The sequence below is a fragment of the Myotis daubentonii genome, chromosome 16, assembly GCF_963259705.1.
Source record: "Myotis daubentonii chromosome 16, mMyoDau2.1, whole genome shotgun sequence".
NCBI classification, from domain to species: Eukaryota; Metazoa; Chordata; class Mammalia; order Chiroptera; family Vespertilionidae; genus Myotis; species Myotis daubentonii.
In genome coordinates this window covers 6602832-6674661 of record NC_081855.1, presented here as the reverse complement: position 1 = coordinate 6674661, position 71830 = coordinate 6602832, and the positions used below count along the sequence as shown (strand labels likewise).

At 44.6% G+C, this 71830-nt stretch overlaps 1 protein-coding gene and 1 pseudogene across 4 annotated transcripts; one reads left to right on the top strand and one right to left on the bottom strand.

The window, feature by feature from the left end:
- Positions 1 to 36867: 36867 nt before the first annotated feature.
- LOC132217971 (zinc finger protein 286A-like) lies at positions 36868 to 61307 on the bottom strand. 4 transcript variants are annotated; one of them, XM_059668536.1, is made up of 7 exons: positions 61160 to 61307; positions 60588 to 60874; positions 59582 to 59670; positions 46588 to 46702; positions 44596 to 44706; positions 44379 to 44471; positions 36868 to 36941 (listed from the first exon to the last, which is right to left on the bottom strand). In XM_059668536.1, the coding sequence occupies exons 2-7, from the start codon at positions 60679 to 60681 to the stop codon at positions 36919 to 36921; spliced, it is 525 nt and encodes a 174-aa protein (XP_059524519.1). In that variant the 5' UTR covers positions 60682 to 60874; positions 61160 to 61307; the 3' UTR covers positions 36868 to 36918. The 4 variants fall into 4 exon arrangements, 3 of the variants coding, with proteins under 3 accessions (XP_059524519.1, XP_059524521.1, XP_059524522.1); XM_059668538.1 differs by lacking the exon at positions 44596 to 44706 and having other exon boundaries at positions 61160 to 61293; XM_059668539.1 differs by lacking the exons at positions 36868 to 36941; positions 44596 to 44706 and adding an exon at positions 42155 to 42781 and having other exon boundaries at positions 61160 to 61294.
- Positions 61308 to 70465: 9158 nt separating this feature from the next.
- LOC132219353 (cyclin-dependent kinase 2-associated protein 1-like) lies at positions 70466 to 70808 on the top strand (annotated as a pseudogene).
- The last annotated feature ends 1022 nt before the right edge of the window (positions 70809 to 71830 follow it).

Sequence of the window (71830 nt, the reverse complement as noted above, 5' to 3'; positions counted from 1 at the left end):
TGAAATCACTCCTGCCTAGAAGGAAGCGCTGGAGTGCAGCCCTGGGGTCAGGGCCTTTGCTGAATGAATGAGCCCCAACCACCCCCATCTCAGAAGGCTGGGTGAGCCTGGGGTCCCCCTGCTCACCCCTGGGATTTCTGATCTGGCTTCACCCAGGACAGAGACCCCTAATGGAATCTACAACGTCTTTATCAAAAGAGAAAATAGCTTAGCCTAAGTCCTGAGGAGAATCACAAATAAGGCACAAGTTTCTTTAAAAGAAGAGAAAATGGCCAATTGGAACAAGCACAGCTCCTCCAGCACAGCTCTCCAGAGTCCAGGCTCCCAGCGGGCATTTTCCTGGGAGGAACCCCCACCCGCCGCCCCAAGTCCCTACTATAACCCTATGAAGCTGGGCCTAGGCTCTCCCCATGTTCAGAGAAACAAACTCTCAGGGACATGCAGTGATCTGGAGACTCACAGCAAGCAGGTGGCTGAGACACCACTGCGCTGTGGAGGGGCAGGGCTCACCTGGTCCATGGTTGGTCCCACACACGTTGGTGAGTCCCAAAAGTTCCATATTAACACAGAAGGGTGGGTGCGGACCAAGGTGGGGACGCTGCCCAGGAAGCTGGGCACCAAGTATTTGACCAGTTTTTCCATTAACTGTTCCTGGGAGGTCTGCACCTTACATGTCCATTTTTATTTTTAATTTAATTTAATTTTTTTTTTTTTTTTTTTTTGCCCTGTGAAGATCAAGCTTATTTGGAAGCCTGAGTGAGTGGTGTTGGGGACAACATGGAGGCCCAGGGGTGAGCTGACAGGCCTCCATGTTGGGCTTAGGATGCCCCCACTGGGAGGTCAGCTCTGAGTCTGGGCACAGCACAGGGTGGAGCCAGCTCCCTGGGAAGCAGAGTCCTGGCTCCAGGAAGGGCAGGTGGAGAAGGTGAGGGCAGTTCTCCCTGGGTGGGTCAGGGTCCAGAAAAACAGACTTGCTCAAAGCTTTGAGGGTTTTTAGGGTTAAATTTTATAGAATCTAAATTAAGTTTCTGTTTAGGAGTATTTCAGTATATTTTCTCTACGGTACACTGTATGCTATTAAATATCATAAAAATATAATAAAATTATAAACATATCTAACAAGAATATTAAACATTTAACACTGTGTCTAAATGGGGTTAGAAGGGTGCCCTCTCTGCTATCGCTGCTGACATGCGCTCTGGCCCGGGATCTAGCACCACAGGCCGCACAGATGCTGGGGTGAGTTGCTCAAATGCTGCAGGTGGTTCTTCTGCCTCTTGAAGTTCAGTGAAAGCTGGGCCTGGATCCGGCTCTGGCTCTGGAGAGGCCACTAGGGTGGGGTTGCCCTTGAGGGTTTTCCTGATGTTCTTCTGGAGCTGGTTCTGTAGATGCAAGAAGAAGACCTGTTACCACCCTCACTGCCTTTTGTGTGCCTTCCAAAGGCACACTCACCCACACCACCCCTGGAGGCCTCCTCCTCCTCCTGTCTCGGCCTCAGTGGGCTCAGGTTCTCCCGCTGAGGCACTGGGCCTGGTTTGGCAGGTAGGAGACTGCAAGTTGAGCTCTATGGAAGCCAACAGCATCATCAGGCTGAGAAATTCTGAAGGTGCTGGTCCAGCCAGATGCTCAGGATGCAGGAGATGGCCCTGGGGAGAGAGATAGGTGAGTAGCAGAATGTGAGGCCTGCCCTTCCCTTCCACATGGCCCTCCCACAGCACCACTCAGATAGCCTGGGGTCCCTGCCTGCTGCTCCTGCCCATCCAGAAGCCAGACCTACTCCTTGTCCACCTTCAGTCTGGCAGTCCTGGCAGAGATGGGCCTGATCACCCAGGAATGGTTGGCATGAAGCCCTCCTACCTGACAGCTCTGGATCAATGAGGAAACCACCTGTCCCCTTCTTCAGGGGAACCTGACATGCTCTCCCAGTGTCCCTGTTCCCTCCCATTAGGACTGAGAGGGCTGGTGTCCACCCAGTTCATGTCACTCATTGGCACTGAGCAGGTGCTTCAGGAATACTGACCAGTGAGCAATCAAACAAACCGCAGGGCCTTCCTATCACCTCAAACTTTGGCTCCTGTACCTACATGCTGCCTCATTCACTAGCTCTCCTGTGTGGTTCTTTGCCTCCCACTGAAACTCAACTCCCACAGAGTGGGGTACCCCAAGCTGCTACTGCGGAGGTTCTGCCAGATTATGGAGCAAGGTCCCGGGATAGGGGTGCAGAGTGGGCTAGAATTAGGAGTGGAAGGCTATGAATTGTCTGAGGGGCTGTCTGTCCACTGACCTTCCCAGTCGCCCACACCACCCATATCCACTTGCACAGCTCTCTGACTCATGTCCTTTTTTCTACAGAAGCCCTCTGAACTCTGCCTCTTGCAGAAATCCCACCATGAGTGGGATCCATGGTTTTGCCAACACCTTGAATTCACAGTCTCCATACTCCCCTCGTGGATATGATCCAAAACTGACTCACGTTTTCTGCTGAACAGAGGTTTACCATCCTCTTCACAATACGCGAAGATGCAGCCATAGGGAGAGGAGGCCAGGAGGACGTCACATCAGGTGTTCTGTGGACACTATGAGCCTGTGCCGCCTAGTGGGACTGAATCGCTCCCTCCCAGAAGGAAGCTCTGGAGTGCAGGCTTGGTGTCTGCTCTGAGCACTGGGTTATGGTCAGTGCCTAGAAACATTTCTGTACCAGGCATGGCTTCTAATATACGTGCTGATTGAATGAGCCCAAACCAGCCCCATCTCAGATTGCTGGGTGACCATGGGCCACACTGCTCACCCCTGGCATCTCTAATCTGGATTCACCTGGGACAGAGACCCCTAATAGTATCTCCAATCTCTTTGTAATATTAGAAAAGAGCTAAACCCAAGGGCCCAAAGAGAGACCAGTAGGTTCAATCACAGCCCCTCCAGCAGACCTCTCCCCGGTCTAGGCTCCCAGAGAACACTTACCAGGGAGGACCCCAGCGAGTCCCTACAATAGCCCTATGAGCCTGCTCCCTGCTTCTCTGAGGTTTCAGAGGAACAAACACTCAGAGAGTTGCAGTGACCTGAAGGCAAACAGCCAACAGGTGGCCCCATGAGCATGTGCTCTGGAGGGGGAGGGGCTCACCTGGTAAATAATTGGTTCCACTGCTGCTGGGTGGTAACAAGTGTTCTGTAGTAACAGGAACGAAGGTGGGTTCCCTCCTCAGGTAATCGACCACTTTGTCTAGCCAGTGTGCTAGGGCGATGTGCACCATACAGGTCTTTTTTCTTTCTGCCTGTGAGGCTGAAGTTCACTGGTAACCCTGAGTAGGTGGTGCTAGACCAGTTGGCTGTCCGGCAGCTGTTTCCCAGGCCTGGGCTGACTGGACTCCAAGTTCTGCTCAGAAGGCTGCCATCAGAGGCTAGCCCTTGACCTCTGGCTGCCGAGCTCTGAGTCTGGGCACAGGTTGGAGCTGTCTCCCAGGGAAGCAGAGTCCTGGCTTCCTGGAAGGGCAGGTCTTCAAGGCCAGAACCCTTCTCACTGAGAATGTTGGGCATCCTGAGGCCAAAACACATCTTCCATGATGCTCCAGCTCAACACTGCCCTCCTGAGTCCCACCCGCCACAGCGTTCTGGTTACTGAACAGAGCATTGAGGAGCTCCCAGTGAGGGGCAACCCCCTTAGGTTCCAGGCTGTGAGCACATTCTCTTTGGGTTCCCAGGGTCTGTGTCTGAAGTAAACTGAACTGTTCACAGAAAAGCAGCTGGGTCCTTCTGGTCTTGGCCAAGGCAGAGTGAAGGGCAGGGGGAGGGGCAGGGCTAGAAGGTGGGATTGTTGTGTCCGAAGATGCAGATGGGGAAGTGCTTGACGTGGGAGGACCACTGGGCTGACAACTGCAAAAACGCCACGTCATTCCACTCCACGCCATCGATGACGACCGGCAGCATGCTCTGCTGGTGCTTGGCCCTGCAAACCAGGCGACCAATGCCCTGGATGCACTGGCTTTGGGACTCCACATCCTTGTCCGTGGTTTTCTTGGGCGCCTTCTTTTTTCTCTCCTTGGTGACCACAGTCATTGACATGGCAGGTGTTGCTGTGACCTCACCACTGCGGGGCAGCCTGCTGACCTGGACAGACTGGAAGAAGCACTTGAGTGTGTTTTTGGAGGTAGGCAGCTGTTTCTTCTCTGCGACTCTCTTCGTATCTATTGGCTGGACTGCTGTCCAGTAATCCACCTGCAGCTCCATCATCTGTGCATGGACACTCTGGCTGGTGGAGGACAGGCCCCCACTCATTGATGTGGGGGAGAGTGTGTTGGGTGAGGCCTTCCCGGTAGGGGACAGAAGCTCACCGCACCATGAGAGGACTACATCATCTGAGCCTCCTGACATGGCTGCAGATGGTTCCACTCTTCCAACCTTCACTGCCCCCACAAAGGGGATGAGCTGTGTGGACTTTTCATTGGGGCGCTGCTGCTTAGACATGAGAATGGCCTCAGCAATGGGCAGCAGGTAGACACAGTTGGCCCCCGCAACGTACTCAGAGATTCTGGACACAACGTCCTGTGTGTCCTGCAAGGTGTTCTCAGACTCCAGGTTGTTGAACATGTCGCGCCAGTACAGGTCCTGGAACAAGTGGTTGTAGCGGCAATCCATGGAGCCCAGGTAGCTGGCCAAGGGGTGGGGACCTAGCGGGATGACCAGGAAGCGCATGTAGTCTAGCCATTGGGGTGGCTGCTGGGACAGCTGCCTCACGAAGACCCGCAGCACAGCGCTGAAGTAGGGCTGTGCCCCTGCCACCGCCATCTTCACAGGCGTCAGGGCCTGGGAATTGCAGTTGCAGTATCTCTGCATGTGGGAGACGATGATGCTGAAGGCCTCCTGGACGTCATCTGTGGAGCAAGTGCACACCACGGGCAGCGTGTGCCCCTGCAGGATGTCCGAAAGTAACTGGCCCTGCCAGTTGCAGGTGTTGACCAGGATGATGTTCTCGGGCATCTTGTCCTGGGAAATGAGGATGTTGCTGAGCTGGTCACGGACGGGCTTCCTGGGGATCTGCCGCTGGCTCTGTGGGTCTGGGCTCTCGTTGTCCAGTCTGTAGACCCACTCATTCCAGGCTGTGTCGCAGCCCCGGTGGCCAGCCTGCTTCCTCTTGGACCTGCTGGAGGGCAGGACCAGAGACTTGGTGAAGCGCACTATGGATGGCAGCTTCTTGGTGAACCAATGCTGGGCGGAGGACCCTGCCTCCAGGTTGTCCTCCAGCTGTGCCAGCTGCTTCCCAGGGGAGCGAATTCTGTGGGCCATTGAGTCAGAGCTACTATCACTTGACATGCTGTCAAAGTATCGCCTGAGTTTGGGCTTTGGTGTGCTGGGGACACTGATATCGTCCTCCGTGTCTAGGCTACTGTCACTAGAGCTCAGCACAATGTCATACCGACGGTGCAGAGCCTTCTCCACTTTGGGGACATGCCTCACAAGGGCCTGTTCTGAGGATATGACCTTCTCCGACACTTGGGCCCTGAGCATAGACGCCACGGCTTCCTGGTGGTAATTGTGTTGACTGTTCATGCACCTCCTTCTTACTATGAGATTACCTTTGTCCAAGTTATTCTCCTGGGACTGCCTGCGGACGGCATTGTGGCTGGCCGGCTGCTCAGGGAAGCAGCTCTCAGATGTGCTGGCGAGGTCGTTATGCGAGGTTTGGACCTTGTTGCTGGCCGGCATGGCAGTGGCCTCCTGATCGATATGCTGGCGGGACATGGAGGCCATTGGAATCTCAGTGGTGGGTGTGCTGTAGGCCACAAGTTGGGAGTCACTGTGGCTGGGCTGCTTGCCTCCCGGGGCCCTCGCGTTCTCAGGCAGGTGGGCCAGACTCAGAGGCTCCTTTTGGATCCTGGTGCTGTGGAGGCCCCGCATCTCCATCGGCAAGCTGGAGTCTGGCAGGCCTTCCATGTATGGCCTGAGCTTGGGATTGGGGCGGCTGAGGACACTGTGATTGTCCTTCATGTCTGGGCCGCTAGACAGGCCTTCAAAGTATGGCCGAAGCTTAGGTGTGGGGGTGCTGAGGACGCTGCCATCGTCCTCAGTGTCTGTGCCACTGTCACTGGGGTTCGGCAGCATGTCATACAGGAGGTCCAGGTCCTCCTCCACCTCCGGGACATGCTCCCCATGGTCCTGCTCAGGGCCCAGGACCTCCTCCGACAATTGGACTGTGCGCAGCCATAACAGGACTTTCTGGTGGTAGTTCTGTTGCGTGGTCAGGGTGCTCCTTGTGAATATGAGATTCCCCTCATCACAGTCATCCTCCTCCTGGTCAGCGGTATGGTAGCTGGCCTCCCGCTGTGAGAAGAAGCTCTCACACATGCACTCAGAATAGTTGTCCGAGGACTCAGCCTCGGGACTGGCTTGCCTGGCGCTGTCCTCGTGGTCGATGGGCGGCATGGACAGGGAGGAGATCTGGATCTTGTCCACCTTGCTGGTGGGTGTGCTGTGGGCCACAAATTCGTTGTCCCTCTCGCTTGGTAGCTTGCCTCCCAGGGCCCACGAATTTTCGGGCATGTGGGGCAGACTCAGAGGCTCTGTTTGGGTCCTGTCACTGTGGCTGCCCCAAATCTCCGTCTGCAAACTGGAGTCTGACAGGCCATCGAAGTATGGCCTGAGCTTGGGCCTGGGGGTGCTGAGGATGCTCTCATCATCCTCCAGGTATGGGTCACTTTTCCTGCGATTCCCCATCATGTCAGACCAAAGGTCCCTCTCTGACACTTTGGACCTGTGAAACAGCGCCAGGACTTTCTGCTTCAGCTTTCCTCGTAATGATGGCCGCTGCTTCTTTGGTTCCCCCTTCTCCAAGGCATCCTTGTCCAGGTCGTGTCTGTGCTTTCCCCTGCCGCTGGCCTGCAGCTCATCCTGCCCCTCGTAGTTACCTGCCGACTTGGCCTTAGGGCTGACCTGCATGGCACTGCCCTCGTGTTCGATGGGCTCACTGCACAGGGAGGAGATCCAGATCTCGGCCACCGTAGTGGAGGATTCCTTGATGCTGCCAAAGAGGCTCACCATCTGGCCACACCTGGGGTTTCGCTGCATGACGTCAGCCATGCGGATGGCGCCAGAGGCCAGTGTCTCGTAGCCCAGGACATTTCTGTTCTTAGAGCACTTCCTCTGCTCCAGCATGATCAGGAGCTTGTTACCTTCTCCCTTGAGGAAGTGGTTGTACTGCAGGGAGAAGGTGAGCGCCAGGTTGGTCTGCACTGGTCTACTGCGGGGCAGCACAATCTCTTGGGACCTCAGGATGCCCTTGGAGTGCCGCATCCTCACGGAAATTACCACGGAGTGGAGGTCCTTGGCCAGCTTCTTGAAGATTACTAGCTTCGTTACAGTGAGACTACACCACCTGGGCACGCAGCTGGGGCTGGAGCAGTCCACCTCCCAGGTGGCGAACAGGTTCTGGGGGACCAGTGTTTTGAGCACCGTGGACGTGCTGGCCAGGCCCACAGTTCGTGAGGAAGCTGCAGCTGCTGGCATCCTACTGGACCTTTTCCTACTCAGGGTTGGTGTTTTTTTCTCCTGTGGTGGGACAGAGGAGGGACATGATTGGTGGCAAGAAGTGGCGCATGAGTGATCAAAGGAGAGTGTGGCCACACAAAAAGTGGCCACTCGCTAATCTGTGAGTAGGTCAGGGAAGGCCTGACTGATGGTCTTTTTACCTCAGAGACCTAAAGTTATCACAAAGATGCTTTGAAATTAAAACGTTTTAACTAAAAGCTGTTTACGGTGGGTCGCTGGGTCCTACGTTGGAATCTTCTGCAAAAACGGTCATTATTTACCTTAACTGTGACTGTCTACTGTCTTTTGGAATCTACAAGAACATAGCTTTGGAACGTCAAAGGAATTTTCCTTTTTTTTGGATACTCTGTGCTCTGTGGAGACCACAAATCCCCTCATTGTTTTTGAGTTCATTGTTGGCTGTTCTGTCCTATATCCCCCTATGGGAAAGAAGTATGTGTCTGTCATTTCACTTTTCGTCCAATCTATCAGCAATGGATTTCATGCAACTCACATACATCGCCACTTCTGACCGTAATATCTAAAATAAGTTGACAACTGCCATTCTCCAGAGCATTATTTCAATCCATTGAGGTTTTTATTCAAGGCAAATGACCATTTGGCTCAGATAAAATCTAAACAATTGTTCACAGTTTTGAATGCTTCTTACATGGACATTTACTTGGCACAATACAGCAGGATCCCAGAAAATCTCACCCAGCACCACCCTGCAGACCTACACCTGGTGCTGGCATCCAGCAAAGGGCCCATTGACGCACCAGTTCCCTGCCTGCCGGTGAACTTGTGACACTTGTCTGTTGGATTCAGGACTTTCCCTTGCTTGTGTTGCTGACTTTATTGGAGCCATATTTTGTAATACTCTTGGTGGAACAAAGGTTAACAGTTGATAGATCCCAGGCTATGTAGAGACAGGAGGGAAAATGGGACTGGTTTTTACCCCTGGCTTTTCTATAAGATTTGCCTTTTGAGAGTCTGGGCAAACACCTTAGCTGTTTAAGTGAGAGCTGATCTTGTTCAGCTCAGAAGATAAAGGGGCACATCATCCTTCCTGCATGAATCTCAGATGTTCTTATACAACTGAGGATCTTTGCGGATGTGTCAGAGGTCATTCCTCATGACATGCAGGAACCCCATTAGCAAATTCCCACACAACTGCAATTAAACTAACTGGCTCTTCAGGGGAAGCACTAATGAGGTTTAGTCCACCTCTGCTGGTAGCCCTTCTGGTTGTTGTAGTCAGCAAGGAGAGAAACTGAGGCACATAAGAATGTTGAATGAGACTCTAGGTGAGTGAGCAACTTGCAGCTCAACCCATAAAGCAACAAACTTTAACCCACTACATAACACTCCCAGAAACTGTGCTGAGACTCTGCAGATACCAAACCATAAAAACAACAGCAACAAGCACACCTATAATTAACATGGGAAGTTGTGCCTCCATGGCTGGGAACTCCCAGGCCCCAGCCCTCATTAATATTCCTGATAGGAAGCCTTGACTTGCAAGTGCTTTACAGAAGTGTAAATGTAGGAAGATTTAACTACAAATTATCAACTGAAAAATGGCCAATATACAGTTTTCTTTGGGTGCCTAAATTAATTTTTCACAGGCAAAATAAAACAAAAGAAACAAATACCTATAACAATGGCGGCCTGAAAATTGAACTGATTGAGTGTATAGGATGCATATATTGATTTGGAAATTAGAAACTTCTAAGGAGAAGCACAGACAAATTCTCTTTAAAAAATAAATGAACAATAAATTTCAGAGATTATCTTCAAACTCTCCTGAAGCTAATACATGCTAACACCCCATCCTCCCCCTTCTATAGCACGTCCCCTATATCTTTTGCTCTCTGAGCTTCCTTGTCCAGATGTGTTCCTACCCTTCCCTTCTTTCTTCCCCTTCTGTCCCCTCCACTGCCCCTCCCTACTGACTTAAGGGAAAATGAGATGAGGAATTCTGCCAACTCCCTTTGGAGAAAAGCTGCTCTCAGCCAGAGAGGAATCAGCAATCATCCTCCATTTTCTCTATGGCCCTGATTGGTTCACAGAGAAATTTAACTGATGGAACATGTAATCCTGGCTATTTTAACCTATTGCAATTAATATACTCCTGGTTTCTGGGAGCAAACGCAAGAGAATTACTCAATAAGGTTTATAGAAAACTCCTATAGAGAAGCCTCCACACTTTAGGGATATAGGAAACTGAAACAGGATTTAGAAAAAGGATACAAACAGAAACATGCCTAGGGCTGCTCCAAGCTTGTTTTTCCTTCCCACTGATACTTTGGGAGAATTTTAAATGATCATTAAAAGGGAAGCCATTGCCCTATCCAGTCTGGCTAAGGAGATAGAGTGTCGCCTGCAGACTGGAAGGGTCCCAGGTTTGATTCTCCTCAAGAGCACTTGCCCAGGTTGCAGGCTTGATCCCCATTAGGGGGCGTGCAGAAGGCAGCCAATTGGAGATTCTCTCTCATCATTGATGTTTCTATCTCTCTCTCCCTTTCCCTTCCTCTCTGAAATCAATACAAAATCTATTTTAAAAAAGGGGGAGGGGGAGAAGCAAACATATAAACCCTGTATATATTGAGACTATTTTATTTGTTTTTAACCACAACCAATTGATTGCTTTCACCATCGGAATAAAGCTTTCCTACAAATGTCTGGTTTTTAATCAAAACCTGTTTCCTTCCAACTAGGGAATATTATGAGACTATATATGGTTTGCTTATCAAATCTTCCCCAATTCCCCTGTTTAGTGAGTGGGTTGTTTTTTTTTTTACTGTTTAATGAAATCAGTGATGCTGACATATGCTTTCTCCAGAATAGTAACATATATACTTAGAATAAATGAACCAGATACTGATCCAAAAGGAAAAGTAATGATTTTAAAGGAACCTTCCAGGAGGAAACTAAGCTTGAGACTGACCGAATGTTTGCTAATCATCTCTTCTTCAGTATTATCTTCCACAAGACCCTGAGAGATGGCTTAACAGGGTACCCACCCTACTCAGAATGGCCCCAAACAGCCCAGAGACATGCAGACATGCCTCTGACACTAGGCTTTCTCATATGTCTGCCTAAAGATGGGGGACCAGCCCACAGTGAAGTGAGAATTCTCTTTTGGGGTACATATTCACCAAATGGGAGTAACTTGACCCTGGGTGCCTCAAACAAGAAGCCAATCTTCTTTTGTTACACCAATTACCTGGTTGCAATATAAAGTGGGTAATAGAGTGGCTTTGACACCGTTAACTTTAAGACCATCTTGCACCTGGGACCTGTGTTGCCATTCCCAGGGGAGACAGACGGAGGTTTCATATACCTGAAAGTCTTTATACCTCTCAGAGTTGTGAGCTTTCTGGAAACTAGAAAAATATTCCCAAATAGAAAGAAACAATCCAAAAATGGGTGAATGAATTTGTCAATCCCTTGCTAACATTTGTGGTGGGGGGGAGGGCAACCCAGTTCCTGAGGTATTGAAAATGACTATCCTTGTTTTACAAATGAAGTTTTCAAGGTGCCATAGGTTTTGCTCCAGAAACAATTCAAAGCCCACCAAGTCCTTTTACCTTCTCCAAACCTCCCCTATTCATTTTGAAGGCTTACAGGTAATTGACTTCATGCAACCAAAGTCCCAGAACCTTTGAAGTGAAAATACCTGAGTTCACCAAGACGTCTTGTCCAGGCCATTTTTAAAAATACAAATCTCTGGAAGATATGACTTATCCCAATAGAAAAAACAATACCTTACCCACCTACACAAATCTCTTTAGCTTTTTCAACTATATCTTTCTAACTTAGTAAGTTTTAATGAAAGTTATTAAATATCTACACATTTTGAAATAACGTGAATACTGACACATTGATTGCTAGACAAGTCTGAAGTTCACTGCTTTTGGGGGTTTTTTAATTGCAGGAGGTCTGGATTTGGAGCTGTTGATGTAATGTTTTTTGCTTTGCTGAAGGTGTGTTTTTTGAAAGTAAGAGTTTGATTAAAATATGTTCATCAACGTCAATCTAAGGAATGCTGTTTATTCACTTGTGTGCTTATGATTGGAAATTAATGCTCCTAACAGTTAAAAGTTCCAGTTAAGTTGGAAGAAATTATACAGTTATGACAATAGAAGGCTTGAGGTATGGAGAGTCATATTTGAAGGAAAAGGGCAAATGTAAGTTTCTCTAAGGATAGTTATTTCTGAATGGGTAACAAGGTTTGTAAAAGGTGAGGAAAGGTTTGTAAAAGGGGGTATAGGCTATACAATTTTGTGAAAGTTTTATATAAAGATATTCTTTTATTTCTCTACCAAAAAAATAATTCAAATTGTGTGTACAGTCTTTGTGTGATATGTGTTCATCTATGTGTCATGTGTGGTGATTTGTCAGCCTCCATATGACATTACTAGGATATATTCTTTTATTGGCCTACAAAGATTAAATGCTTATGTAAATTAAGGAGAATTCTGTAGTCTGGACAAAATACTTAATATTACAACTGTTTGCAAGTATGATTAATATCTTTTAGAGTTAGTTACCCTAACTCTGTGTTTGCTTTACGTAGATTTACAAAAAGTCCATGGTGTAATCTTTTGCACAAGTATATTTGCAACCTTCCCAAAGTTTCTATTGTAAGAGACTTTTAAAACAGGAGATGACTTTGAGTCAATTCCAATGGGCCCTGGAGTACCTCAAGGATTTATTCTCTCTCCTTATTAGAGAAACGTTTTTAACTAATTTAGGACTACTTAATATGCTTGAAATTACCTGAGAAGCTTTAAAAATTTTAAAAAATATAAATAACTGTGCTATTTGTGTACCTATATTTTTATTAAAATGGATGTTCTAAAGATTTCAACCTGCTCTAGGAAGGAATGTACAAAGATTCAAGAAAATTTCAAATAGGAAACACTCTGGTGTAACAGTGGTCTTGGTGTCAGCGACACCAGGCCGGCCAAGAGGATGGTTCCCTGTGAGGGTGTCTGGCAGTTCGACTCCGGGTATTTGTGGCACAAACATTGGAAGTTTATGAATTATATCCAATTCTCAATACAAGAAGCCATGGACAATGTTTTAAAATCTTACATGCCACCTGTTCCTTTTATATTGAAATTATGTATTGAATCCAAATACATACATATACTTATATATTTTCATATTGTTCTCTGTAATTTTACAGTAATTTTTGTTATCCAAAAATCATTGCCTTGAAATGTTATATTTTACCAAAAAGGCAGTTTTTCATCAATTGCATTGCAATCAAAACTATAGCCATACCACTTTGTTTTGTCGTTCATAGATATTGTTTTACTTTACTGCATTTTCAAATATGTTACATCTTTAGAAAAATTCATGAAAAGGACCCTTGACTTACTCTATTTTTTATTCTTTTCATATATTTTATTGATTTTTTACAGAAAAAGAGAGGTATAGAGAGTTGGAAACATTGATGCGAGAGAAACATTGATCAGCTGCCTCTGGCACAATCCCTACTGGAAATGTGCCTGCAACCAAGGTACATGCCCTTGACCTGAATTGAACCTGGGACCCTTGAGTCCTCAGGTCTAAGCTCCACCCACTGAGCCAAACCGGTCAGGGCTTGACTTCCTCTAAGTAACAGGTTTCTACGCAGGTCACATCTTTGAACTGAATGAAGAAGTATAGAACTCTAAGGAATGACTGAATTCACGAAAATACTAGCAAATAACCAGGATAAACAACAAAATGGGTAGGGAACTAAATGAAAAGAAGATGGTTATTATTGTTATGACTCTGTTTAAAATACTGCTGATTTTTAAATCATTTTGTTTTTCAAATATAAGGAAAACTAAAAGCAGAAATTCTACATTACTATCCATGACTCACTAGGAAGGTTAGAGGCAATGATACATTAGTGACACTCATTTCACAGTACTTCCAAGAGACAAAGGCTTCAAGGACCAAAACGTACAACCAGGAGATTTTGTTTATTGAAACACATTAATTAAAGACTCTCTCCAATGTGTTAAAAAGGACGTTACCTTAAGAGAGGCCTAACCCTAAATGGATATCTGTCACTGACACTGCCCTCCATCCACCAAGGAGACTGAAGACTTTTCAAGGATGAGAACCCACGGGCTGTGGGGGCTGACAGCTTTCCCAAGAAGTCAACAAGGCCTGGATACTGACAGATTACTGCTGCTCAAACCTTGTTCTTCTATCTCCTAACTGTTATTGATTATATGTACATCAACTGATTTTTATATTTTTATTGCACACCTTATTACATATAAATAGTTGAATTTCGACATCTGCTAAGTTTTCCCGCCTACTAGACAAGTACATTCTAATGATCAGTATGGTAAGGAAACAGTAGAGAGTCTTAATTCTTCAGGTCAAACATAGCATAAGTACAAGGAACAGTGGATGAAGAAGGACACATATAATTAGCTTAATAAACAATTATGTAAATACACGCAAACGGTTTTTGGTTGGCTGGGATGCTTATTTTCCTTAGTCACTTTCTTGTCTAGTAGTAGACATTTTCTATTCCTAAGCAGTGTTCCTGCTTTAATGTTTTTGCTTTTGTTCCTGGTATGAAAGTGTTATACTAGATGCAAAATACCAAAACTTAAGACAAGCAGCAAATGGACTCTGCTCATGTTAGGTCAAAATATAAAATTGATACAGAATATTTTTTAACAAGAACATATAGGATCTCATGGCCTCCCATGTACCTGCCTTTTAATTTTGATTAATAATAAAAATTCCACTTTGAATGCCATTCAAGGTTAGAGTCTTACCTTATCCTGAATGGTCCATTGTTCAGCAAGGCATAACACTAACACTCATCATCAATGCATAATTTGTATTGATTTCTGAATAAAAGGAGGATGTGTGAATGAAAAAGGGGCCCCATGCTAACCTGACTAGCTCAGGGAAGTCCTGCAAGGCAGCCTTGCAAACTCAGAGACCTTAAGTAACTAAAAAGGATGGTCTGAAATTAAAACACTAACAGGAGCTCATGATGGGTAGTCAGATCCTTGCCTGGCATCTTCCCTGACAAAGGTCAATCTTTACCTTAACTGAGTGTGTGTACTGCCTTTTTGCCTCTATGATAACATATCTTTGGATTTTCCTTATTTTGGACACCTCATGCTCAGGCACTGTTCTGTGCTCTGCGGAGATCAGAGAGCCCTTCGTTGCTATTGAGTTCATTGTTGACTTGAAACTATCCTACATCCACCATGGTAAAAGAAATATGTGCCTATCATTTTACCGTTTATCCAATCACAGAAGTGTCTCCAATTTGCTTTCTCCTATCTGCTTAATCTATCACCCATGGATTTCATGCAACCCACATAAGTCTGTACTTTTGCTTGTATTGTATAAAATAAGGTGCAAAATTGTCATTCTCAGGAGCATTCTCTCAACCCCTTGAGATTTTTCTCGCTCACAATTGTTGACACTTTGGATCAAATAAACACACACAAATTATTCAGAGCTCTGAAAGTTTTTCACATTAATAAGAGAAAAGGTCCTTGGCAGGAAAAGTAGAATTGCAGGTGAGGAATATGAAGCACATTAGTATCTTTGGTCATTCTCTTAGCAGAGGACAAACTGCACATGCTTGTATTAACAGTGTCACCCATGCGATTTCTGACAGAACATCCCAATGTATGATGAGAACACAGAGGCTTTTCCTGGGGTGGAGGATTTGGATATTAGGACATGTGGTATGTTTAGTGTGGCACCGTCGTCATGGCAATGGAAGGTTTTAAGTCCAGGTCCCACAGAAAAAAGACATGGATCTCTGTGATAAGCAGTCCCGGTCCCCATACAGTGTGCAGCCCTGGGTGGCCCCAGCTCCTGACATGGAGGAGATGAGGACCCAGATTCCTTTGGGAACTGGACACTAGGAGGGATCTCAGGGGAGTAGCAGGGTGCCTTCTGGAACCTGAGTCCTGTTGACTCCCTGGGGTCCTGGAGTTTGGGTCAACTGGGCACCTACACTCACCCTGCGGCGGTGCTTCAGGCTGGAGGATATATCAGGTGTCTGTGCCGCCTGCAAGGGAGTGGAATTGAAGACCCCATCTGTTGGCTCAGGTCCGCTCTCCTGTGCAGAGCTCTATAAAGACAGTTTCCAGTCACCAGGGGAAAACCTCAGAGCCCTGTTTTGCTGGTTCTCTAAAACTTGTGACTCTCCACTCCAGACACACAGAATGTGATCTGCTGAGACCTCTACTGGCAAGGAAAAGGCATGACAGCCTGAGGGCCTAGGCCTCCCATTGGCATAGATAAGGGACCCCTCTAGAGCCCCATCTCCACCTGCTTGCCCTACCCTGGGGTGTGATCACAGCAGGACATCTAGGTTATCCACTGCTCCAAACACTCCCGCGGTTCTCCCTTCAGGATCCCCTATCCACCACATGAATAGGGGGGATGTGGGCTGCACAGGGATGGCCCACAGAGGAGGCTGGCCTGGCGTGAATGGGTCTGACTCAGGCCACCTTCACTTACCTGAGGGGATCTTCTTGAAAACGGCCAGAGATGTCGGGCACGAGTGTTGAACCGTCTACAGAGTCTGGAACAACACTCCCTGCAGGGTCTCTGGGAACCAGAGCCCCCATAACTGGGAACACAACAAGAGAACATGTTGAACTGTCAACTGTCTCTTGCCAAGTGAGTGGCAGTTGGGCAGTTGCTAGAAATTGGGTGCCTGGTTACGGGGGTTCCAAATTCTATTAGGAAGTGACCTCACTTCCTGGATTGCCTCTCTGACTCCCCTCACCTAATTACAGCTATTGATAGTCCTGTGGGCTGCTGACTGCTCAACTACCTTCTCCATGGAATACCAACATTGTACACAGTGACACGAACACACCCTCTCCACAATGTTTAGCTGAAGCCAGGGTACTAGGTTTGTGGAGACAGACCAGGGCTCAGACTCAACCCCTCATTCTTACCTCTTCTTCATCCTGGATAAGTCATTGTGCCTGTTAGATCCTGTCTCTTCTCTGCCTGCACAATGGATTATTGCAGCATTTGCTTCTTAGCGATATTCACGCTCATGAAGGTAGTAGCTATAAAGTAGGAGGAGGAATGCGACAAGGCAAAAGTGCCTACAACCTCTTTTTCTTCCTATTGTCACCTCCTCGGTGTCTGATTTTCTTTTAATTCCACCCAGAGTCATTTGATTGTGTGTGTGTGTGTGTGTGTGTGTGTGTGTGTGTGTGTGTGAGAGAGAGGGAGAGAGAGAGAGAGAGAGAGAGAGAGAGAGAGAGGGAGGGAGTGAGAGGGAGAGAGATTGTGTGCGCGCACACACACATATGTTAGTGCTAGGTTGTATTGTGTTAACAAAGCCTGAATACAGTAGTTTGCAGAGGCAACGATTCATTTCATAGCCATATGCCTTCAATGATCGGTGGAACTAAAAAGACTTCCTGATTTTTTGGATTATTCATCTTTTTTCTTATTGTAAGGATGAGAGTAAGAACTTACAAGGTCATATGTCAGAGTGGAAACCAGAAGTTGACATTTTATTTGACAACTAGAGGCCCGGTGCACAAAAATTTGTGCACTCGGGGGGAGGGGGCCCTCAGCCTGGCCTGTGCCCTCTAGCAGTCTGGGACCCCTCGGGAGATAACGACCTGCTGGCTTAGGCTTGCTCCCGGGTGGCAGAGGGCAGGCCCAATCCCTAGGTGCAGCCCCTGGTCGGGCTCAGAGCAGGGCTGATTGGGGAGTTGGGGCGCTGCCCCCTGTCACACTCAAGGCAGGGTCGATGGGGAGGTTGTGGAGCAACCCCCTGTCACACACAGAGCAGGGCCCATCAGGGGGGTTGGGGCTCTGTACCCTGTCACGCACAGAGCAGGGCCCATCAGGGGGTTGGGGTGCTGCCCTCTATCACCCACAGAGCAGGGCGGATCAGGGGGTTGGGGCGCCGCCACTCTCACACTCAGGGCAGGGCTGATGGGGAGGTTATGGCTCTACCCCGTCACACACAGAGCGGGGCCCGTGGGGGGGGGAGCTCCCCCTATCAGGCACAGAGCAGGGTGGATAGGGAGGTTGTGGCCCCGCCCCCTGTCACACACAGAGCCGCAGGATGATCAGGGGGTTTGGGTGCTGCCCCCTGTCATGCTGATTCCAGTGCCGGGAGGCCTCACGGCTCCGCTGATCCCGGTGCTGGGAGGCATATTACCCTTTTACTATATAGGGTAGAGGCCTGGTGCACGGGTGGGGCCGGCTGGTTTGCCCTGAAGGGTGTCCTGGATCAGGGTGGGGGTCCCCACTGGGGTGCCTGGCCAGTCTGGGTGAGGAGCTGAGGGCTGTTTTCAGGCTGGGGGTGACTGAACTCCCAAACGCTCCTTTTTTCCAAACTGCCCGCTCAGAGGCCTGCAGCCGCAGGCGGGGAACGTTGGAAACCAACGATTCTCTGTCACTGAGGCAACCAAGCCTCATGTTAGTTTCAAGCTGCCTGGCTGCCGGCCGCCATCTTGGCTGACAGTTAATTTGCATAACTTGCTGATTAGCCAATGAAAAGGGTATCGGTCGTACGCCAATTACCATGTTTCTCTTTTATTAGATAGGATGGCTTGTGGGGGACATGACTTCCATTTCCCCCTTTCTAACAGCTGCCAATGTCCATATCCAGGTGGTCTGGGGAGTTTGGGTCATGCCCCAGAGTGGAGTTATCAGCACAGCTCACTGGCCTGGCACAGTGATGACGGTTGTATGTGGACATGTGACTTCAGTGAGTTGAATAAAATTCTTTTTGTTAGTCACAAGAAAAAAAGTTCTGTTTTCATATGTCTCATGGCCTTATGAAAACATGCTTTTAGTCAATAATCATGTGAGAGGTGCAAATGAAAACAAAAACGAGGTCTCTGGCCGGTTTAGTCAGTGGATAGAGTGTTGGCCTGAGGAATGAAAAGTCCCAGCTTCGATTCCGGTCAAGGGCACATGCCCAGTTTTGGGCATTGATCCCAAATAGGGGCATGTAGGAGGCACCTAATCAATGATTCTCTCATCATTGATGTTTTTCGTTCTCTCTCTGAAATCAATAAAAATATATTTTTTCAAAACACAATGGGATACCGTCTCAAACTTGTCAAAATGGCTATCATCCAGAAATCAAGAAAGTACAAATGCTGGTGATTATGTGGAAAAAAAGGAACCCTTGTGCATTGCTGGTGGGAACGTAGACTGGAGCAGGCACTGTGGAAAACAGTATGGAGCTTCTTTGAAAAATTAAAAATGAAACTCCCATTTTACCCCGTAATTCCACTTCTGGAATATATCCCAAGAAAGCAGAAACACCAATCAAAAAGGATATATGCATCCCTGTGTTCATAGCAGCACAATAGCTAAGATTTGGAAACAGCCTAAATTCCCATCAGCGTAAGTGCCCAACAGCAGCTGAGTGTAAAAAACCTGTGGTACATCTACATAATGGAATACTATGCTGCTGTAAAAAAGAAAGAAGTCTTACCATTCACAACAGCTTGGATGGACATGGAGAGCATTATGCTAAGTGAAATAAGCCAGTCAGATCAAAATAAATATCACAAGGTCTCATTCATTTGTGGAATATAATGAATAACATAAACTGATGATCAAAAATCGATCCAGAGACAGAGAAGCATCAAACAGACCCTCAAACCTCAGCAGGAAGGCAGGGGAGAGTGGGGGAGAGAGTAAGAGACCAAGCAAAGGTCTTGAATGTGTGCATATAAGCATAATCAATGGACACAGTCATTAAGGGGTTAGGGGCATGTGCTGCAGGTGGGGGTGGGTGGGGAGGGGTCTAGGGGAAAAATGGAAACATATGTTATACTTTAAACCATAAGAAAATAAAATAATACAAATATCTCTCTTAGTAGAAAAAAAAAAGAGAGAGCTAGTGCTCGTTCTGGGTCCCAGAGCAAAGCGCCCCCTGACCCCTAGATATGGAGGAACATGCAGGAGCTTCCCAGTATGTCAGGATTTCTAATGTCCAGAGCAACTCTGTTGGAGAGGTGGGAGCCTTGGCCTGGAAGGTCTGAACATTCCTGAACTCTGGGCTCTGAATGTCATGGACATTGGGTGATATCTGCCACTCTATGGACATCAGTTTCCCAATTTTCCATTGAGGGTTGGGTTCAGAACTGCATAAGCCTGACCTCACAACAAAGGGGCCCAGCTCCCTCCACCCTGGGTGGGCACTGGACAGAGGTGCATGCCTGTGGTTCCAACTCTGGGCTTCCTTTCAGTCAAATATTGGCGAAAGGCTCATTTACCTGCTGAATGCTCACCATCTCCCCCATGCCTCTCCATGTCTGTGCATGATGCCACCAGCAGATCCTTTTCCAGAGCCCCCGAGGAAACCTGGGTGGAGCCAGGACCCCAACTTTGAGGACACACCGCTGGATTCATCTCAGGCTCTGTTGGGCTCAGTATCTTGTTCATTTATTTCTAAATACATATTACCCTTCTGGAAAAAGCATGTGTGGGTATCACTGATTTCATAAAACAAACAAATAAGCAAACTAAACACCTCTCCCTATCAGCTGATTTGGGGCATATTTTATTAGCAAAGATAGATATTTGCTAATATTGCTATAACATTCCCTAGTTGGAAACAGGTTTTGATTAAAAACAGACATTGGTTAAATATTCCTGCCATTTGCACAGAAGCTTTACTCTGAAGGAAAAGATAATTAGTTGGCTGTGGTTAGGAATAGAGTAGCCCCAGTGTCTAAGGGGTCTTAGTGGCTTCTCTTTCTATGATAAGTTCACCTGCTCCCAAACTATCAGTGAGAAGGGAAACACCCATGGATCAACCCTGTATTTGTGTGTGTGTGTGTGTGTGTGTGTGTGTGTGTGTGTGTGTGTGGTTTGTTTGTTATTGGTTTTCTACATCCCATTTCAGTGAACAGATTTCTCTACAGGAATTTTCCTGAAAGGCTTATTTAGAATTTGTGTTGCATTTGCTGACAAAAACCATTAGCTATATTAATTGGAATCAGTTAGAAAATCCAGGATTACATATTCTAAGAGTTAAATGCCTTTGTGAACCCACCAGGGTCATTGAGAAAATCAGGAACATTTGCTGGTCCCTCTCTTGCTGAGACAAGCTTTTCTCCAAAGGGAGTTGTTAGAATTCCTATTCTCATTTTCTCTTAAGTCAGTAGGAAGTGATAGTGGAGGGGACTGAAGGGAAAGGAAGAAGGATGGAAAAGGGTGCAGAATATAGTGGGGGAACTAGAGAAGGTGGAAGAATGGGGTGTTGGCAATTATTACCTTTAGAACAGTTCAGAGACAGTCTATAAAATTTCTAATTCCTTAATTGTTTTTAAAGGAATTTATATGTGCTTCTGAAAATCTCCTGATTTCCAAATCAAGATATGCTTCCATTCATTCATCCAGTTTAATGTTAGACCTGGCATTTCCCTAATTTTCATTGCATGCCAAAAATTAATTTAGGCACACAAATCAAACTGCACTTTGGCCATTTTTAGGAGGACATTTTCTAATTAAATCTTCCCATTTCTGTAAAGCACTTGTAAGTAAAAGCTTCCTATCAGGAATATTAGTGAGGGCTGGAATCGGGCATCTCCTGGACTTGGAGGCACCACTTCCCATGTTAATTTTAGGTGTGTTTTGTTGTTGTTGTTTTGTAGTTGTGTGTATGTGTATGTGGTTTTGCTTTTCTTTCTGATATCTGCAGAATATGAGCAAATTCTCTAGGATTGTTATATAATGTAATTGGTCAACCTGTGTTGCTTATCGGTTGAGCTCCACGAGGCTCTCACCCCTCAAATCACATTCAAACCTCTGATGTGCCTCGGTTGATCTCCCTGCTGTCTCAAACAACCAGAGGGTCAGGGAACGGTTGACCAAACCTTATGGGTGCTCCCCCACCAGAACCAGTCACTTTAATTGCAATTGTGTTGAAATTTTGTTTGGGGCTCCTGCACATCATGAGGAATGACATCACACATCCACAGATATTCTTAGTCCCCTAAGAATACCTAATACTCGGACCTGAGGGAGAATATGACGCTGTATTTTTGGAGCTGATTTAGTTCAAATCTAATTTAAATGATAATGAGCGTTGTTGTTTTTTGGGGTTTTTTTTTGCTCTGATTCTCAGAAAGCAATTCTGATTGGAAAGGCACAATTTAACAACAGCCACCAATTTTTTTCCTACTGTCTTGTCTTAACCTAAGTTCCATCAACCCTTAATTTTAGGTATATCTGGACTATTTAAAAATACAGCTCAAATAAATCTAACCCTCTACCACCAGCAAGGGAAAAGTCATGGATTTAAGATACAACTCACCCAGGTTCACCCAATGGGTGGGGAACCAGCAGTTCAATGGGTCCTTTGTTGAATCCTAACACCATGTCCACGGGTTGGTCCTGGGTGAGCTCTTTTGGAATCCTGACCCACTACATGAAGTAAATGTCAAAGTATGAAACATTCAAACTTGTCAAGAATTTTGGTCGTTTATTTAAGTCCCACTGTCAATAACTGGCAGGATGAAAATCTCAGCGAATTGAGATATTCTCTCTGGCAGTTTTGCACCTTATTTTATACATTACAATCAGAACAGGAGATGTATGGTGGTAACAGGAAACCCAGTGGTGATGCATTAGGGTTTCAGAGAAATCAAAGCAGCGAATCCTCTGTGACTGGATAAACAGTAAAATGACACAGACATACTTCTTTTACATGTGGATATAGGATAGTTCCAAGTCAACAATGAACTCAGTAAGAATGAGGGGATTTGTGGTCTCCACAGAGCATTGCCTATGTGTTGAGGGGCCTGGAAATAGGGAAATTCCTTTGACATTGCAAATTATATATTATTGTAGATGCCAAAAGGTAATAGACAGGCTCAGTGAAGGTTTAGATTGCCCTTTGTCTGGGAAGATGCCAGCCTAGGACATGACTACCCACCATAAACTGCTTTTAGTTTAAAAGTTTTCATTTCAGAACATTCTTTTTGATAACTTTATGTCTCTGAGTTTGCAAGAACACCACACAGGGCTTCCCTGAGCTAGTCAGTGAGCATGTGGTTCCTTTTCACACACACAGTTCTTGGATCACTTGTGCCCCACCTCCTGACAACAGTCACTGAGTGCTTAGGGCAGTGGTCGACAAACTCATTAGTCAACAGAGCCAAATATAACAGCACAATGATTGAAATTTCTTTTGAGAGCCAAATTTTTAAAACTTAAATTATATAGGTAAGCATATTGCTATTAACTTTATTAGGGTACTCCTAAGGCTTAGGAAGAGCCACAGTCAAGGGGCCAAAGAGCCGCATGTGGCTCGCGACCCGCAGTTTGCCAATCATGGACTTAGGGGATTGGTCCGAACTAAAGCCCCAACCCACCTGGCAGTTCATAAACTGCCCCTGAGGGAATGTCCCTCCTCTGTCCCAACACAGGAAGAGAAACCATCACCCCAGAATGCAGCAGGACCTGTATGTTGTAAGCAGATGCAGCTACCTTGCTGCCCACAGTCCTGGTCTCCACACCTCCCGCTCCCCCATCCCTATGCCCAGGTTAATCACCAATGCCCAGGAACCTGTTTGCTACCCAGGAGTTGGACAGCCCCAGCCTCAGATTCGTGCCCAGGTTGTGCAACCTGACCTTAATGAAGATGGTGGTGTTCAAAGAGTTGGAGAAGGACCTCATCTCCATGGTGATCGCCATGAAGATGCAGTACTCCAACCTCATATCGATGGTGATCACTGTGAAGATGCAGGGCTCCAAGTACATCCTACGGGAGTGTGCTGTTCCCCAGTGACAGTCCTGGGGTTGACCTCACTGAAGGACCCCCACTTCCTCTGTGAAAAGGCAACAAGCTACAGGCCCTGTTGCACTGGAGGAAGTGCTTTAAGAACCAGACCATCTGGAGCTAGAAGACACTCCCTGTGGGCGCCATAAGCATGGCCAAGGTCAGGCAGCGAACCCTGAAGGGTGGACAAAGTGGCCGAGGAGGCTTCTGCTAAACTGGCCGAGATCTGGATTGCTCCCTGTCCAACCAGCCCATCCACTGGGAGGACAGTGCCATACAGGACAGATGCAAGGCTAAGTCAAGGGTTCATTACTCCGAGGGGGTACATCAGAGCTTCTCCTCTGAGCAACAGGCCAGCAACTATGCCACCTATGGACCGAAACCTGGCTGAGAAGGGCATTAACATGGGGATGCTCAAGAAGTAGAGGCCATGAATATTAGGAAAGATGTGAATTACCAGGCCACAAAATATCAAGGAAAAAGTGGTGGCGTGGCTGGGAAAGTTCAAAGTGTTGGAGGAGTCTGTGGAGTCGAGCAGGACACAGAAGAGCATGTCCCAGAGTTCGAGTGAGACATGGACCTTCTATTTAACACACTGCGAAACCCCAGGGACAGTGGCCCAGACATGGAGGATGAGAACAGCACCCTCAGCACCCACAAGCCCAAGCTCAGACTGTTCTTTGAAGGGTTGGCACACTCCAGCTCACAGACACAGACGGAAGCATCCACAGGGCCCGGAGCCAAGAGGAGCCTGTAATTATGGCCAAAGTGCAAGAAAACACGTGAGCCCTCAGGCACCAAGCAGCCCAGAGACAGTGTTTCAGACTCGCGGGCCCACAGCACCCCCTCCCCCAAAGTCGCCTGAGTCTGGACCTCCTCCATGTCAAGCCAGTCCACTCACCATGTGGACAGCGCCATGTAGGCCGGCCCAAGACCAAGTCTACAAATCACTACTCTAAAAAGGAGTATGAGAGCTTCACTGAGCAGAAGGCCGGTGAAGATGCCGCCCATGGATAGGAACTGGATCAGGAAGCAGTGACTATTGAAAGTCACATCAAGGTCCATGACAAGCAGAATGTAGTGGCTTGGCTGAGCAGGGCCTAAGTGTCGGAGGAGGCCCTGGACCGTGAGCAGGACCCTGCTGATCATGTACCCGAGTGGAGGAGGACCCGCAAATTCTGTCTAACATGCTGGAGAACCAGTGACAGTAGCCCAGACAGGGAAGAAGATGACAGCCTTCTCAGCACCACCAAACCCAAGCTCAGGCCATACTGCAAAGGCCTGTCACATTTCAGTTCAAAAATGGACATGGGGAGCATCCATGGTGCCCACAGCCAGGCGGACCTTCCAAGTTTTAGGTGGTTCTGCTGAGGGCTAGTGTGTTGGCGCAAGGAGTAAACGGTCCCGGGTTCAAATCTGGTCACGGGCACAACTGTGTTGATTACAGGATTGATCCCCAGCCCTGGCCATGGCACATGCAGGAGGCAAGCAATCCATGTGTCTCTCTCACATCGATGCTTCTCTCTCTTTCTGTCTCTCCCCGTCCCTTCAAGTTTCTCTAAAAACTCAGTGGAAAAATAACCTCTGGTGAGGGTTATCAAAACAAACAAAGCAAAACAAAAGAGCTTCGTAGTCCAGCTGAAGTGCCCAAAAAGACCAAGCTCAGTCAGCAACAGCCAAGTGACAGTGTCTCCCACTTAGAGCCCCAGAGCATGCCCACCCAGGGGAGCACCAGCACCGCCCAAGGACAGCCCGGAGGCAGAGACCTCAGCCCTGGACATGCTCACCAAGAAGATGCGGCTCACTAGGCGCATCACCAAGACTGAGTCTCTCATCCCCTCCACCAAGGCCAAGGGGAAGCATCCCCGCCACCATGGCTGGGCAGGTTCCTGAAGGGGCGGCAGACGGCACAGCCATAGAACAAGTGAGCCAAGAGCCCAGACAATGAGCATGTTCAGACCCAGGGAGCCAGCTGCAGATCCCCAGGAAGACCATGTACAACCAGCTGAACCACATCCCCATCTCTGATGACCAGCTGCCAGAGAGCATCATCCTGGTCAAACCTCTGATTGGCAGGAGCAGTTCCCTCTCAGACACCCTGCAGGGGCTCATGCTGCCTGTGCTGTGCATCTGCTTCATGGCTGACATCCGGTGGCCTTCAGCTCCATCATCTGGTGGATACAGAGATACTGTAATGATAATTCCCAGCCCCTTAAGCCGCTGAAGATCCTGGTGGCAGGGGCACAGCACTACTTGAGCGCTGTGCTGCGGGTCTTCCTGGAGCTGCTGTCCTACAAGATGCTCGGCTGGCTGGGCTATGTGCACTTCCTGGTCATCCCGCTGGGTTCCAAAGTTGTGGCCAGGTACCTGGGCTCCATGCATTACCGCTACCACAGCTTCTCCCAGGACCTGGCCTGATGGGACCTGTTCCATAATCTGGAGGCCCAGAGCGCCATACAAGACACACTGGACATCGTGACGAGAATCACGCAGTACATCACGGGAACATCTGTTCCTCTCAGCTTCCCATCGAGGAAGCCCTGCTCTCCTACAAGCAGAAGAGACCCAATTAGGATTCCTTATAGTTCATTCTTTTCAGGGAGGCAGGTGAAAGTTGGGACAGTGCAACAGTCCTCAGACACGTCGGGAGACTCAGATGATGGACCCCCTTGGGCTGCAGCGTGCTTTTATCCTTCCCTCTGTCCCTACCTCTGTTCACCAATGAGGCCTTGTCATCCCACTCATCTTGTCAGTGAGTGGGGTTTGTCCTCCCCCAGCCAGGGCGATGGCGCCAAGCTGATGGAGCGGCAGGTGGATTACTGCACGGCAGCCCAGCCCACAGACAGGAAGAAAGACTCGAAGAAGACCTGCCTACCGCCAACAACACCCTCAAGTGCACCTTCCAGTCTCTCCAGGTCAGCAGGCTGCCCAGTATTGGCCAGGCCAAAGCAACACCCACCATGTGCATGACAGTACTCACCAAGGAGAAGAAAAAGAAGGTGTTGTTTTCGCCCAAGAAAACCAGGACAAGGCATGGAGTCCAAAATCCAAAAGCCAGTGCTTGGAGGCATAAGCCACCTGGTCTGCAGGGCGAAGCAGCAGGAGAACATTCTGCGGGTCCTCATCAAAGGTGTGGTGTGGAATGAAGTTCTTCCAGCTGGCAGCCCAGGGTCCTTCCGCATCCAGCACTTCCCCATGTGCATCTCCAGACATTCTGACTCCACCTTCCAGCCCTGCCTGCGACCCTGCAGATGCCAAGCACAGGAGGGCCCACCTGCTTTTCTGTTCACCTTTCAGTTTAGTACAGAAACCGACCCTGGAAACACAAAGAGAAACCTTCTTAAGTACAAAAGTGCTCACTACCCGGAAGCTAATGTGCAGCCCCCATTGGGAGCCTCAACTGCTCTGCTGATTAACCAGAACTCTCTGGGGGTCAGGCGGGCAGTGCTGAGCTGGAGAATCATGGAAGGTGAGTTTTGGCATCAGGACCCCTAACACTCCCAGCGAGAAGGGTTCTCCCTTCTCCACCTGCCCTTCCTGGAAGCCAGGACTCTGCCTCCACAGGACTCAGAGCTGGTGGGCAGATGCCAAGGACTGGCCTCCCATTGCGGGCATCCTGAGCAGAACATGGAGGCCAGTCAACCCAGCCCTGGGCCCCAGCTGCCAACCCGCCAAGTGGCCCCACACCATCCACTCGTGCTTTCCTAAAAAAATAGGTGTGTGGTGCAGACCCCCAGGCACACCGGCTAGACAAATTGGTGCAATACCAGCTGCCCGCCTTCCTGAGCAGGGACTATGCTTTCGCCCTCATCTCTCTGTGTTATGACAGAACATTTGTTCCACCCAACAGGTGTGGGTCCACCTATTTACCAGGTGAGCACCCTGTCCCTGCACAGCACAGTGGTCACACGGCACCCTGCTTGCTGGGAGTCTTCAGGGCACTTCATGTCTCTGAGTGCTTGTGCCTCTAACCACAGGGTGAACCTAGGGCAGTAAAGGCGAAACTTTTGAGCTCTGCATGTCAGCATTTTGAAAAACCCTAACTTAACTCTGGTGCCATGCCACATATAGAAATTTTTGGATATTTGCAACCATAGTAAAACAAAGAGTTATATTTTTTAAATTTTTTTAAATATATTTTATTTATTTTCCACAGAGAGGAAGGGAGAAGGATATACAGTCAGAAGCATTGATGAGAGAGATACATCAATCAGCTGCCTGCTGCACATCTCCCACTGGGGATGTGCCCGCAACCCAGGCACATGCCCCCGATCAGAATCGAACCCGGGACCCCTCAGTCCACAGGCAGACGCTCCATCCACTGAGCCAAACCGGCTTTGGCAAGAGTTATATTTTTGATATTTATTTTATATACTTAAATGCCATGTAACAAAGAAAAATCAACCAATGAGTTTGCATGCCACCTCTGACACATGTGTCATAGGTTCGGCATCACTGACCTAGGGTCAAGCTCACAGGTTTATTGTAGAAACTCAGTGGGGTCCTCCCTGGAAAGTGCTCTCTGGGTGCCTGGACAGTGGAGAGGTCTGCTGCACGGGCTGTGGTTGAGCTCATTGGCCATTTTCTCTGCCTCATGACAAAGCCTCAGCCTCATTTGATTCTCCACAAGGCCTTGGGCTAAGCTCTTTTCTCCTTAGATACAGATTGGAGATTCTATGAGGGGTCGGTGTCCTGGGTGAAGCCAGAACCAAAAATCCCAGAAGTGAGCCACGTGGCCCCATGCTAATTTTATTCTTGACTAAAAGAATACAGAAAAAGAGTGGAAAAAATCTAAAATATTAGTGTCAGCACTGTGTAGTTGATGAGGGTAGAGGAATGATACACAGGAGGGCATATTAAAGAGCATGTCTTGCTGAGGAAAATATAGGTATGTGTAATAAATCACAGGGATACGTTTAAGTGCATGTATTTTAAGTTATGGGAAAGCACCTTGTCTTGCAAAGTAGAATTCATTAATTTTAACCCTGTCTCCTGAAATAGGACCTATTAAATGAGAAGCAATAAAGGATTTTTTAAAATAAGAAGAAAATTTGACAAATGGAAGTTATTGTTTGCTTTGTTAGACATATTATATCAGACTAACAGATAATACCCAGTCTTTTAAACAAAATAAATCATTACCACATACCATGCCACATAGGAAGTCTCAATAAATTCCAAAGAAGATATATATGTTTTTTCTCCATTGATATGTTCATGAACCATCATGCATGATGCCTATATATTCTCTAACCATAATGCACTAAGGTAAGAAGTTAATAATAAAGAATAGCTTTAAAATCACCAAATATCTGGACAGTTTAGAAAATATAGCAGAAGCTGAAGTGAAGTATATTCTATACAAACCCTGAGTTCAAAGGAAATTATGAGTAAAATTATGGAATACTCCCAACTAAAAAACAATAAAGAAAAGCTGCATATCAAAAGCAGCCATAAAAGACAGAGTTTTTGTTTTAAATAGACTTCTAAGGAAAGCATTACAGCTGGGAAGAGAGATTGAAGTATCCAAATAGTAAATTACAGAGAGCAACAGAGTGACTTAGAAGAAACAAGGAAAGGGGGAAACATAATGGCAGAAATCAGTAAAACAAAGAATTTGAAAAAGCCTTCAACAAACCAGAAAACTGCTTCTCTAAAAATACTGGTAAAACAAACAGATTTCTAGCCAGACTGACCAAGAAACAGAGAAAAACGCTGTGCGCATATAGCTAACCAGTTAGGCAAAACGGACCAATACCTGGGAGGAAACAAACTATACAACCTTCCTCAAGAGAAAGTGATGCCCTGACTAGTCTATCAAAGAAGTTGAATTTGTAGTTAAAGCATCTAAGGAAGGGAACCCAGGCCCAGGTGGTTCACTGGAGAATTAAACAGAATAAATGAACAGACACTTCACTGAAGAGGCTATAACATGTCCCATGAGCACTTGAAAACTTCAACATCATAAGCCATTAGGAAAAGGTTATTTAGACCACAAGGAGACTAACTGAAATAAAAGACTGTGATAACACTTGATGGTGGGGAGGATGTGGAAAAACTCACTCATACAGGGCTGGTGGGAATGTAGACTATTACAGCCACTGGGGAAAGTACTTTGGTTGTTCCTTATAAAACTAAACATACAACTAACACGCACCGAGCAATTGCACTCCTGGGCATTTATCCCAGAGAAATAGAAACTTTCATCCACTCAGAAACCTGAGCACAAATGTTTATGGGAGCTTTATCTTAAAACCTGCAAGTGATCTCTGAAATCCCTTGTTGCGATTAATATCTACATTTTATCAGAAATGTCTGTCACATAAAAATGGGTAGAGTATATGAAAAGGGAATTTCATAAAGGGAAACCCAAAATGTTAACAAGGTATGAAGAGGTATTCAATTGCACTTGTAGTAAGATATGCAGAGATGTTGAATTGTACTTGTAGTCAGAGAAGTAATGAGGCCCTCTTTAAACCGATTTGCAAGACAAATTAGAGTGGGATGATGGGAAGTGTTGGTGAGGCTATGGGACAAATGGGAACATCATGGGCTATGATGGGGGTGTAAACTAGTACAGGCACCCAGGTGGGCCATCTAGAAGTACTTAGCAAAATTAAATATGCTCTTATATATTTGAATATTCATATGTATAATTTTGCTAAGTCCGAAGAGCAAAAGAATCACCATAGGAGAACCTAGAACATAGGCCTCTCATTCTCAATCCTGAACTGATCATTTTTTTTCTTTATTGAATAAGATATTAAAATGTGTCATTACCCCACCAATATCACCTTATCCCCCCAATCCTGACCTCTCCCTCTCCCTTCCCTCATGTTGTCCACATCCATCACCTATGCCGATATGCATTCATACAAGTCTTTTGGTTGATCTTTCCCCCTCACCGCACCCCCCAACCCCCGCCTTCCCGCTGAGTTTTGAGCACCTGAAAGATGCTTCCCTGTCTATGGCCATACCACCCTCAAAGCGCCCAATCTCATCTGATCACTTTTTGAATAACATTTTCTTGGCTGGGATACAGGGGGGAGAGCAGGCCTTCTGTGTCAAAATATAACCCCTCAGAGTCTAACAGCATGAATCTGGTTCTTCTGATCAGCATCACTGGGTGGGAATGGACCACTGGAAATATTGGCTAGAGTAGATAGCAAAGAGATACCTGGAATAAGTGGGTTCCCAAACCTTATCCTGTCAATTCCACCTAAAGGACATTAGCCTTTTTTATGAGTATTTCCCCACTGACATAAATATCCTTATGTGATGTTAATTGCATTGTATATGAACAGCATGGCTAACAAATTCCTGTGACATGATGAAATGTGGCAAAGAGCTGTGATGGAGTCTAAACAGAGAAAATGGATCATCTGTGTACTTTCTTCTGCTATCATCTGAAAGTAAAATGATAGTATAGGGAAAACAAAAAGACAAAAGTATCACTCAAGGTGTACATAAGGCCACATGAATATTTTCTGTAATTTTTAAAGTGTGCCTATTAAGGATTAAATGTAAAAGAATAAAATCTATGTAGAATAAATTGTGATCACCTGTGTTCCTGTTAAATCTTAAATTCTGCCATTGCCTGTGTGTCTTTAAATAGAGCATTAGGGTGACAGTTGGGAGACCTTTGAACTCCTGATTCCATCCCAGTTTTCCTTCCCCAGAGCTACTTACTATCATCCACTTTGTGCTTGTCCCTAAGTAGGTTTCTATAATTTTACTCAAAAGTTGTGTACACACAAGTTAATTTAGAGTGGATTTTGCATTTTTGAAATTTTATTTCAATAGCATCATTCAGAATGTACCCTGACACTTTCTTTTCCACACAAATCATGCTTTGAGATTTGTCCACGTTGCCACACATACTGCAGTCCATTAGTTTTACCGCTTTACTAGGCATTTACTATGATAACTTTATTCTCCTGTTGAAGGACATTTGGGTTATTTCTAGTTTTCCACCATCATAAACAATGCTGAAATGGACTTTCTTGTATCCTTCATGGGCACATGAATGAAGCTTCTCTAGAGTATGATGCTAAGAATGAATTTCTAGCAGGAAGGCCATACACACCTTAGGTTTTACTAGTGGATGCAACTTCACTGGCTGGTTCAGCCATTCCCCTCCCACCTGCTGTGGATGTTGGCTGCTCATGGCTCCTGATGGCCCTTCCCCTGTCCTGAGCGGGTAGGTGCTCCCAGTCCACTACCCTGGGAGGCCAGTAATGACTGGTACTGGGTAGATAAGCCTGGCTCCTTACCTAAAATGGGAATCACTCAATGGGTACAATTCCTCTTCCAGATCCCCTCTCAAGACCAGGCTGAACGTAATGTGCTGAGTCCACATCTCTGCTCACTTCCCTCCATCTTCTTTTTCTGAGGTCATTCCTTCACTAAACTCTGTCCCACTTCCCAGGATTCACTGCTGCCAGGGAACCTGGCCCAAGATGACTAATATTGCCAAAGTCTCTCCAGAAGGGCTGCACCAATGTTCACAGGTAGGAGAGGCTTGAAGGCTGAGAAAGAGAAAGCCCATCCTAGAGATGAGGTGGGGGAGGGGGAGAAGGCAAAGGTGCTGAGATGAAAGAAAGAGTTTTGTGAATTCAGCAAACTGAATGAAAGCCAGTGTGGCTGAAGTGTGGGGAGCAGAAGAAAGAGAAGGACACTGGTTGAGGTTGGAGATGTATGTAGGAGCCGACAAGGAGACCATAGGCTGGTTTCCAATTTTTTTTTTCTAATTGTAAATGGAAGTTTTTGAAATGGTTTAAGCAGAAAGTGATAGGGTTCAATTTAGACCAAGAAAATTTGTGTGTAGAGAGAATGGTTTGGTAAAAAAGATAAAATAAGCAGGGATTTGAGTATTTACACAGCAAGGAGAGTGGATCATAAAAATTAGTGTCAACACAGAAAGTAAGAAACACAATGGGATTTTTAACACAACACTTCCTGTGTCTATAAAACACACAGACATACAAAGACATAAATTCTTTAAGCATACATGCCAATTTTGAAGTGGCTACTATGTGGAGGGAGAGGAAGGGAATGGAGATTAGAGGTAATAAGAGACAATAAAACCTGGAAGTTGTCTTGCAAGGAATGGTGGTGAAAAGGTGGGATAAATTGAAGCATGTGATTTCTGGAGCCCTGAACCAAGAAGACAAAAATCAAAACAACAGCTACCACCCACCTCCCTACCCATTATTTCCCTTCACCCTGTGGAGACCCACATCTGCGATGGGGAACAGGTTTTCAGAGAGACCTTCCAAATAATCCAACTTTAACCTACTAAGTGGGTGGAACTGGATGGCAGAGGCCTTCCTAGTGATTAATGCAGCATCTGAGTCAAGGAACCTGGAGGGAAGAGGAAGCAGAACCTCCCTGGAGCCTCATTAGTAAGGACACAGATGGGAGCCCTGAGGCAGTCTCATGCCTGACCTGGTGGGGGCCTCCTGATGCTCCCTCTGAGCCTAGTTCCACATTTCCCTGGGGCTCCATGGTGCCAGGTCTTATCTCTGGGATCAGAGATAATCCAGGTTAACATGTCTTGTTATTTCCCCTTTGCACAAGTTTATGACGTGGTCCCAGGAGATCTGGGGACCAAACTTCCACCATGTCTGGTCACTCTGTGCCTGGGTGCCCAGGGCAGGAGTAGACACCCATTAGGTCTCAATAAACGCCTGTGGATCAAAAGTGATCGCTTGAATCCTTCCTTGATAGGGGGCAAGGACCTTGGGCTTTCCCTCCACGTTTTTCTTCAAGTGCCCAGAGAAGCACAGGGCATGCTCTGCAAATGCATTTGTCAGTTGGTGTTCAAAGAGTTTGTTGAGGTGGTTTCTTTGGTTCCCTGTCTGGCCCTGAGAGACAAACTCTCAATGGATAGAATAGAGTGGATGCTGGCTTTATCCAATGGCCTGCTTCTCTGAGGTGCTCTAGAGCAGTGGTTCTCAACTTCCTGAAGCCGGGACCCTTTAATACAGTTCCTCATATTGTGGTGACCCCCAATTTCATTGCTACAAATTGAACATGATTAAAGCATACTGATTAATCACAAAAACAATATGTAATTATAAATATTTTTTACGATGGTCAAGGCGACCCCTGTGAAAGGGTTGTTCGACCCCCAAAGGGGTCGCGACCTACAGGTAGAGAACCACTGCTCTAGAGTCATATTCTCAGACACTGTTCAGGGAGATCCAACACCCAATGTTACTTACTGAGCAAGCTCATTGGTGGGTAGTATTTTCTTACAGATTCGTATCTGAATGAGCAGCTTGGGAGAAGCCAATCCTTCCTGGAGGCTTAGCCACATGATCTCCCCTTAGACAGACAGTACTCATGTCTTCTGGGCCCCAAGACCTTGCCTCAGCCCTTGGGACATTGAAAGGAAAGAGTAATTCTTACCCAGGAGCAGTCCTGGATCTCAGTCCACTGACAAACAGACAGAAGTAAAATCACCTCAGATTCCATCACCCAGAGACAATCACATGCAACATATTAGTATATTTGTTCCTAGTATTATCCTGTGAATGTTGACATAGTTTCCATCTTGTCATTCTTATCTCATCTGTTTCAGTACCATCATGTGCTTAAGTATTGCCTAAATGGGTCTTTATGCTCTTTTTGTTTTTAAAATACATACATAATGCTGTGATGGATATCTTTCTTTATAAAATTTATACCATTTTGAATGATTTATGAGGATCTCTATCAGTGGAAATAAACTTATAGAATCAAATTATATGAACAATGATTCTTTTAATATCTTGTCATTTAAAAATAAAATCCTGATGTAATAATTTAGTAATGGACTTGCAGGTTTTTCTGGTAACATACAAGCACACATATAGGTAATTTAAAATAGGATCACACAAACTTGTGCTTTTAATTTAAACTTCATCTTGGAAAATTCCTGTCTAACTTAAGATAACATGACTCCTGTTTACAACTGCTCAAGTATTTCATTATGTATGCACAATAATATCTTTTACTCTGTTGTCTATTGATAGATGTTGCAGTAATGCCAAAATTTTATGATGACAGTGTTGTCATAAATTTACTAATATTCATATATTTCAACGTTTACACTGTTTCTTGAATTCCTATAAAATAAGTTCAAATTGGAGTTGTAACAAAATGATTGAATATTTTAATTTTTATGGATGCTCTAAATCAGGGGTCCTCAACCTTTCTAAACAGGGGGCCAGTTGAAGGTCCCTCAGACCGTTGGGGGGCCGGACTATAGTTTAAAAAAAAACTATGAACAAATTCCTATGCACACAGCGGTGGCAAAAACACCCGGTGGGCCGGATAAATGTTTTCGGCGGGCCGCATGTGGCCCGCGTCCCGTAGTTTGAGGACCCCTGCTCTCAATTATTCTCTAATAAGCTTGTCCCAATAAAATGTTTCCCTAAAATGTATGAGTGGCCATTTTTTCACACTCTTTCCAGTACTCAACTTTTCCTATTGCTCATCTGCAAAGGAAATTATTTTTCGTGAACTTGTCAAAGGAAAAGTGTGGTTAAAGTTGTTTCCCTGGCTTCATAATTTAAAAGCTCTCCACTTTGTTGCTTTGACGCAGCGTTCAAAGTGTGGTAACATTTTCTGACCTCCTGTCCTGGTTTTCATTCCCCAATTTTACCTTTACTGTGACTTTCCTTTGCCCTGTTTCCCTGTCTTACTCAATTGGATTCTATTATCAGTAGCGTCTCCTCTTCCAAATTCATACCACCATCCAAGACTTATGCATCTAAATACCTTCCTGCCATCTCTCCTGCTCACCTCTCAGGAGTTCAAACACTTCCCCATATTAACCCTTTATGGACCCTCCTGGAGGTCCCCTAGTCTGAAATGAAGGGTCATCTTTGATTTTACCCTACTTTGTATCTCCAGGACCCAGTCCACCATTGACATGTCATGATTTCATCTCCAAGTGGAGTCAGTTCTTTTTCTACTTGTCCTGCTCTTGTCCTAGTTCAGGCCACCCTCCCCATCTGCTGGGCCTCTGCTCTCTCTGCTTCTGATCTTGTCCTGTCTTCCACCTGTTCTCCTCCCAGCAAACAGAGTGATCCATTCAACTTAAAACCAGCCATCCCACCCTACCTGCTTAAGACACTTTAATGACTTCTCATTGTCCTTAAAACATAAAACAGTATGACTCACTGGCTTGTTGTGCCCCATGGACCTCCCAACCTCAACTAGTGTCTCTCACAGCCTCACTCACAAAACACCAGCACTGACTTCCTTTCAGTCCTTGAGACACACTTTTGTGTCTTTGCAGATGTTCTTCCTTCTCTTTGCAAAGCTCTTTTCCCAACTCTCTGAGTATCAGACACTCTCAGCTGTCTGACTCAGCTTAAATGTCTCTCAGAGAAAAGCTCCCTGACCATCTAATCCAAGACGTTGCCCTTTTCTCTCCCCCCACCCCGCCCCGCCATGACTCTCTATTCCAGATTACTGATTCCTTGTAGCATTTATCGGTTTGTGGTTATTTTGTCCTGTCTGCTTGCTTTGAGGAGCTCTCTCCTGTGCTGGTTTACAAAGTCCATGAGGGGAAGCAACCCAGCACCTGTCCCAATCCCACCATCATAATTATATTCTTAAGATAAATTTCTAGAACTAGTATTTGATCAAAAACATGTCCTTTATGTTACTTTATGTTATAAAGTCACAAAACGACAATGTTGAATGTACATTTTTCTCCTTTTTGGTGTGTGTGGAAAAATACTCAGTAATATGGAGACAGTATTTTTAAAGAATAACAGAGAGTGAGAGAGGGAGAGAGAGAGAGAGAGAGAGAGAGAGAGAGAGAGAGAGAGAGAGAGAGAGAGAAGTGACTATGTAGCATACTTCCAAGACTTTCAAGAAATGTAAAATTAAATTTACAATAAACTGGAAGAACAAATATAAGGAGTTTGGTATTTGCTTCAGTGACTAATCTTATCACAATTTCTCGCATAAAAGCAAAGAGTTTCTTGGTCTCATGTATCTGCAATAATTGTCTGTATCTTATCCTTGCATCTTGGAGAGATACCTTTCTCAATATTTGTGATTTAGCTCCAAGAAGTTCCTTTTGCTATTTCCTTAAGATATTAATTTTTTGCCAAACTGGTTTGGCTCAGTGGATAGAGCATCAGCCTGCGGACTGAAAGGTCCCAGGTTCGATTCCGGTCAAGGGCATGTACCTTGGTTGCGGGCACATCCCCAGTAGGAGGTGTGCAGGAGGCAGCTGGTCGATGTTTCTCTCTCATCGATGTTTCTAACTCTCTATCCCTCTCCCTTCCTCTCTGTAAAAAATCAATAAAACGTATTTTAAAAAAAGATATTATTTTTTTAAAAACAACAACTTGTTAATCTTCACCTTGAATTACCAGTAAGGAGTGCTGTGAGAATTAAACCTGTTTCCCAGATCAGATTGGCAGGGCTGCATGAACCTGACAGTTTCCATGAACTTGGGGAATGCAAGTTGAAACTACCTCCCTGGAGGACACTCTGGCAATATGTATAACAATGAAGTGTCCTTCCCTTTGAATGTACCTAGAAATCTGTCCAAAAGTGAGCTCACGGGGAGGGAGCTTCAGGAGGGCCGGTGAGGTGCAGAGATGGCGTCACTGAAGAGTCCTGTCTTGAGCTGAATTTAAAAAAAAAAACCAACACGTTTTTATTAATTTGTTTTTCAGAGAGTGTGGAAGGAGAGAGAGAGAGAGAGAGAGAGAGAGAGAGAGAGAGAGAGAGAGAGAGAGAGCCATTTTGTGAGAAATATCTATCAGTTGCCTCCCACACACACCCTGAGCAGGAATCGAACCGGTAACATTTCAGTGCAACCTTTTGGTTGACTGGTTGGTGTTAGTTGGGAGCTGGGGAGCTCTGAAGAGAGCTCCAGGCAAGAGTAGCAACAGAGTCATGAGATGAGCTGGTCAGGGGACCGTCCCTTTAGGGGGCTGCAGAGGACGCACACCGAGACTAGGCAGGGAGGACTGGTGGAGGCCTGGTCATACAGTCCTGCTGGCTGTGCCAGGGGACGCTGACTTTATTCCGTACACCAGGGCCCCAAAGCTTTGTCTGTAAAGTACCAGAGGGTGCTACAAAAGCAGCCACGGACAGTGTATAATGTGTGGGCGTGGCTGTGTTCCAGTGGAAATAGCCTGTGACGTGGCAAGAGCTTGCGTGCCCATAACAGAGGATGGGCGGCCCCACCAGTGTTCCTTGGAGAGCAGCAAAGAACATTGATGAGGGGGAAGCTGATTGAATGATTCTCTCATCACTGATGTTTTTCTCTCTCTCCCCCTTCCTTTCTGAAATAAAAACAAATACATATAAAAAATGCCCGAGTAAACAGTATTATTGTTATTATTTTTTAATCCTCATCTGAGGACATGCTTACAAATAGAAAGGGAGAGAGAGAGAGAGAGAGAGAGAGAGAGAGAGAGAGAGAGAGAGAGAGAAACATCAATCGGTTAACTTACTGGAGATCAAACCCACAACCTCCCAGGTAGGTACCCCGTGCAGGAATCAAACCTGCAACCTTTTGGTGCACAGAATGATTCTCAACCAACTGAGTCACTCCAGCTGGACAACAGTAAACATTATTAACTTTTAAAAACTTCAAACCTTGAGAACATGCCTTTTTAATGTTCTGGATTGATGAAATAGGACATATTCATAAAGCAATGCTAGTCATGTCACAGTATGATGGTTGTCTTGAAGATAACCACTCATGAGATAGTTTGAGTTGTGAGCTGAACTAGCCATCTTTTTCATGGACCACATATTTCTGGAAAGAACACCTGACAGACAAGTTATGTTACCCGTGTTGGATATTTGGCAGATATTTTCTATAGATGAATGAAGTGAGCCTGTCACGTCAAGAAAAACAACTGACAGTGTTTGATAAGATTTGAGCTTCCAGTAATAAATTACAATTTTGAAAAACATTTAACTACCATTGATAGATAGCCTGATAGCTAGTCAGGGGCCGACAGCTGGTCTTCGGAATACTTAAAATTGACTTTTCTGACAATGTCAGTGGTGACATCGAAAATTGTCTAAAATACCTTTATTAATTTGAGAGAGGGAAAGAGAGAAACATCAATTTGTTGTTCCACTTACTTATTGGCTAGTCCTTGTATGTGCCCTGACTGGGGATCAAGCCCACAATCTTGGTGTATCCAATGATGCTATAACCAACTGAGCTGCCTGGCCAGGACTGTTATTTTTTAAATATTGTATAATGTAATGTGCCAATATTTGGACGATCTCCATAACTCAGTGGACCAGTATTTTCCAAAATATCAATTGGGGTTTTTTTTTCATATATTGATTTCTGAGAGGAAGGGAGAGATAGAAACATTAACACCAGAAAGACTGAAACTTAGTATATACCTATATTGCCCAAAAGCAGTCAAAATGACTGCATTGTGAAAGATTAACTAATGTGTAAAGAAATTTGTTTAAAATTAAGTTTTAATATTTTGTATATTATTTAGTTATATAACAAGTTATTAACAAGTAAATACAGTTATATAACAAGTAAATATTAACAAAAAAATTTACTTCACTTGGAAAAATAATTTATGATTTGTACATTTTATGCAAATGAAAGTGGAAATCTTTTTATGTGTACATCTTCCGCAAACATACTTTTGACATTTTCACATATATTATTTGTTTTGTTGTTGTGGCAAAGTTGTACTTGACAAATTTGGCGTTTGTTAAAATGGGTTGCATTTGATGATGTTGCAGTTGATCTTTGTGGGTCTTCATGTTCTGATAAATTTTTCTGTCTTCCAGCTCTGTATTCGGTGGAAAGCTGTTCTGCTAATTGAAACAAGAACTCTTTTCGTTCTATTTGTATTCCTGTCGTTTCTTTGTAAAAGATCCAAGCATTTATAGCAGCCAAATCTAAAATATCGAAAAATATTTGGAGGGGCCATCTACGAGAACTAGCTTTTACTGTGTATTTTCTGGCCATTTGATCCGCCATATGAACTCCAAATTTTGTGCTGTTATAAAATTGAATAGGCCCTAACCGGTTTGGCTCAGTGGATCGAGCGTCGGCCTGCAGACTGAAAGGTCCCAGGTTCGATCCCGGCCAAGGGCATGTACCTTGGTTGCGGGCACATCCCCAGTAGGTGTGCAGGAGGCAGCTGATCCATGTTCCTCTGTCTTCGATGTTTCTAACTCTCTATACCTCTCCCTTCCGCTCTATGAAAAATCAATAAAATATATTAAAAAAAATTGAATAGATTCCGGTAACATTTTTTTATTACTTTTATCAATTTTCACAAATTTATGCTTAGAACTTAGAACAGCTACTCTTTTATTTGGTTTGCTTTTATATATTGTAAGAACACAATTCTCTGATTTATATAGCAGAGTGGAAAAACGAGGCATGTTATCCTTCGTTTGTTTGGCTGCTTTGGGTAGTTCTCTTTTGTTTCCTCTAATAGTTCCAACTAGAGTTGTTTGTTTGGCCAATAATTTTGTTGCGAGTGACATGCTAGTGAAAAAGTTATCAGTCGTGATATTTCTTCCACAGCCTGTATATGGCTAGACAAGTTTCAGAACAACGTGTTCACTGAGAAGCACTGACAATGGTTGTTGTTCATCTTTCCCCAAATAAGGAAAACCATTCAAAACATATTTGCTACTAACATCTGATGCAAGCCAGAATTTGATGCCAAATTTGTTGGGTTTATTAGGCATATACTGTGTAAACCTGCACCTGGCTTTTGACGGAAATAATTGCTCGTCAACTGTTATATTTTGCCCTGGTTGATAGCAAGCTTGACTATTTTCAATGAACTTGTCCCCTACTTCCGAAACCAAGGCAAACTTATTTGTTTGTAGGTGCCTACTTCTTTCGGTTCTTTTGTCAAAACGAATAAATCGTAGGATTTGCTTGAACTTTTCTCTCGCCAGTTTTCCTGAAGAATTCGGGACCCCACTTTGCTGACCATAAATAACTGAGTTTTAAATTTTTTGCCTCGTAGGCTCCACGAGCATATGAAATCCCAGTACATGTTCCCGGTAACGTTGTTGTCCAGTCGTTCCTCAGAATTTGGCGGCCTTCTTCCTCTGTGCACTTCTTTATGTTTGATAACATAGTTATCTACTATCAGCGAGAACGCACTGATAGGATTATCTGCCATAATGTTCCTTTCTGCGTAGCCTGTTGGCCCTTTCATACCCTTGAAAATACAAGTAGATGGTAACCTTCCAGGAATACCACCTTCGTTAAATTTTGACCACACAGTACCATCGGCAGCTGTTTCGGTCTCCTGAAAGGTGTGTTCAGTTTCTTCATCAGAGTCTGAACTACTTAGCACCCTACACCTTTTCCTGGTCATATTGATGGCACTTTCCTTTTCATCATTGGTGATCGACTCTTCATCGCTATCTTCAGTGTCAGATATTTCACTTTGAATATAACCCGATTCATTTTCAGATGATAGTTCAGAATTTGTTGCATCTGATTCTATATCGGTGCACTCTTCACTTATGTTCGTTAGCTTTTCCAATAACTCCCTTCTATTCGACATTTCTTTCATGAATTTACGGAGCAAAAGAAATAAAATAAACAACTTATTAGAACAAGTATCACTGCATAAAGATTCGAATAACAAGTACTAGTTTAGCTTATTGAGCAACTGCAACTTATCAAGTATCGACAATTTATCATGTACTTGTATGTTATCATGTGACGGTAATCGAAAAAAAATGAAAACTGTTATTTCAATACAGAGCCGAACTGGTCATATAAGAAATTTACTCAATTCAATAATAAGAGTCATTTGATTATTTAAAATTTCCCCAAGCAGTCAAAATGACTGCTTTGAGGCAATATAGGTATAATATATATATATACCAGAAATGAAGGAGGGGGGAGGTAACTACAATTATTAATAAACACATTTATATATTGTACAAAAAGTAACAAAATTCTAAGACATTGTGTCCTTATATACATAATTGTTTTTCTAATTGAAATTAAAAAGCAGTCAAAATGACTTCCTTGGGCAATCTAGTGTGAATAATGAGGGAGAATCATTGATTAACTGCATCCTGCATACCCCTACTGGGGATTGAGCCTGCAACCTGGGTAAGTGCCCTTGACTAGAATTGAACCTGGGACCCTTCAGTCTGCAGGCTGACGCTCTATCCACTGAGCCAACCCAGCTAGGGTGAAAATATCAATAGGTTTTAATGTAAGAGTATGAAAAACCATGGATATAGTTTCAGATGCCACACTGTTAACTAATCTTTAAGAAACTACCACTTCCTCAGTTTTGGTGTAGTAACAGAACAGCCACAAGTATCGGAAGAGACCATAAAATCCTCCTCCCTTTTCCTACTATATACTGGGGGTGAGGCTGGATTTTCTTTCTTTCCTTTTTAAAAAAAATTCTTTATAATTATTTTTTTAAATATATTTTATTAATTTTTTACAGAGAGGAAGGGAGAGAGATAGAGAGTTAGAAACATCAATGAGAGAGAAACATCAATTAGCTGCCTCCTGCACATCTCCCACTGGGGATATGCCCGCAACCCAGGTACATGCCCTTGACCAGAATCGAACCTGGGACCTTTCAGTCCGCAGGCCGACGCTCTGTCCACTGAGCCAAACCGGTTTCGGCATTTTTAAAATTCTCACCGAGCATATGTTTTTATTGATTTGGAGAGGAAGCGAGTGAGTAAGTGAAGGAGGGAGGGAGAGGGAGGGGAACAGGGGAACAGGGGAACAGGGGAACAGGGAGAGGGAGAGGGAGAGGGAGAGGGAGAGGGAGAGGGAGAGGGAGAGGGAGAGGGAGAGGGAGAGAGGGAGGGAGGGGGAGAGAGAGAGAGAGAGAGAGAGAGAGAGAGAGAGAGAGAGAGACATTGATGTGAGAGAGAAGCATTGATTGAACCCACAACCTGGGTATGTGCCCTGACTGGAATTGAACCTGCGACCAGTTGGTGCTCGGGACAACGCTCTAACTGACCGAGCCACACTGGCAGTGTACTTTGGGGATCTTTTGACAATATCTACCAAAAGTGAACATGATCTACCCTCCAACCCAACAATTCTACTTAATGTATATATCCGACAGAAATGCATACATGTGCTCATCAAAAGAGAGAATATACATAAGCAGCATTACTCATATAGCTAAAAACTGGAACTACTCAAAAATCTAGTATACTGACATAATGAAAGACTATATAACAATGAGAATGAACTATAATTAAATGTTACAAAATGAATGTATCTCACAGTAATCTTTAGTGAAGGAAGTCAGGCACAAGAGTATATACAATATGATTCTGTTTATATAAAACTAAATCAAAACTAATCTGGGTATTAGAAGTTAGGATAAGGTTACTCTAGGAAGGAGGGCAGTGACTTAAAGAGGGCACAGGGTATTTCTAGGGGTGCTGGAAAGGTTGTTTCTTGATTCGGGAGCTGTGTTCAACTTGTGAAAATTCATGGACCTGTAGTTATATTTTTATTTATATTGAAAAAAAAGAAGAAAAAGAGGCAAAATGAAGCAAAATATTAGCATGTGTTTGATTTTTTTCTCGACTTTTATATATATTTAAATTGCTATCTTCATTTAAAATATTTTAAAAATAGTCCGGCTGGTGTGTCTCAGTGGTTGAGCTTCAACCTATGAACCAGGAGGTCAAGGTTTGATTCCTGGTCAGGGCACATGCCCAGGTTGCGGGCTCGATCCCCAGTAAAGGGCGTGCAGGAGGCAGCTGATCAATGCCTCTTTCTCATCATTGCTGTTTCTATCTCTCTCCCTTCCTCTCTGAAATTAATTAAATATATATATATATATATATATATATATATATATATATATATATATATATGTGTGTGTGTGTGTGTGTATATATATATATATATCCTATATAATAAAACCCTAATATGCAAATCGACTGAAAGGCGGAATGGCTGATGGCTATGACACACACTGCCCCCCAGAGGGAGGTGATTGGGGCTGGGCGGGCCAGCGGATGGTGCCAGACCACCAGCTGGGGGCCCCCTGCCCCCCAATTGCCCTGCCTGCTGGTCGCCCTGCAGATGGACCTGATCGCTAGTCAGGCCTAGGGACCCTACCCTATATACTGGGAACAGGTTCTTAGATTTAAAAATTAAAACCTGGCAAGGCTACTCTAACACTGAAAAAAACAGGATGATGCAGTGATGACATGCATGGGCTCTGGCTTGCACATTTTGTGCTCAACCCTGATTCTGACACTTATAATAACTGTGTGACAAAGCCAATTAGTTACTTAACTTCTCTCTGCTTCAGTTTTCCACCCATAAGATGGGGAAAATGGTACTACTGCCACAGAAGGATCATGCTATGTACTATTTTTTATAATTAGGGCAAAAAAATGTAGCTGCCCATATAACAGTAAGATGCCTTTCACCTGTGGGAAAAGTATGGTCATTGGTGCATGCAGCAGCCTGGATTGCGAGAGGGATGTCTGACTGCCGGTTTAGGCCCGACATCCCCTGAGGGGTCCTGGATTGTGAGACAGTCCTCTCACTCCTGCACCCCTCTGTGGGAGGTGACCGGGCGGGCAGATCAGGGGATGGTGCTCCCCCCTCCCCCGCCAGCCACAGGCCTCCCTCAGCGGGAGGCAACTGGGCCAACAGGGGAAGGCGCCTCCCCCATCACCCTGCCACTGCCGCTGCCGCCAGCCTCCCTCTGCAGGAGGCGACTGGGTCGCTGATCAGGGGACAGTGCTGGCTGGCACAGGCACCCCATCACACCGCTGCTGGTCACTGCTGCTTCCCCCCACCCCCTTCCCGCCCCATCACCATCCCTTCCCTCTGCCCACTGGCATGCGCCTTGGCTGGCCTGGTGCCACCTGCTCGCCTGCCCGGCCCCCCTGCCGACTGGTGGTTCCCTCGTTTGGTCGATTTGCATATTACGCTTTTATTATATACGTCCTATATCATAGGATAAAGCATGTAGGCACTGCTAATATAGTCTTTCTTAAGCACCGAAAAGTGCCAATTCTTCACTGTCCTGCGGGGCTATTATTTCCGAGGACTCCCATCTATTTGACTCACCTGAATAGCTGCTTCTGGGGACTTTTCTCTCAAGCATCAATGTTTCCTTTCCATTCTCCAAATTGTAGTTCTCAGGCTTGGAAACTGGAAGCCCTGCTCAAAACAAAGAAAGGAAGAAAGAAAGAAATGGGACTAACTAATAGCTATTTGTGATGGGCAAACATCTATCGTAGAGCATAGTGCCAAATCCCTGATCTACAAAGAGGATGGGAATTACAGGAAGATCTGGAGTGAGGGAAGATGGACCTCCACATGAAGCTTAAAACATCTGCAGGAATCTGGGCCTGGTAAGGAGTTTCTATGCACTGGAAAACACAAGTGTTCATGCCTGTCAAAAGAGGAGAACTTATCTTTCTTCACTGAGGCCATTCCAGAGAGACGCTGCAGACCGATCCTCAGCTTAGGGAAGGAACTGGAGAAAACAGGACCCCAGGGGTAGCACCACACGTTGTGACTGCGGTAACTAGAATTTTTGTCTTCTGCTTTTCCTTTCTTCCTTCTTTAGCTACTAGAACCCACTTTCGTAGGGAATTTATTACATGAGGTTGGGGAGGGGCTAACATAGTTCTTACCACATCCATACAAACACATAAATGCACTTGTACACGTGTGTGCACACACATGCACACAGGTACACACAGGCTCCAAACTGCCCAGAGTAACCTATTTCCCTGGCTCTAGTCGTTGTTTCATTAACCAACATGTGACCCTCTTTGCTGAAACTCCTAGGATAGAAGCACTGCCTTTTTTCCCTTAGTTCTCTAATTGGAAGAATAATATAACCCTAGAGCTACTAAAGGCCATCTTTGCCACATGGGGAGACCCTAGGAATAAAGCCAGTAGGGCAAAGCCAAGCCACAGGATTTAAAAAAGAAAAAAGAAATTCCTGGTTATATATTGGATTCCCTGAATCAAGATTTTTCCCACGTGGGGAATGGAATCCAATACCTAAACTCTACCTAAACCCACCTCTCTTCATTAACAGAAGCCTTCATCGCCAGGGGATGGGCTCCAACACTGTTACCTGAGGAAAGTGGCGGAAACCCAGTGCAGCTGGGAGAAGTATTCACCCCTGGAGGAAAGGTAGGGATACGTATGAGGCCCAGCATTATGACTGAAGGAAGACAGAAATATTTATAAGTCCAACTTAATCCAGGTTCACAATGCCTACGTAAGAGCAAGCTTAATCAGATAAAAAACACCCCATCTTTCCCACCTCCCATCAATATGCCAATGGATTTAACTGTTTTGTAGAAAGACAGGTAAATAACCCAATTTAACTTCAAAAGCCACATTTTGAAGGCAGAGATGAGCAATAACATTTGGGCTACAGTACAGAAGCAAACATATGTTGTAGTATTCATATTCACCTTGATGATACTTCCAGATCATGGTGTGGGGCAATCAAGTACAAGTAAAAAGCCAAAGTCTTACTGCTGCTGAGAAAGTGCAATTTAGTTCTATCAAAGGACTACCAATAGAGAAAGTAACTATGGAGGAGCACCAAAATCTATATACAAATACCATCCAATCTTTTCGAGTCCTGAGCTGCGCATATGAAAAGCACAACGTTAAGTAGACCACAACAGCTGGGGGGTAACATGCTGAGGACAGACTTTAGAAATGACAGATTTCTAGAAAGTGAGGCTGTACTTATCCCATATCAGTATCGACAAGCTGTTAATGTGGGCTTTTAGTTGAAAATTCATAAGGCCACAAACTTCAAAGAAGAGAAATACCTTAAAAAGTAATTTGCCCTCTCTAGGGGTAAGCACTGCACCTTAGGGATAAGGGGAAAACGAAAACAGAACCATCTGGAAAAAAAAAAAATTAGGCAGGATCAACGGTTACTCAATTCCAAAAGATACCCAGGAAAATGTTATCTCTTTTAAAAAATAGATTAATTTACTTAACTTACAATACATATGGTGGTTTTTTTTTAATCAATGGAAAAAAAGAAGACTCCCTGCCCCCTAAGCTAGTGTGAATTAGGTTTCTGTCACTTCAATCCAAAAAATCCTAATACAAAACAAGCATAGGCAGTTCACCAAGAACCTAGAACAGGAATAGATTTGTCTCTGGGTCCAACAGGATTCAGACTTTATGACTCCTGAATGGAAAAGCGAAGGCTTTGTGAAGCTATTTCACTGTCAATAAGGAATGCTGTCCCTGAGCAGACTGCAGAGTCACAATGAGAAGCCGTCCTTACAGAGCGAGACCAGGTTCCTATAGTTCTCCAGCATCACGTCCCTCTGTGCAGGATCCAGCTTCCCCCACTCCTCGGGGGTAAGGTCCATGGCCACATCCTTGAATGTCACGGACGCCTAAGACACAAAACATACTTCTGTTCACCATCTTTCACTTGACAGCATCCCTCGCCCCCCGCAGTTCTGGTGGCCCTGGAGCAGAGCGACTGAGTACACCTAAAGTGACAGCGATACATGACAAGTGTTCTAATAGTATTCAGAGTCTGAATATTCTATGTAAAGCCACTGGCATCAGTTATGTGCCATGCGCGCTCTGCTAGGTTCAATATGAGAGTTTCTCCATTGAGAGACATCACTTTTCTGGGAAATAAAGAGTTAAAAATAAAACATGAACTAATGAGTTGACAATGCAGTTTGGCAAAGTAGACAAAATAGAGGAGGAAAAAAAGCCTGTCTGCATAACTCTCCTTGTGCGTCCTCAATAAAAACTTGAAGACTCAATCTAGCCAATCAGAAGATGAGTTGAAATACAGACCTTATTAGTGGATAAGTCATGGAATGAATAAATGACTGGCAGTGAGCACCAAATCCACTTAAGCATGGAAATAATTTAAAGCAAAAAGCAGTAACTGAAAAATGATGGCAACAGACTGAGTAAGGGAACAGAAAGAACTGAGGTTTATGTGTAAATACCATAGAATTAAGTTTCTATAAGACAAAAAAAATACAAAACTGTAAGGAGGTGAACACATATAAGTATTATTATATGCCTTTTTGTTTACTTATTTAAAGAATATGAAGTTTATTTTTACTTTTTAGAGAGTGAGGGAGAGAAAGAACAAGAGCGAGAGAGCGAGAGAAACATTGATGTGCTACAGACACATCGATCCCTTGTCTCCTGTATGTGCCCTGACTGCAACCTAGGTATGTGCCCTGACCATGAAATGAACCCGTGACCTCTGGTGCATGGACGACACTCCAACCAACTGAGCCATACCAGCCAAGGCATTACATGCCTTTTAAAATAAAACCATACAGAATGTGAATAATATTGCAAGGTTATTGAAATAAATATATATCAAATGCCTTAACTGGATAGAAAACACCTATTTAAACATTCATGAAGCATTTGCAAAAGTAACAAAGTAAATTTAAATAGATTCCAAGCATAAATAGAACAGAGCAAAAACTGATAATTGAAATAAACATCCGAATGTCAAAATAATAAAATGCAAAACGAATGCCAAATCACTAAAACTGTACTCAGAGGTGATTTCATAGCTTTAAACACTTCCATTTCATTAAAAAATAATGCAAATAAATTAGCAAAGCATACAGGTCAAGTTAGAGAAAGAACAACAAACTAAGAGAAACAAAGAATTACAGGATAAAAGCAGAAATTAAAGGTGGGGGGAGACAAGAACAATAGGTTAGCTGGGAGGTCTAAATAAGGTCAGTAGGTTGTAGTACTGTATCAATGCTAGTGTCCTGATTTTGGAAAATGAGAATAAAGTGAGGTAAAGTGTTATCTTTTGGAGAATATGAATGGAGGGTAAATCCTAACCCTAACCCTAGTATGTAAGAAATCTTTCTACCATTTACATTTCTTTAAACCTTAAATTATTTCAAAATAGTTTTCAAAAACGGAAATAATCTGAGACTTAAAAACATACAACAATCATCCTTGGAAAATAAAATAAAATGTAAATCTCTAAGTAGACAAGGAATTTTGAGGAAAAATGACTGAGATCGTACAGCCTGCATACCCCCAGCTAAATTGACACTCAATGAAAATTAACTTCCAGACGATTAGAAGAAAAAATCGGGACACAACTGCAAACCAATGCACAAAAGACAAAAACACACACACAAAAAACAAGGAAAGCATAGTAAATATAACTATAAAAATCACATGGCAAAAAAAATTTGAAACATACAATCATATTAATGCGAATGAGTTAATTTCCCTTTAAAAAAAACAGTAAACTTTTTTTTTTTAATTGATTTCAGAGAGAAGGGAGAGGGAGAGAGAGAAACATGGATTGGCTGCCTCCTGTTCATTTTCTACTGGGGATTGAGCCCCCAACTCAGGCATGTGTCCTGACCAGGAATCAAACTATTGACCTCCTGTTGCATGGGACAACACTCAGCTAACTGCGCCACACTGGCCGAGTGAATTAATTTCCCTTAAAAAAAAGCCAAATCCTGTTTATTCCATAACCCTCCTAAAAACACCCCAAAGTTGGGGACTGGCAGTGGGAGAAATCAAAGGAAACATTACATGTCTGAATATAGGAGTGCAAGTTCACCAAGAGCATATGGAGAGATATACTGGGAAATCAAACTGTTACCCTCAGTAGGGAGAAGAAGGGGACTGAATTTGAGGAGGAAGTAATATTAGTTTTACATTTATATATGTCTGTGCTATTCACCTGGTTACAACCAACTAAGAATTAAAACTTTAATACTTTTAAAAAATTGAATACACGAAACACACAGTCCAGGCAAAGCATCACACCACACCTAATGCAATGCAAAAAGGACAAAAGTTTTTAAAAATTTCCATAAAAGGTTTAATCTACCCGAGGCTCTAACAGTCTTGAATCTAACATCAAAGTGTTCCTCTGGCACTTGTAGTTGGATTTTCCTTGGCTACTATGCTGGCCAGTGAGTTCAGGTAGGATTAATTGTATCTGACTCATGGGTGGTATGTGTACTTCCATGTGTGGGTGCAGGTATATTCCATAGTTCTGTCCAAATTGGTCCAAGAATGGGCCTAATAGCCGTTAAAGAGTTAACCCCTGGACTTCTGCTGGAATGACCAGGAGGGAAGCTGCCCTTTGTCTGGGGTCTTCAGCGTGGGAAGCTGTAAGCCTAGATGTGGTAGGGGCCAGCACTAGGAAGAAAGCTTGCTTGAGAGGAAAACCCACAGAGAGAAAAGAAGAAGTCAGTGAAATGGAGGAAATAGGTCCTAATGTTATTACTTGAGCTTATTTCTAGTTAGACCTGGATTTCTCAGTCATGATAGCCCATAAATACCTTTTTTTTTTTATTGCTTAAAGTATTACAAAGGGTATTACATATGTATCCATTTTATCCCCCCGCCCTAGACAGTCCCCTAGCCTCCCCTATCACCCAGTGTCTTATGTCCATTGGTTATGCTTATATGCATGCATACAAGTCCTTTAGTTGATCTCTTACCCCCCTACCTCCTGCCCCCCAACCCTCCACGGCCGTCCTGCTGCAGTTTGACAATCTGTTTGAGGCAGCTCTGCCTCTGTATCTATTATTGTTCAAAAGTTTATAATGGTCTCTATTGTCCATGAATGAGTGAGATCATGTGGTATTTTTCCTTTATTGACTGGCTTATTTCACTTAGCATAATGCTCTCCAGTTCCATCCATGACGTTGCAAATGGTAAGAGTTCCTTCCTTTTTACAGCAGCATAGTAGGCGTCCGGCCCGGGCAGCGGGGACCCACAGCTGCAGCGGCCCCGCGATCGTGGGCTTCGCTTTAGGCCCAGTCAAGGGACCCCTAGCTCTTGGGACTGCCAGCTTCGACAGTGCCCAGCTCCCATCGCTGGCTCCACCCCTACTTCCTGCTATCACTGGCCAGGGCGGCAAAGGCGCCTGATTCTCCGATCATGGCTGGGGGGCAGGGCAAAGGCGACCCCAGGGCCACCTTTGCCCTGCTCCCCAGCTCTTAGCTCCCCCCTGGGTTTCTGATCACTGTCAGTGGCAGGGGGCTTCTTCCTGCTTTCCCTTTCGCCTCCCTGCATTGTGCCTACATATGCAAATTAACCGCCATCTTGTTGGCAGTTAACTGCCAATCATAGTTGGCAGTTAACTGCCAATCATAGTTGGCAGTTAATTTGCATATAGCCCTGATTAGCCAATGAAAAGGGTATTGTCGTACGCCAATTACCATTTTTCTCTTTTATTAGTGTAGATATATATATATGAATGAAGTAGCTATTATTAATAAAAAAGAAAAAAAGAAAGAAAAAACTGGTTAGCTGATAAAATTGTCAAATTACAATATCAAACACCTGAAACACTATAACCATATAAGATTGTATATCAACTATTCTTAAAGATAAATTTCAAATGAAAATAATTACATTTCTCAGATGTTGTAGGCTTTTTAGAAAATTAAGCCTAGGAATGAATATTCTAAAATTTAAAAAGGTACCTTTATAAAAGTTAATAAAAAGTGACAGGCATTGAAAAAGCATGTGATCCAAAATGCAACAGCCATATCTGATTATTAAAATATCTTCGTAAAATACAAATAGAAAGATAGTTGCTAAATATCTTTCACTTAAAATCTTTCACTTAAAATCCTCTAAAACTCCTCATTGCACCTGGAATAAATCTTACAACCTGAACAAGACTGCAGGCTCTGGACGCCTTGCTCTGCACAACTTCCTGTCTCACTCTCCTCTTTACTCCAGCCACCCTGGGCTGTATTTCATTCCTAAAACCCGGGGAGCTCTTTCCCACCTCAGGGCCTTTGCACACACATCTGTGTCTGCAAGGCTCTTTGTTCAGGACTTCATAGGACTGACCTTTTTTCTCCTTTACATCTCATCTCCCCCCCAAAAAATCAACATGTGGAAAGTGTTAGATCTATCTCTACATCATAAAATTAAATAGAGTCTATTCATATTCTCTCATTTTTTGTTTTCAAATTTTTCATTCCACCTGCATTAGACTTTCAAAAGAAAAAAAAGTTGCAGTAAAATGTATTCATCTTAAATTCATTTAAAATGTTTTTGGTAAGATCAGAAATACTGATCTAATATGTTCCCCTAAATCAGTGGTTCTCAAACTTAGCTGCACATTAGAATCACCTCAGAATCTTTTTTAAAATCCTGATTTCTGGGCCTTATTTCACTTAACATTATGGTCTCTAGTTCCATCCATGCCATTGCAAATGGTAATAGTTCCTTCCTTGTTACAGCAGCATAGTATTCCATCATGTAGATGTACCACAGTTTTCTAATCCATTCATCTACTGATGGGCACTTAGGCTGTTTCCAGATCTTAGCTATGGTGAATTGTGCTGCTATGAACATTGGGGTGCATATATACTTTCTGATTGGTGTTTCTGGTTTCTTGGGATATATTCCTAGAAGTGGGAACACAGGAATAAATGGCAGTTCCATTTTCAGTTTTTTGAGGAAACTCCATAGTGTCTTCCATAGTGGCTGCAACAGTCTGCATTCCCACCAGCAGTGCACAAGTGTTCCTTTTTCTCCACATCCTCTCCAGCACTTGTCGTTTATTGATTTGTTGATGATAGCCAGTCTGACAGATGTGAGATGGTACCTCATTGTTGTTTTGATTTGCATCACTCGGATGATTAGTGACTTTGAGCATGTTTTCATATGTCTCTTGGCTTTCTGAATGTCCCCTTTTGAAAGGTGTCTATCTAGGTCCTTTGCCCATTTTTTGATTGGACTGTTTAACTTCCTTTTGTTAATTTGTATGAGTTCCCTATAAATTTTGGAGATTAGGCCCTTATCAGATATGTCATTGGCAAATACGTTTTCCCACACAGTGGGTTTTCTCATTGTTTTGTTGATGGTTTCTTTTGCTGTGCAGAAGCTTTTTATTTTGATGTAGTCCCATTTATTCATTTTCTCTATAGTTTCAAGTGCCCTAAGAGCTGTATCAGTGAAGAAATTGCTTCGGCATATGTCTGAGATTTTGTTTCCTTTGGATTTTGCTAGTATTTGTATGGTTTCCCGTCGTATATTTAAGTCCTTTATCCATTTTGAGTTTATTTTTTGTGTATGGTGTAAGTTGGTGGTCTAGTTTCATTTTCTTGCATGTATCTGTCCAATTTTCCCAACACCATTTATTGAAGAGACTATCTTGGCTCCATTGTATGCTCTTGCCTCCTTTGTCGAATATTAATTGAGCATATTGGTTCAGGCCGATTTCTGGGCTCTCTATTCTATTCCATTGATCTATATGCCTGTTCTTGTGCCAGTACCAGGCAGTTTTGAGAACAGTGGCTTTGTAATACATCTTGATATCTGGTATTGAGATCCCACCTACTTTGTTCTTTTTCAGGATCGCTGCAGCTATTCGGGGTCTTTTTTTTTTTTTATTCCGGATGAATTTTTGGAGAGTTCGTTATAGATCTGTGAAGTATGCCATTGGTATTTTAATGGGAAGTGCGTTGAATTTATAGATTGCTTTGGGTAGTATGGACATTTTAATGATGTTGATTCTACCAATCCATGAACATGGTATCTTCTTCCATCTGTTTATGTCTTCCTCTATATCTTTTTTCAATGTCCTGTAGTTTTCTGAGTAGAGGTCTTTTACCTCTTTAGTTAAGTTTATTCCTAGGTAGCTTAATTTTTTGGGTGCGATGGTAAACAGGATTGTTTTTATAATCTCTCTTTCTGAAAGTTCACTATTGTTGTATAGAAATGCCTCAGATTCCTTGGGGTTAATTTTGTATCCTGCTACATTGCCAAACTCATGTATTAAGTCTAGTAGCTTTTTGATGGAGTCTCTAGGGTTTTGTATGTATAATATCATGTCGTCTGCAAATAAGGACAGTTTTACTTCCTCTTTTCCAATTTGGATGCCTTTTATTTCTTCTTCTTGCCGAATTGCAATGGCTAACACTTCCAGTACTATGTTGAACAGGAGTGGTGAGAGGGGGCATCCCTGTCTTCTTCCTGTTCTTAGGGGAAATGGTGTTAGTTTTTGCCCGTTGAGTATGATGCTGGTTGTGGGCCTGTCATATATGGCTTTTATTATGTTGAGGTATGATCCTTCTACTCCCACCTTGCTGAGAGTTGTTATCAAAAATGGGTGTTGAATTTTGTCAAATGCTTTTTCTGCATCAATTGATATGACCATGTGTTTTTTTTCTATCAGTTTGTTTATGTGATGTATCACGTTTATTGATTTGCAGATATTGTCCATCCTTGCATCCCTGGGATAAATCCTACTTGGCCATGGTGTATGATCTTTCTGATGTACTGCTGGATCCGATTTGCTAAGATTTTGTTGAGGATTTTGGCATCTATGTTCAAGAGGGATATTGGCCTGTAATTCTCTTTTATTGTGTTGTCTTTACCTGGTTTTGGTATTAGGGTGATGCTGTCTTCATAGAATAATCTTGGAAGTGTTCCTTCCTCTTGAATTTTTTGTGGTAGTCTGTGGAGGATAGGTTTTAGATCTTCCTTGAATGTTTGGTAAAACTCCCCTGTGGAGCCATCTGGTCCTGGGCTTTTGTTTGATGGAAGCTTTGTGATGACTGCTTCAATTTCTTCCATACTTATTGGCCTGTTGAGATTATTAGATTCTTCCTGATTGAGTTTTGGAATGTTGTATTTTTCTAAGTATTTGTCCATTTCCTCCAGGTCGTCTAGTTTGTTGGAGTAGAGCTGTCCATAGTATTTTTTAACAATCATTTGTATTTCTGTGGGGTCTGTTGTTATTTCACCTCAATCATTTCTGATTTTTTTTTTATTTGGGTCCTCTCTCTTTGCTTCTTGGTGAGTCTGGCTAGAGGTTTGTCAATCTTGTTTATTCTTTCAAAGGACCAGCTCTTGGTTTCATTGATTTTCTGTATTGCTGTTTTGGTCTCTATGTCATTGTCATTTATTTCTGCTCTAGTCTTTATTGTCTCCTTCCTTCTGCTCACTCTGGGGTTTTCTTGTTGCTCTCTTTCTAATTCTTTGAGTTGTAGAGTTAGATTATTTACTACCATTTTTTCTTATTTTTTGAGATAGGCCTGTAGAGCTATAAACTTCCCTCTCAGGACTGCTTTCATTGTGTCCCATAGGTTTTGGATTGTTGTGTTTTCATTATCATTAGTTTCCAGGATGTTTTTAATTTCTTCTTTGATCTCATTGGTAACCCAATCAATATTTAATAACATGCTATTCAGCTTCCAGGTGTTTGAGTATTTTGAGTTGTTTTTATTGTAGTTTAATTCTAATATTATGCCATCGTGTCTGCGAAGATGCTCTTTACGATTTCAATCTTCTTGAATTGGGGGATACTTTGCTTGTGACCCAATATATGGTCTCTTTTTGAATATGTCATATGAGCACTTGAGTAGAATGTAAATTCCGTGGCTTTGGGTTGAAGTGTTCTGAAGATGTCTATTAAGTCCATGTGATCTAGTGAGTCATTTCGGATTGCTGTATCTTTGCTGATTGTTTGTGTATAGGACTTATCCAGTGCTGTCAATGGTGTATTAAAGTCCCCTACTATGACTGTATTGTTGTCGATCTTTCCTTTGATATCTTCCAGGAGTTTTTTTATAAATTTGGGTGCTCCTACATTGGGTGCATATATGTTTACCAGGGTTATATCTTCTTGTTGTATTGATCCCTTTAGTATTATGAAGTGGCCTTCCTTATCTCTTGTTAAGGCCTTCACTTTGAGGTCTATTTTGTCCGATATAAGTATTGCTACCCCAGCTTTCTTTTCCTTTCCATTTGCCTGAAAGATATTTTTCCATCCTTTCACTTTCAGTCTGTCTGAGTCCCTTCTAATGAGGTGGGTTTCTTGTAGACAGCAGATGTATGGGTCATGTTTTTTTATCCACTCAGCCACTCGATGTCTTTTGGTTGGAGCATTTAGTCCGTTTACGTTTAAAGTTATTATTGAAAGGTACTTGTTTGTAACCATTTCTTTTTTTGTGTGGCTGTTTTCTTTCTGAGCTTTTTATTTCTTATTTTTATACCAGTCCCTTTAGCATTCCTTGCATTGCTGGCTTGGTGGTGACAAACTCCCTTAGCCTTTTTTTGTCTGTGAAGCTTCTTATTTCCCCTTCAAGTTTGAATGATAGCCTTGCTGGATAGAGTATTCTTGGATTCAGTCCTTTGCTTTGCATCACTTTGTAAATTTCAGTCCATTCTTTTCTGGCCTGATGTGTTTCTGTTGAGAAATCATTTGACAATCTAATGGGAGATCCCTTGTATGTAACTTTCCGTCTCTCTCTTGCAGCCTGTAAGATTCTCTCTTTGTCCTGAACATTTGCCATGGTGATTATGATGTGTCTTGGTGTGGGTCTTTTCGGGTTCACCTTGTTTGGGACTCTCTGGGCTTGTGTGACTTTTTTCTTCCCCACCTCAGGAAAGTTTTCTGATATTATTTCTTCAAGTAGGTTTTCTAATCCTTGTTCATCCTTCTGTTGTTCTGGTACTCCTATTATTCGTATGTTGTTTCGTTTCATGTTGTCCCAAAGCTCCCTTAGGCTCTCCTCCTGTCTTTTAATTTTTTTCTCCAATTGCAGTACATTTTGGGTGTGTTTTGCTTCCTTGTCTTCTAATTCACTAATTCGGTCCTCCGCTTCTCCTAGTCAACTGTTGATACTTTCAATGGAGTTTTTCATTGCAGCTATATCACTCTTCATTTCTTCTTGGGTCTTACTTAGGTTGTTGATTTTTTCATCTGTTTCTTCTAGCTTCTTCCATATGTTATCGATTTTTTCATCTGTTTCTTCTAGCTTCTTCCATATGTTATCGATTTTTTCATCTGTTTCTTCTTGCTTCTTGCAGAGGTTGTCGATTTTTTCCTCCATCCGGTTTATGCACTCTAGGATCCTTATTCTGAATTCTTTATCTGTCATGTTGCATGCCTCTGTACTACTTAGCTGCTTTTCTGGAGAGTCCTCCTTCTCTTTCCTTTGGGGGTTTCTTTGTCTACCCATGTTTGATCTCACTGACATATCTAGACGTTGAGTCGTTCAGTGGTTGCTCCCTTGGTGACAGTGACTCCTTGGTCTGTGGTTGCTCTTCGGGCGGTTGCGGTAGCAGCTGCTCTTCAGTTGTCAGCAGCTCCTCTGGTGGGTGCTGTTCACAGCTGTGGTGGCTCTTCTGGCTGGTGGGGCGAGGTTTCACGTACAGCTGCTTTTCCTCAGCAGAGGATGTGGTGCTCAGGAGGTTGCTGTTGCTTGGATCTGCTGCGTTGATTTAAAGGCACAAAATACAACACAACAAGGCACCACGTACCAGGCACTATACACAAATATATTCACGATATTAATAACCCCAATTAAAGGTGACCACCTGAATTAAGAGAATTAGGGGATAAGGAAGAAGGAAGAGAAAAAGATAAAAGAGAAAAAGGAAAAGAAAAGTAGGGACCAAAAAAAGGGAGTGCAAAAATGAAATTGGTTAAAAGGAGGGGGGGAAATAAAAGCGAGAAAAGAAAAGAAAAAAAAAGAGCGAAAAGAGAGAATGAAGTGGAAGAGGGGAAGAGACTTTTTATATGAGGAGAATACTCCTATAGAACAGCCATTAATCCCTTAAATTCCAGCAACAGCTCCCTGGATATGAATGCAAACTAGAAACAACCAATAATATAACGATGAAAATAGAATGGTGAACACTAATCCCAAAATAAAATAAAGAAAAAATAAAATGGAACTTTAAAAAATGGTAAAATGGTAGCAGTAATAATACTGGTTAAAAATAAGAAGGTAGTAATTGAAAGGGTAAAATCAGGTGATGGAAAAAGAAGAAAAGAAAAAAAAAAAAAAGAACAGAAAAAAAAAATGAAGAAAAATTGGTTTCTTAGTTAAAAAGTGAAAAAAGAAAAAAAAATTGCAGTTGTGAAGGTCCTTCGTTTCTTCTATTCTTCAGTGTGGATCGCCTTAGACCTTCCAGGTATTCAGGAGAGTGTTGAGTTTCCCTGCGATATACTGTTCCTCTGTGTTGTAAACCACAGTCCTTATTTTAAAGCATGCCGCATTTATTTCCCAGACTGCCTTATTTTGTGTTTAGGAAAGAGTCAGTTTGTGGGTCAGCCTCTGGGTGGCAGTGTTCTGGCGTTGGCCTCTGAGGCTATAGGGCCTCTCTGTCCAGTGGAAGTTCACTGCCCAGAGCTGACTGCGTAATAGTTAGTTACTGGCGCTATGTTGTTGCTGGGATTGAAAATCCCCCTATAGGCCAGACCCTGTTAACTCCCAGGGACTGATCAGGTTATCTTAATCCTTGATGTCGTACAGGGTGGAATCTGGGTGTGGCTGTGCTCCTTGCCTGGGGGCTGGGGGGAGGAGTCTCATTCTCTGGAGAGGGTGGCTGCCCCAGTCCTGGGCTCAGGGGTGTCTCAGCACTCAATTCACTACCACCTCTCCCAGCTCCCCCTCTTTCCCCAGTCTCTCCCCAGATTCCACTCCTCAGCACACTCTCCCTCTCTTCAGCACAGGTGAGTGTCTGTATCCGAAATGTCCCATGAACAGGATTCAGTGAAAACAAACAAACAAATGCCGGCCGCGGAAACGGGGAAGGCTTGGTTTCTGTAAGCTTCTTCTCTTACCGGGACTGCATGGTCAGGTCAGCTCTTCAGGCTGCCCCCTTTAGGCTCAGTCCTCCGTGATCACAGAACCCAGCTCTCAATTTCCCTGGCGGCGCCAGGAATCCCGCGGTTCTCCTTTCCCCCGTCAGGGGCTGTGCCTGTCCCAAGGGACGCGGCTGTCTGCCACGCGGTCTCCCTCCGACTCTCTGGGCTCAGAGGTCTGGCAAACTTTCCTGCCCAAATCCCTGTTTTTTTTTTTACCTTTCCAGGGGAGTTCTGCTCTTCCCGGCTGCAAACCCTCTCACCAGCTGAGCAATTTCGCCAATTCGGTGTGAGTGTTACTAGCTTCAGCTGCTCGCTCCATTTGCTCCGGGACACGACCTGGGACACGTCTGCGTATATCGCCGCCATCTTGGTTCTCTCTAAATACCTTTCCCTTACATCAGTTTGAGTTGAGTTTTATCATCTGCAACTTAAAGCTTCTTGACTAATAGTCTTCAATACTAATGTAAGGCAGTTGAGAAACCAATGAATTCAGGCAAGTATATAAGGACCCCAAGAAGTCACTTTTACAAACAGTACCAATGTACAATATGGACTTTTTACACTTGGAATCACAGTAGCAAAGAAAAAGGCTAATTTAGGAATCGTGGGTTGTGGCATGCCACACACATCATGAAGAGCTCTTTTCTCTTACCTAACTTCTTTTAATAAAAATTTCAAACATACAAAACGTTGAAAGACCAATACATGAATCACCCATAGAGTACGACCACCATTTAAATTTTTTTTGTTTTTTTTCTTCTTTATTTCAGAGAGGAAGGGAGAGGGATAGACAGAGATAGAAACATCAATGATGAGAGAGAATCACTAATCAGCTGCCTCTCGCACACCCTCTACTGGGATAGAGCCCACAACCTGGCATGTGCCCTTGACCGAAATTGAACCCGGGACCTTTCAGTCTGCAAGCCAACACTCTACCCATTAAGCCAAATCAGCTAGGTCAACCACCACTTAGATTAATTCTTAATATTTGCCTTTGTTAAGACAGATTGGAAAATTGTTTCACTTTCTAAACTTGTGCATTCATCAACTTGGAGGGCTGGATTTTAACTCTTTAAGTTAAGCCTTCCATAGGCTTTCCTATTCAAGTGCTCTTCTGAACTTTTGAGCACTTACTATTTTCATAACTCACTTCAGCTCTAAAGAAAGGTGCTTTCTTAATTTCTTACATAACAGTCATGTGTATGTTGATTCCCTTGCAGAAACATAAATGTTAAGATATACCCCGAAGATTAAAAATGGTGGCAGGGTAAGTGGATGCTACACAGACACGCTCCCAGGACCAAATTGGAATTACAACTAAAATACAAAAGAATCCTGAATAATCAACTAAAGATTAAGATATGCCCCATATGTTCTATTAAAATAGTTTCCTACGTTACCAAGCTCAGCAACTAGCACAATAGGCAAAGAAGGGTAATTACGCTACTTACCTGCCTGTTGACTGACAATAAGTATAACTAGATGGAGAAGACGCCATGGGTTAGCAGAAAACATTTTCTACTGAGTCCATTAGCCACCCGAGTAGTCTTAGATTAGAACTCAGCTCTCCAGATGGGCTCTAGTAGACAAAGGAACTTGACATCAAGAAGAAGGGTGCGCCTGTACTCTGAGAAATAAGGTGGAATTTCAATAATCAGTACAGACTCACCTGGGATCTGGCTGTGAGGTGGAGAGCTGCCACTTCTCCCTTTTCTGTGCTCTTCTCTTGGGAATAGAAAGAATCCTGGAAAGACGTAGCTACGGGCAAGAAAGCGGTAACTGTGGGATCTAAATCTATGCTGTGCTTCAGATTTACAAGACAAAGATTCCTCCCTCTAGGAATGATGCTCCCGCAGATACTGCACCTGAAGGCAGCCCAGACAACCCTTGACCCTGGGGTCATGGAGAAAGTCCAGGAACGTTGCCACTGGGACAGAACACCTACTGGCAGGTGTACCCTCTAATCGAGAAATGAGGATAAGCCAGTTTATTTCCAACCTTAATGTACATTAAATTAATATAAGAAAAATAGGCTCAGTTCTCAAAAATCACCCTGCAAGCTTATTTACATGTAGATCACTAGATTCCCCTTCCTAATAATTGCTACTAGTAGTTGGGTCTGAGGTGCACTCCAGAAATCTCATGAGCAGGCCATGGGTCAGGAGAAAACATTTTCTACTGAGTCCATTAGAAAAGGCTGACATGAAGTCACAGACCAAACTTCAAGAAAGACCGGGCTAGTCAACTACCGACCTCCGCGCCTGTTCTCTATGATGCAAAACAGCAGTATCTGCGCGACTGACATAATAGGAATGTTGTGCCACGGGAATGACAGAGGTGGGGAGGTATTTTCTGCCAGCCAAATAAGCTACGTTCCCAGACTCACTGACAGCTGGGGGAAAAGAACGTGGGAGAAAAAGTGACTGAGGCTGTGCTCTGGCCTGAGCTGCTAACATTTTGGGGGGGCTTTCCAGGACCCACTGTGCACCAGCTCAGGGGGAGAGGGGGTGCCCCACACCAAGCCCTGCATTCTCATGCAAGGAGCCCAGCCATGCCCCAGACAAAGGAGACTGGCAGAGCCGCCCGACAAGGGCCACCTCCCCGGGGGCAGCCCATTTCCTTTCGGGGAGGAAGGGCCACTTCCGCACACAGTCCAACAGCCCCGCAACTCTCACCTCTCTTCTCGGGCACCTCGGCCCAATCTGCCTCCATGATCCCCAATCCTCCCGGTTCCGAAGATTCGGAGCTCCCGTCTCCGCGCTCCTCCATCTGGACCTCTCAGCACGTCACAGCGAGAAGCCCCGTCCTCCCGCCGGCCGGCCCTCGGGGCGCTGCGGAAAGGCCGGGTCAGGTCAGGCCCCGCTTCTTCCTCGGGCCCGGGCCGTCGGCACCTGGATCCCGCGGGGGGCCAGGTCCCCCAGACCGATCCTCGGATGCCTGTTCCGGCCGCTCAGCACTGTACCTGCGGGGACCGAGCAGCTTGGAGGAGATGGCGCCGGGTTCGGGCTCTCTCTGAAGCCCGCGCCGGCCCGCGCCCCGCCCGTCGCGCCCGCCAGCACCGCGCTCGCACCCGCGTCCCCGGGAGGCGGCAGCCGCCGGAGGGAGTCCGGCCGGAGCGGGAGATGGGCTCATGGTCCGCCCTCGAGGCCCCTTCCACAAATGCGCGCTCCGGGCCCGGCACAGACTGCTGCCCCGGGGGCCGCCCCGGGAGCCGAGCGCTGAAAAGCGGCCTCCGAACCCCACTCACCTCCCATCCGGGCTTGACAAAGGCTCCGAACCTCTGGGGCCAGCTCGGAGCCGCGCATGCGTAAGAAGGGGATGGGGCGAGGCTGGCGAGCCTCATCCAGCCCAGAACTACGATTCCCAGAAGGCCCCGGGCACGGCCAACCTCCGTTTCTCAGCAGGTGGGAGCACACATGGCGCTGTCGGGGGGTGGGGTGGGGGGTGGGGGGTGGGGGTGGGAATTGGGGTCGGGATGTGAAGAAGCCGACCTGCTCCTTCTCGGGAGAGTACGGGCTGCATCACCCACGTGAGGTCCATCGCCCTGGAGAGCGCTGACATCAGGGACTCGGAGCCTAGTCTGTGCGGCGCGGCTCTGGAGGGACCAGGGTCCGGTGCTCAGAGCCGCTGAGGAGTTCCATCTGCGTTAACCTAACGTAAGATGTATGCGAGCAGCCTATGCCTTTTCCGTATATTTTACCTCAACACACTCCTTGGCCTTCAAATAACACGAAAGGTGTACTGTTAGGAACAGTGGGGTGTACAGGGACACCGATGTCCGTGCGTCCATAGACGACTTGTAACACTGACAATTCACCAGTGAGGGAGAGAAGTGGAAAGTTTTCAAACAGTGCCGGTAAATCTGAGCAACATGTCCTTGTAAGCAAGCGTAACATCAACTTTATCAGAAGAGGCGGTTCCCTCAAAGCATGGTTAGTCTCTCCTCACCTACCCGCCCCGACTCAATGTTTCAGCTGCCTCCTCTTCACACGCCCATTTGCAAAAGCAGGAGTGCGAATATCCTCAGCTCTTCTCCCGCTGCGGTTACCGCCAAGTCCTGTTTCTTATTTCGTAAAGAACTCTCCCACGTGTCCATCTCTCTCTGGCCACTGGCTTTACCTTCGTTTTGGCCACCGCCCTTTCACTAGGGTGATGGTCAGCCTCCCAACTGATTTCTCTGACTCACTCAGCATTGCTTTACACCAATCTGTTCTCCACCCTTTGCGGCCAGTGACCATCCTAAAGCAAGAACGTAACAGCACTTTACTGCTTAAAACTTGTCAGTGGCTTTTGCACACCTTGGGGAACGATGGTTTTTAGTTCCCACAGGATGGCACCCTTTGTCCAGCTCCCATTGTCTGTGCCTCCTGGTATTCACACCCTTATTTACCCCCCTTCCCACATCCCCCCCACCCTGCTCCCTGTGCAGCCCACATCCCCTCCCCTTAATGTGTTGCAAAGAGGGACCTGTAGGGAGAAACCAGGGGCAGGAACAGCTTTCTGGGCAGTGGATCCCCTAGAGGTCCTGCTGTGATCAGACCCCAGGACAGGGCAGGCAGGTGGAGATGGGGTTCCAGAGGGGTTCCTTATCTATGCCAATGGGAATCCTAGCCCTCAGGCTGTCACACCTTTTCCTCTGCAGTGGAGGTCTCAGCAGATCACACTGTGTGTGTGTGTGTCTGGAGTGGAGGATTACAGGGGTAGAGAACCAGCAAAACAGGGATCCGAGGCCTTCCTCCTGGTGACTGGGAACTGTCTTTATAGTTCCCAGTCCTGAGCTCTGCACAGGAGAACAGAGAGGAGCTGACTGATGGGGTCCTCTACTCCATGCCCCTGGAGGAGGCACAGGTGCCCATACATCTTCCAGCGTGCAGCATGGCCGCAGGGTGAGTGCAGGTGCTGAGGTGACCCAGACTCCAGGGTCCCATATAGTCAAAGGGAGCCCGAGGTTCCAGAAGCTGCCCTGCTACTCCCCTAGGTCCCTCCTAGAGTCCAATTTCCAAAGGAATCTGGGGCCCGTATCCTCCCCACAACCCACTCTCACTGTCCAGTCCCTTTCAGATGAGATGAAAGTCACTGCCCACAAAGTTTTAGGAATATCAGAAGAGAGACTTTGTACCATTTCCCATCATGTTCAGTCAAGAGTGTTTTTTGCATTTTTCTACAGATTTTCCCTTTTTAATGCCCATCTCCAAGTGTCCATGTTGGCCTGACAAGCCTTACACACCTTCCCCCACTCTTACACATCATGGTGATTAGTGGGGATGCTTTTCCCAAAAGGACATGGGGCTCAAGGTACCAAGTCTGTTGCTTTGCCCTTTGCTGCCCTGAGGACCACATCCCTGTGTCCCCTACAGGTTAGGAGCTGGGGCTTCCCTGGGATGTACAACATACCAAAGGGGGGGCCTGTTATCAGGGCTGGCGATGCAGGTGTTCATTTCTATGGGACCTGGACGTGACCCCCTCCTGTTGTCTTGTCAACGGTGCTGCCCTGAACGCCACACTTGTCCTAATATCCAGACCCTTCCACCCCAGGAACCCTCTGTGTTCCCATCTAAGAATGGGATGCTCTGTCAGAAATCCCGGGGTGTCCTTGTTAACACAGGGAGGTGTTGTCCATTCTCTGCTAGGAAATGACTAAGATACCAGTGTGTCTCTTCATAACTCACCTCCAAGTCTCTGTTGCCTTCTGAGAACCTTTCCTCTTGTCCATGTAGAAAACGTGGAAACCTGTGCAGAATTTTTGTGAATTTATTTGAGCCAAAGTGTAGACAATTGCAGTGAAGCAAAATCTCAACCGAATGAAATAGTAATGCTCTGGAGAATGGCAGCTTTGCACTTCATTCTATACATTACAATCAAAAGTGGAGACTTGTGTGGTTTTATGAAATTCATTGTTGATAGATGAGGGAAGCAGGAGGAAGCACAGCAGGGAAATCTCTGGGCCTGGAAAAAAGGTAAAATGATAGACATGCACTTCTTTCACTTAGGTGGGTATGGGACAGTTAACAGTCAACAATGAACTCAATAACAATGAGGGAATGTGTGGTCTCTGCAGAGAGCAGAGCAGTGCCTATGCTCTGAGGGTCTGAATAAAAAGGAAAATTTCTTTGACATTCCAAAAATATGTTGTCATAGATGCAAAAAGACAATAGACAGGCTCAGTTAAGATAAAGATTGACTTTATTTCAGGGAAGATGACAGCCTAGGACTGTGGTCGGCAAACTCATTAGTCAACAGCCAAATATCAACAGTACAATGATTTAAATTTCTTTTGAGAGCCAAATTTTTTAAACTTAAACTATATAGGTAGGTACATTGTTATTAACTTAATTAGGGTACTCCTAAGACTTAGGGAGAGCCACACTCAAGGTGCCAAAGAGCCGCGTGTGGCTTGCGAGCCGCAGTTTGCTGACCACTGGCCTAGGACGCTTGTACCCACCATAAGCTGCTTTTAGTTAAAAAACAAAAGCAAACCACCACACTTTAATTTCAGACCATCCTTTGTGGTTACTTTAGGTCTCTGAGTTTGCAAGGCTGCCAGTTTAGCATCTCGTCCTGGGATCACTCCTGTCCCACCTCTTGCCACCAATCACTGAGTGCTTGGGGTTCAGTCTGAGCTGGAGTGCCCAACCCACCTGGCAGTTTATGAGATGCCTCTGATGGCATGTACCCCTCTCCCAACACAGGATAGAAATCAGACCACCACCTCGGCGCCCGCTGGCTTGGACAGCATGCCTGCTGCATTCAACACACAGGTGCCCATGAATTTGTTTTCCACCTGGGAAGTGGAATGCTCCCACCCAGGGGTGGGCAAACTTTTTGACTCGAGGGCCACAATGGGTTCTTAAACTGGACCGGAGGGCCGGAACAAAAGCATGGATGGAGTGTTTGTGTGAACTAATATAAATTCAAAGTAAACATCATTACATAAAAGGGTACGGTCTTTTTTATTTTTATTTCAATAGATTTATTCAATTCAAACATTTTAAGAAGAAGAATGTAAACACTAATTATTATAATTTGAAACTTCAAAAAATGGAGGAATCATAGCACAATAACATACCTTATATTGAAGATGGCAAAGGCAAATAAAATTGCCTAACAAAGGAAAGGTATAAAAGCCTTTCAAATTAAACTTAAATATAATAAAATAACTTAAAACTAAAACAAATAGAAAAGAACAAAATGTGTAAACAGTAAATTAAACATTTTCTTTGGTGCAACTTCTAAATTATGCCCGGGACGTAGTTGTAGATGGCAATGTAGAATGGGTTGAAAGGTTTTTGGTCTTTAAAACATCAACTTCAGTGGGAACAGTGTTGTTGGTCTCCTTTTTTAGCTAATGCATCAAAGTCTTGAGTTAGTTTTGTTGTGGCTATTCTCAGGATAGACCTGAGGTGGTCGTCAGTTAAGCTGGATCTGTGAGGGGCTTTGTTGATGTTCATGATGCTAAATGTCTGCTCACAAACATAGGTTGACCCAAACAGCACCAGTGTCTTCTGTGCTATCTTCCGTATGTTTGGAAAAGTGGCTTCATTAAGTGAAGCATAAAAGTCTCTTAGTTCAGGAGAGCTGAATTTCTCCTTTAGGACAAAGTCAGACTGAAGATCGATGAGTTCCAGTTGCACCTCTTCTGGTGCTGTTTCAGGGTTTTGTGACAAAGGACAGGCCACCAGTTGAAGTGACTGGTCAATTTTTTCAACATCAGAAAACCAATGACAGAATTCTGCATTCAGGTCATCCAGTGATTTGCTGTATTTCTTCACGTTTTGGATGGTCTCCTTCTGTGTGGCTAGTGTGGCAAAATGAGTGAAGACTTTGTCTGAAATTTGTCTGGAAAAGAAAATCAGCTTCGATTGAAAGGCTTTCACATTAGTGTATATGCCATGTACATACTGATCTTTTCCCTGTAGCTTCACATTTAGCTCATTCAAATGTGAAAATATATCTATAGCAAATGCAAAGTCACACAGCCAATTCTTGTCACTCAGCTCAGTAAATTCGTCAGACTTGCCCTTTAATTTCAAAAATGCACCAATCTCTTCTTTGAGCTCCCACACTCGTTGGAAAACTTTGCCCAAACTCAACCAGTGGACACGATAGTGGTAAAATAAGTCGTGGTGATCCGCATCAATTTCCTCCAGAAACTTAGTAAACTGATGGTGCTGAAGTCCCTTTGCTCGAATGAAATTAACAAGCTTTACGACTGGATTAACAACATGATTAAGTTGTGATATAGACTTGCACAATGATTCCTGGTGAATAATACAGTGAAGAAAAATAACATCTTGGTTAGGGTTCTCCTCTTTCACTTTATCCTGAATTCTTTTTAGCAGTCCAACATTTTTTCCAGTTAAATTTGGAGATCCATCTGTCGTGACATTAGCAAGTTTACTCCATGGTATCTTCCTTTTCTCGATGACAGTAGACACCGGTCATACAAGTCCTCTCCCCGTGCTTTTCCTTTCAGTGGCTCCATGGCTGAAAACTCCTCCGTAATTTCAAAATTGTCACTAATCCCTCGGATAAAAATTAAGAGCTGAGCAGTGTCCTTTACGTCATTACTTTCATCCAATGCTAGTGAATAAAACTTAAAGAACTCTGCCTTACTATTTAACTTGCTGGCCAAGTCTTCATCAGTCAGTTCCACTCGACGAGTCACTGTCCTGCGCGATAAGCTGAGTTTTTCAAACTTGCCTTTGCTCTCTGGACACAAGAGACCTGCTGTCTCTATCATACATTCTTTCAAAAACTCGCCTTCAGAGAGAGCTTTGCTAGCTTTTGCTAATTTGAATGATAGCATAAAACTTGCTTTGGTAGTTGTCTCTTGAATTGCAGTTTGTCTGTGAAAGACATTTTGCTGAGCCTGTAATTTAGCCATCAACCTCTGTGCAGTAGCCTCCCGTTCTTGAGGTCACTGCTTGCTAGCATAGTTGCCATGCTTTGTGGCAAAGTGACGGCTGAGATTGTACTCTTTGAAGACTGCAAGTGTTTCCTGGCATATCAGACATACCGGCATTGATTGGACTTCTGTGAAAAAATATTTTGTTGTCCACTCCCTCTTAAACACTCGGCATTCACTGTCCACTTTCCTTTTCTTTGGTCCATTCATGTTTAATATTGGGCTAAAACCAACAGTACCGTTTTCTTATTAAATTCTTTACTAAAATAAGACAGTAAAGTATAAAAACAAGTGATTAAATTTGCTCTACTATAAGATTTTTGGTCTAAAAATATATATATATAACAAAATCATCTGAAAAAGTTCATACATGGGACAGAGGCACACCCTGACCATAGAGAACAACCCCTTTCCTCCATAGAAAACCTGTGTATCTTTCACACAGGCCCTTTGTTTATGATAACACACATAGCTGCACATTGCTGTGTCTTCCAGACACACTTGTATGGGAGGTGCTAGGGCAGTGCAAAACATGGGTAACCAGTAGTTACCACTAGCACTTCCGTTACTGACAAAAAACAGCCGCAGTGCACATAGTGTGAAAGAGCCCATTATAATGTCAGATTGCATCCACTGGACTCTATAAAAACAACCAGGTGCCACTTTTAAATGCCCATTGCAACAGTTTTTCTTATTAAAAGCTGGAAATGGCAGGATATTTATATATATACCCCTACTGTGACAGCCTGGCAGAGCATTACAAAGGAGAAAACCCAGCATCTGGTGATGTCCATAAGTACAAGACTTCAGGCTGTCATTACCAGGAAAGGGTTTCATCCAAGTATTAGATATGAACATTTGATTTTCAGTTTTTCATTTGTCCAATTGCTTCTGAAACCCTGAAATTAAGCGATTTTGTAATAAAATCTTTAGTTCATCACATTTCTATACAATCTTTTTGTTCAACCCACTGAATTAGGGTTTGTTCACACTAGCCATGCTGCCATGGCAGTGTGGTGCAGTACTGCAATGCAGCGCAGTTAGGGTTAATGCAGGGTACATAGGTTTCCATCGTGTTTGCGTTGATGCTAATGTGCAGTGGTGCATGTTAACACAAATGCCCTGTAGCAAGCATTTTTACAGCTGAAAGTCTTTGTTGTTTTATTAACAAGTCATTGTGATGTACAGAATGTGGGAACAGGAAAAAAATTGTGTTTGAGTAGAGCTCTTAATCTTACCTCAGAAAGGCTCTGATACTGTGCTCTCCAGGGGCGTGTCTCCCTACATCACCACGATAACGTGTCTACGCATTCCCAGGGTGATGTCCGGAGACGCGTCCGCGGGAATTACAAGGAGCCACTGGAAGATTGAGAGGTTGTTCCTTCTACTGAATGGGCGGATCTAAATCTGCCCACTCAGAAGAAGGAGCTGCAGCTGTGTTTCCCGACGTTGCCATGTTAACACTGCTGCTGGTGAAGGAGTGGAGGGGAGAGCAAGAGAACCCTACGCTCTTTCGGATCCATGGGCCGGATAGAACAGCCGGATGGGCCAGATCCGGCCCGCGGGCCGTAGTTTGCCCACGGCTGGGCTAGGTTGTGTTGTTCTAACAGAGCCCTAAATCTCCGTGGTTTGCAGCAGCAAAGGTTAATTTCATAGTCATAGTTAATTTCAGATGGATTTAACAAGAGCTCCTGCTTTTCAGATTGTTATTCTCTCTCTTTTTTTTTTTTCTCTTATAAGGATGGAAGTTAGGACTTCACAATGAAAACCAGAAGTCAAATACTTATTTGACAGTGGCCTGTGGTGGACATGACTTCCATTTTCCCTTTTCTAACATCTGCCAATTTCCACATCCAGCTGTTTCTGGGGGTTGTTATTCAGGGCCCCAGAGTGAAGGTATCAGCATATCTAACTGTCTAGACCACAGTGATGATGGTTGTATGTGGACATGTGACTTCAGTGAGTTTAATAAGATTATTTTTACTAGTGACCAGAAGAAAATTCTGGATGTTTTCAATTAAATTAGAGCAGCCTGTGAGTGAGAGAAAGAGATAGAGCTGTTTGCCTGTGAGAGTTGTGAACCAGTGGACTGAAAGGTGTTGGGTTTGACTCCAGTCAAGCTAACTGCCTCAGTTGCAGGCTAGATCCTTGGCCTTGGTCTGGGCCAGGGAAACTTTCCCTTGGGTGAGGATTGACAAAGAAAAAATTTAGTGATAAGTATGGCACTGCCACTTGCATTAAAACCTCAGGCACGTTAGCTGAGTTCTTTACGTCTTGTTCTTTTCACGGGAAAAATGATCTCACTCATTCATGGATAATAAAGACCATTATAAACTTATGAACAATAATGGATACAGAGGCAGAGCTGCCTCAATCTGATTGTCAAAGTGCAGGGGGAAGGCCAGGGAGGGTTGGGGGGCAGGAGGGAGGGGGGTAAGAGATCCACCGAAGGACTTGTATGGATGCATATAAGCATAACCAATGGACATAAGACACTGGGGTGTAGGAGAGGCCAGGGGATTGTCAAGGGCGGGGGCAAAAAAAAGGACACATATGTAGTACCCTTTGTAATACTTTAAGCAATAAAACAATAAAAATAATGTTATGAAAAAATGAGTTGCAAGGATAAAATATAATAATAAAGTGCTTAACATAAAGAGTTGGCATGTGGTAGGCACTCAATATATATTTCTCATCCTATCTAATAATAGAGAAACATGGTAATTTACTGTAACTTCGCTACCCTTCCCATTGGCTAATCAGGGCAATATGCAAATTAACTGCCAGCCATGATGGCGTTTAACCGCCAACAAAGATGGTGGGTAATTTGCATATGTAGCCACAATGCTGGGAGGTGAAAGGGATCTGAAACCCAGGCGGCAGGCAAGAGGTGGGGGCAGGCAAAGGCGGCCGGTGATCGGTGATTGCATTGTGGATTGGAGGCAGAGAGAGCCCCGGCGCAGGCCAGCCGGCACCCCTGGACCCCTGGGGCTGTGGGTGCTGGCTGGCCTGCTACCCCGTGATCGCCATGGAAAAGAGACCTTCAAGGCCTGTCCAAGGCAGGTTTGCATTTAAAACTAAGTGGGGTAGTCCGGAACTGCACGGCACTGACAACCAGGGCAGTCTCTGCGTCGGTGGCACATCTGCGGCTCCAAGTGTGGAGTGTGAGGGCCATGTAAGCCAGAGACTTTGGCTGCAATGGTCAGATAATTTCAGCTCCAATGCAGGCGCAATCAGGGAAGCCATTGGGACCTTCACAAAAAAAAAAAAAAGAAGGCTGAAGAGGAAGGATACTTCCCAGAGCGGATTAAAGAACAGCTGGCAGCCTTGAAGAAACAACATGAAGAAGAGATCCCTCATCATAAAAAGGAGATTTGAGTGTCTGCAGAAAGACATTGAGCAGCACAGGCAGAACATCAAGAAACTGAAAGATCATGATACTGCGGCAGTGTCAGGGTGAGGGGACAGCCATATTTGCCAGTGCGCTTGAGCTGTCAACAACAAAAAGTGTGTGGGAGCTGGGCAGGCACACAGACAGGGACACAGACCCAGGCCCACCTCACCACCGCCTGGCCTCACTGCCACCGCTGCCGATGCCGTCTTATGGGGCCTGCGCCCCGCAGCGGGAGACAGGGGGCGGAGGGGGGGATGTCTTACAAACTGAACTTGACCATGCACATGCCCGCCACCTCCATCAAGGCCTCTGGGAGCGTTCATCCGCCTTCCACCAGCATGGCAACGTCTTCCCAGTACCGCCAGCTGCTGAGTGACTAGGACCAACATCTCTAACATGCAGGGAACAGAGAACAGCCAGGCGTCCCAGAGCAAATATGCTGAGCTGCTGGTCATCATCGAAGAACTAGGGAAGGAGATCTGACTCACGTACGCGGGCAGCAAGAGCGCGATGGAGAGACTGAAACGAGGCATCATCCACACGACATGGCTGGTTCGGGAGTGCTTGGCCAAGATGGAGCAGAACACCAGGTCCTAGCCCCTAAGTCCACGTGAAAGGCTTTCCTTCTTCTTCCAAGAAGTGACAGCTCATGCTTGCATCCCCTTCAGATGAAACTTGGTTTCAAAATGGTAACAGCTTGGTTTCTCCTCCCCGTGCCCCTCCCGTGGTTCATCAGGCTCTGAACCTCCCATCGCTGAGATGGAGAAGAGATTTTTGCAGTTATTAGATTTAAGCGTTAGTTCAGAACTACCCAGGGCATTTTGTGTGTTTTTTTAAAGCATTGATTTACAGGATGCATGTCAGTTACCTATCACAGCAAGCTGCAGTTGGCCTCCCAGATACGTGTTTCTTTTCTGGATACATTTCTGTTACTCACATGGTTCTTTATGTTTCTCTTCTGAGCTGATCCAACTCTGAGGGTTTGTTTCAGTGAGTCCTGAGGCAGCACTATAGTAGCCAGTGCCCATTCACCACACAGTCTAAATTCTTTTCAATGTAACTGTTCTGTGTTTTTTTTTTTTGCTTAAGCATTTGCATGACTATTAGTACTTTGAAGTCAATCTTTAAAATGCACAAGTTATAAATACAGAAGGAAGAGCAATTTATAGAACCTCGCCTGACAAGGACCCTTGAAATTTCCCCTAAGGATGTATGTACATTTCAGTTCCGCCTTTCCCATCAGTGGATCCAAACATGTGGAAGACAGTGACTAATACTGTTTGCATCTTTGTATGTATTTATTACTTGATGTAATAAAGCTTATTTTCATTAACAACCACAAAAAATAAATTGAAAGATCATGCTGATGCTTAAGTGCACACAGTTCCCAATAGAATGGCTACATACTGTCCACTTCTATGGAGACATAGTTCTGGTAACTAATATCTATCTATGCTGCCAACAGATTATAGTAAATTGTCATCAGTGGGGAAAAAACCACCAAAACCCAGTGGGGTGACATTGGAATTACCGAAGCGTACCCCCAACCCCTTCACCTGCCCAGACGCCTAGGGGCCCTTTACAACTGGGCTGAGCCCAGTGCCGCCCAGTGGCCTGGA

What these genes read in the sequence shown, in the direction of transcription:
- LOC132217971 (XM_059668536.1), bottom strand. Translation starts at nt 60,681, where the DNA reads ATGGAGGAGCGCGGAGACGGGAGCTCCGAATCTTCGGAACCGGGAGGA. An exon ending in ACCTCACAGCCAGATCCCAG is followed by an intron (nt 46,703 to 59,581) that starts GTGAGTCTGTAC and finishes TTTGTGTCTTAG; the next exon opens with GCGTCCGTGACATTCAAGGA. An exon ending in TAGGAACCTGGTCTCGCTCT is followed by an intron (nt 44,707 to 46,587) that starts GTAAGGACGGCT and finishes CTCTTTTGACAG; the next exon opens with GCATGAACACTTGTGTTTTC.